Source organism: Amphiura filiformis, chromosome 13, assembly GCF_039555335.1.
Source record: "Amphiura filiformis chromosome 13, Afil_fr2py, whole genome shotgun sequence".
In the NCBI taxonomy this organism is placed as follows: domain Eukaryota; kingdom Metazoa; phylum Echinodermata; class Ophiuroidea; order Amphilepidida; family Amphiuridae; genus Amphiura; species Amphiura filiformis.
In genome coordinates this window covers 42,132,387-42,204,475 of record NC_092640.1, presented here as the reverse complement: position 1 = coordinate 42,204,475, position 72,089 = coordinate 42,132,387, and the positions used below count along the sequence as shown (strand labels likewise).

Here is a 72,089-nt window from a genome sequence, read left to right as displayed (position 1 = left end):
TGTAAATTTCTCCCCTGAAGGAAAAATATGTCGTCGTCAAGACAAATTCAAGTAATTCGATGATGTCCTCGGTGTTAAGCAATGTTCTTTGTTTCAGCGTGGTGTCCTTGTCCAGATAATCTCTCACTATCTCCAGCGTTTTATTGGTGTATTCGTGAACAGTGACACGACATCATGTGAATTAAAAATGTCCTCGTCGTCAATTCTGACGGTAGCTAGTTCTTCCGCTAATCCCCGCGAGTTGGTGACATGATGGGCTGTCTTTCCTACCGTGGGGATATAATCTCCGCTAACGCTTTAGATGTCTGATACGCGATGGATCCAGTGTAATCCACAATTGGTCTGACCGGGTATCCCTCTTTGTGAATCTTTGTGGTGCAGTATATGCGTGGTGTACTTTCAGCAGAGGGGTAGAGCAACTTATATTGGTTATTGTCAATCTTGTTTTCTTTCTTCAGTCTCTGTAAGGTACCCAACAACTTCCGCTTGTACTTTGAAGTGGGGTCTCCTTTAAGTCGGTAGATGTAACAACCGTGCTTCTACCCTTGTCTGCACCCATTATTATGATTGACTTGTCCTTTTTCAACTGTTTGAGTGCTACTCTTTCCTCTTTGCTAATGTTCGATTTCGGGATTTTCGCTGATTTTAACACTCCTGCGACTTCCGCACGTAGGTTTTGTGCTTCTCCAGGTGGTAATTTCCAACTCACTTTCTCGGCCGCGACAATGAAATCCTCGTTGGGAATCCTGTCCACCGACACCGCGAAATTTAAACCTTTTGCCAGCAGGGAATTCTGCGAGTCCGTAAGCTTCCTTTTTGTGTTGTTTACAACCCATTTTTTCAGCTGTATTCCCGCCAAGTCAATATCCGGTACGGCATTTCTTTTCTTCGCTAGATCTTCATTTTTGTCTTTGAGGCTGTTTAACTTCTTAATTTGTCTTTCCTTTGACTTTTCAAACGTGAGTAATCAAGTGGATTTGTAAAGCATAATTCAAAGATGTTTTCATATCTGTTGCTCTAAAGCTGAGCTAATAAACATAATATGGCTATATATTTCCCAGAGTTGTATAATGTGGAGATACGGTCTTACGCCCCTCCAGTCCTTAGCGAGTTCTCCCAGTTTAGCGGTGCTCCCTGATAAAGAGGAATCAAGGTGGTTAATTGGTTGTTCCAGATAGAACAGAAATAAAGGATTGCCTTGAAGATAAAAAAAAAGCAAGTGCTCTCATGATCATTTGAGCTAATTCTTCCCCGGCGTCGAGTCCGAGCCTTCTTTTTGTCCGAGTCCGATCCGAGCCGAGTCCTTTTGTGTCAGAGTCCTAACCGAGTTCGAGTTTGGCAAAAGAGTAGTTTCTGTACATTACTGTCATGACTGTCGTATATTGCCTTTATGTTATCAACTGTTCACTCCCTCCTTACATTGCCTAGCAACCTATGTTTGAAATTTAAAAATTCTACTTTGGTTCATGATTAAGCTATAGTAAAGACGTTTGGTTCAAGTGGATCGACGGGTCCGTAGACGTGGCAGCCACTTCAAGTAGCTGACGATTTAAATGTCTTGGATTTGCTAAACTTGATGTCGCGACTTTAACAGATTTTGATTCGATTTTTTGTAAATTTGTTAATTACGCTTCGAGATTTCCTTCAAAATCCCTTATATATTTTTGAATAGAAGGTGGTGTGTTATTGTTGAATTGATGAATAACGTAAAAGGTTAGGAAAGGTTGCCAAAACTTGTTTAAAGGAAGTGTTATATAGTATTACAGTCAAAACGATACGTTTAAAAACTTTTAAGTAGCGTAGAAGTATAATTTTGCTTTCTTTTTTAGAAATTGCTGCAAAATATTGTAACATTCTGTTAATAACATTTGAAAAACTTTTTTGTCATTTGTTTTTTTTTCGAAAGGTTTTGTCATTAAATTTGAAGACAATAATAGACGTTGTCTTCAAGACGCATTTATTTAAAATTCCCCATCATGTATAGCGGCATTAATTTATGGCAAAAAGTGTATGAGAGTATATCACAGACTATTTTGGAAGAAATTACCGATTTGTTTTAAAATCTTTATCCAGCACTAGTACTTCAGACTCTGATAAGTGACTAGAATGGTACAATTGGGTTTTCTATAAAAAGATAAATTAAGTCGATGTCGAGACGCATTTTATTCACTCGAATGAAAAGTTCAAACGTGAGAAATATGCATATAGCAAGAAATGATTACACAAGTTCACGTTACGGTTATACACGGTGCGCCAGTTTTTTATCTTGGGTTTTTTAAGGATCTGCCATAATAGAAATGTTAAAAATACAGACATGTTGTTTGTTTAAAGGGTCATTCCTTGCAGATACACGCTTGGGTTCTGATGGGGCCAGATCAAAACAAATTTATATGGGAGCTATATACGATATTATTATACCTACAGGGTGTCCAAAAAAAAGAGACCCCTCAATGCGCCCTCTTATTCTCCTATTTTTGAAAAGTTGATCAAATATATTTTGGTATGTAAAGAAACCTTGAGTCGTTAGCTTTAATAATCCAAAACAATTATATCAATCGGCTCACAACTTTTGAAGATAATGCTCTTTTAAAGAAATGTACCCGTTTTTCACTCTGTCCACGGATAAAGTTTGGCTACTTCAAAGATTGAAAAGGAGTACACATACCATGCATGAATATCAAACATTCCTCAATGATAACTTTATAAAATAACTTTATTTATGGAATGGGCTTTACCGGTGGGTTTATGGGCAATGGATTTTGTTAATAGTGTCATTAATTTGTGGGTAAAATGGATGCCGAATGGGACTTCTTTTGCTTTACTTGCAATTACTTATTTTTTCTTACTATGTTGTTTCTTGCTTTCTTTTTTATTTACAATAAAAGGTAGCCCTAAAAGGCTGTTTGGTTTGTCTTTGGTTCTTCTGAAGTGAGTTTACTGTGCTGCTCTGCCCTCTACCTGGTTGCCTCCTTGGCGAATACAGCTAGGTTTCAGCCCTGGTCCTCATTGCATCAATTGCGTTGCCTACCACCCTTGTGCGCCGGATACTTGCGAACACGTTTGCGAAGATCTTGAATTTTGACACAAAGGAAAAAATCAATGGTGTGAGGTCTGGTGATCGTGCAGGCCACTCCACAGCATGAGCCATCCCAACCACTCTGTTTGCTATCCGTGGACAAAGTGAAAAACGGGTACTTTTATTCAAAAGGGCATATCTTTAAAAGTTGTGAGCTGATTGAAATAATTGTTTTGGTTTATTAAAGCTAACGATTAAAGGTTTCTTTAAATACCAAAATATATTAAATCAACTTTTTAGAAATAGGAGAAAAAGAGGGCGTAATGAGGGGCCTCTTTTTTGGACACCCTGTATAAATACTAACGGTATGTTTTTATAAGAGTGTGGTGGTCGCACTATAATCACTAAATGTCTGACCAATTCAAAACCTTAGATAAAAACTATCAAACGGCATTGGTTGATGGTAAAAATATCAATGGTAATCTACCAATGAACTGTCTAGAATTTATGTATGAGTGATATTAAAAGAACTGCAAATGAAAGCATGTCTTCACTCACCTAGATTAAAATTTGATGTCCTATTACGAAAAGCTAATTCGATTCAGAACATTCAGAGCATTGCTAACTTTAATCTATTGATATCGAGTTTGTGAACAATAGATAAACCAAAATTTGAAACTTGAAAATGCCCATTGTTTTGCTGAATAATCTGTATAGTAGGCTACTTTGTGGTTTGGTGGCTGCCTTTTGTGTCCCTTAGCATCTCCAAGCCTGCTTTCCATTCCATGTACTGCATTTCCACATATTTTTGCCACTTTGTATAACTCTTAAAATGATCTTGTCGATTTGTCTCTACATTTTTAGTGAAATAAAATCCTACTAGATTTTCCGAGTCAATGTTAGCCCAAAATCGTCTCTAAAATCATGTCAAATTTGACTCGGAAAATTTAGTGAGATCGTATTTCATTGGTAATCTAGTCAAATCGAGTAGATGTTTTAAGAGTGTATTATTCTTTCAAAATTATTGTTGAGTATCTTACATAATACAATTCGACCACGTCATGACTTAGCCGATATGATGTGCAAGTTTAATCATAGATCGACGAAAAGGGATACAGAACTACAATCAACTTCAAGTTCAAAAGGCACGCCGCTACGAAATGAAACAAAAGTGCATACCCAATGACAGATTTCATTATCAATAGAACGTCAAAAAAGACGATTATGTGTAATACAATTAATTTCTTATCATAATTATGCAACCTTTAAACGCAGGTGATCTACCAATATGAATGTTGATTCTTTGAACAAGTTGGAATGTTATTTTTCTTGAAATTGTACACACACAAACAAATTAAGTTGAATGTTGATTTACCACATCCAGGAGTGTCATGCAGAAAGATTCGATGTGTATAAGAATAATAATTATTTAAGTTATAGCGATGTTAAATCATGTCATTTCCTAGTACTACTGTTTGCACACAGTTTGTACCAAATGTCTCCAAACAAAGTGTGAAACGTAATACCGGGTGCATTACCTGTTGTTCTCGGAAACTCGTAAGGTTCCTTTTGAAATTCTTATAATGTGAATTTTCATGTATCGCATCTTACACATCTTCAGGTAATTGGCACGGTTGACACATTACAAGTTGGGTTATTGACATTTTAAAATAAGATGTACCACGTTTCTTCCGTTTTATAATGTTTATCATATAGGTTACAAAATTGCCTTTCCGAGGTTATGATCCTCATATCCACAAGCTATAGTAAAAAGTTAATAATGTAGAAAATGTGGCTCTTTTATTTCGATTGAAAATAAACTTACAGCGTTGCAAAGACATTTTAATTTAAAATTTTCCCCATTTTCCTATTATCACAACATCCGCAAAGGCAATGCTTAGAAATGTGCTCGCTTCAACGCTTCTCCCACATCAGCGCCAGGAGCAGGTGCCTCCTTCATAATGTTAGCCCCACTCATCATTTCACTCAACTGTAATTCATATTGTATTCATTTGAAGAATTTGTTGCTTGCCGCAAATATATAGCTCTATCCATACATTTTATGTGTACGTAACACCTAAATTCCCTAAAAATATATTGGATATGCTATATTCATTTGTCTGAAATTAAATGAAATTAAATCATTGATCATTAGAATTGCATTGTGATCATGCAGCGTATAACGTATATTCTGACGCACCACAGACTTTAGAAAGAATCTAAAATCCTTTTCTATAGAGTCTGTGGACCGGCGCACAAAACTTCCCTTCGAAGCAACTTCAAAATATATAGCGGTCGGCAACCCGATGCAGATTATCCTAATTCTAGTGAACCTAACCCTAACCCTTATGCAAATGAGGTGACGATGGCGATTATCGTAACAGATAATTATTGCACAACCCGTCATTGATATGAGCATGCGCCGTAATGAATAAATAGAGTTACCAAATATCACCGAAACCTAGTGTCACTATGCAAGCTAATTATATTTGTCTGAATACGATGAATCAAGCATCGTATCTTGGGACGTCTGTAGCCTGACCATAACAACAACAGAAAGATAGTATGTCGATAAAACGTTACCGAATTCCCGATCAATTATATTTAGGGGAAACCCCTTTTAACATGGCCAAGCTCTTAGTTGTGTTGATTTCCCGAGATTCATTGCGAGAATTATATTCGCAGTTTTCCTTTTATGCTTTTGAATGGCTGATATCCCATAAACGCTCCCAGGGAACGCGTGTGTCTTGTTTGGTTCCAATGCTCGGGGAAGCGATGCCCACGGTATATTGTACTATAGCACTACAGGCCATATAAAATGTAGGTTTTTGTTCTCGTCTCCTTCCGCCTTAATTTCTGGAATTATCAAGTTTTGAGGTACTCTAGGCCGGTTTATAATCAGAATCTCACAAAACCCCTTCTTTTTCCCGAGCACTCACTGAAAACTACTATAATTTTACATTGAAAAAAACACGCACATCCCTCACGCATCAATTCATGAAAACGAAACCCTTCGAACGGGAACTAAAACATGATGATTTTATTATACCAGTATACGGCCTAGAGTAAACTTTTGCGCCTCGCTATCTCGCCCCCTCGGTATGGATCGCGAAGGCCCTTTGGCAAAGACTATAAACCCGAGGAAACTCACAAAATCAACACGGTCGCGGTAGTACTGCCTATGTAACGCGCTGTGTGAGCTAGAATATAGGTGTGTAAAACTGTGTTGGCGCTTAGTCGCCGCTTAGTCGCTGTCGCGCCTTTGGCGCTCCTCTCCGCTCCCTCCTCGGTATGGATCTCGAGGGTATTTGGCATAGGTTTCCTTACGGGGCCAAAATTTGGGCAAATGACCTATCTGGTACGCGCGACCTATAACTGCTACATGCGGGAAGGACAAGATTGTCTCGTACTTCCATAATTTGAATAAATTGAATATATTTTTGAAAAGTGATTGTAGCTGTTTGAAACAGTTATGCGTTGCATTTTGGGATCCATTACTTCCGCTCATTCTAGACTGGCACATTACAATAAATTGAACATGGATGTTTTGAATCGGAGACCAAAAAAATGAATTCTCCAATTACACCGCGGTATAGTTCACACCATGTCATTTAAGAGGTTAGAAACAACGTAATTGGATGACACACATTGGACCGTTCACATGGAGCCTTTTAATCTGCATCAATATTATGCTACATAGAAATCTTCACTGAATTTAAACCTAAATGCAAAAAAAATACCGGTATTCCTTGTGAACGATAAATCAAGAATTCAATTTTTTTTTTCAAATTTCACTGGCGAAATATTGGTAGTCTCGCTTGTTCAAACACTAATCTACTTACGTCAAATTGTTATGAATATTAAGACACCTTAATGTTAAGGCATTCCTCTTTCAGTGACCATTATGAACTTTTGTGTAATATTTGCGATGTATGTGTACTATTTTCCACGCAAATCCTTTAAATTGGAGGGTTTTTCGCTTTGCGCAATTTTCATTTTTTTTGTGCAATTATGATTTTGCTTTTGCGCGCAATTTCACGCAATCTGCAAGTTTCAAATTTGTCACTTATTTTCGAGCAAACGGTTAGCATGATTTGGTCACAACTTTTGGACAAATCGCATAATAAAAATTCCCTTTAAAAGGGAAGGCCAGCCTCAATGCAGAAGAGGTCTTGTAAATAGTTTGGGTCACCGTGAAAGGCATTTTGTAGGATCACGCTTACATCCATGTTACATGACAGTTCACCAAACCATCAATGGTGAGAACATGCACACTGAAACAGCAAAAAACATTAACTCCTATAACTCCTGTCAACTCTTTAATTCATTACTCCAAATTGTTCTGTATTTTTGTCTTTACTGCTTTTTACCCATGCTTATTATTAAAATCAAGAAATACACTATGTTAACTCAACTTACATGCACATTTTATTTTAAAATAATTTTATATTATTTCGCAATGTATAGTTTACTATAAAGTAGATAGTGGCAAACACATGATAAAGGACTGATCATTCACTACAATCTTCACTTTTAAACTGTATTTTTTTGAATGTGTTGATTGTTAGTCCGAAACTCCTGCAAAGCTATGGACATGGCATCTTACCTACTCCATTCTGTAATAGTCTGCATTGTGTGTTTTCTCAGTCTTCAATCATTTTGTTGAATGTAATTTTATGAATCAAATAAAAAGATAGAAATTGGCCTCACTTTAGTTATGTGTCATTTTACAGTATTTATAATTTATAAAGTAAGACAATAATTTATTTATTTTCTACAAGTGCATGTCAAAATATGGGATATATTGTTCAATATTATAGCTAGCCCTAAAACTTTATTTTCAATCGGATTTTTCCTGTTGAAAAGACAAAACTGATGTTAAAGATAGCAATAATATCATCAATAACATTTTGAGTCAATTTTATCCATAAAACGATACAGGATAGGATAGATAATTACTTTGACTTCAATGTGGTCCATATAATGAAGATTTTGATTCTACAACATTATTAGATCTGTTATCAACATATCAATTATGCACTCACACACAGGCAACCAAACATCATGCTATGCTCAGTAGTCCACTGATATGACCTCGTGACCATTCCCCCGCTTTGACCATGTCATTTTTTTGATATGCTGATTGCTGAACAAGTTTATGTTTATATGTGTAGGCCTAACCTATGATAACTTTTAAGTCATAATTAATTCAAACATAACTTTGGCAATACTCAATCGTTTTCGTTCGTTGAAACGGCAAAACATACTTTCTTTTCCTTGCAAATCGAATTAGCAGACATCAAAAACATTTCCACCACGAGAAGTAAAAAAATAATTCATACCAATAGAAGAAGGCTATAATCTTAGCTAATCTTTAGTGTACACAAACCCCATCTCAGAATTAGGTACCAGCCCTATGGGCTGGCGAAAATGCTGTGGAGAACATAATATACAAAAAGTGACTTAATGTGGACCAATGCGAACCTGGAATATATAGTGTGGACACCCTCATTGATTTGAAAATGGTATAATGAACTTGTACAGGCTATACATCTTCAGTTCTGGTTCAGATTTAACTTTCTTGGCCCAAAGCGATAAAATAATGCTATAGATACCTGTCATTCAAACCGTCTTGTACGTGATAGTCGCGAAGCGAGGGGCGATAAAATTACTCAACAACCAGCAACTATTTTAAGACGGTAGATTTTTTAACGCTTTTTACACGTACACTTACTTCAGTTATAGGTCGACTTACCGCACAGGATAAAATGATTGTAATCTTATGATAGGATATTTCCTTTTACTTTGTACGTATTTTTCTCAAAATAAATAAATAAATAAATAAATAAATAAATAAATAAATAAATAAATAAACAAATAAATAAATAAATAAATAAATAAATAAATAAATAAATAAATAAATAAATAAATAAATAAATAAATAAATAAATAAATATAGTATTGTCCAAAAGGCAGATTTGTAATTTACATTCTAGCTACTGATAGTTTCATGCCAGCAAACTGCTGGCAATCATCAGACTGTGTAAAAAGTCCACACATAATAACAATACTTCTTGCATAAATAAATAAATAAATAAATAAATAAATAAATAAATAAATAAATAAATAAATAAATAAATAAATAAATAAATAAAACAGTATGAAACTCAGAGTAACGACTGCCTTTCTCAGAGCAACGGCTGCCTTTCCAGAGATCTATACTTTGAAATTTGTAAATAAATAAGTAAATAATAATATTCAGACAAATAAAGCTGCCACACAAGCGAAATGGTATGGATTATATAAAGGAGATCCGAAGGCTTGAATGGAGTGTCATTTCCGCCCCATATAGATTTTCTCGAGAGGGGGAACGTCTATAACCTTCGTTAATATTTTATTGGCCTTAACTCAAGAACAGCAAGTTAGAAATATTATTATTGGCTTCCTATATCAAAAAGGACACTGCAGTTTTTATATATAAATGGCTAGAATTGGACAAATATGGTTCCTGCCATCCCACCGCTTTAACGAGATCTTTAATATAGCAAGAAAGTTGTAGATGTAAATTTTGAATGTCAAATACCATGTACATTATATAGCTCTACATTATTCTTAAGTCGATGTCAGTGACACCTAGCTGTACCTCTTATCAAATTGCCTTAAACTTTTTTTATATCATGATAATTAAGATTTTATATAGGCTACATGTAAAGTTTGAATGATAAATCCACGTACATTAGCTACATCATTAAAAGCCAATGTCAATGGCAGCTCTTGTCAAATTGCCCTAAACTGTTTCTACCGTCATGTTAATTTGAAGTGTGAACGATTATATCAGTGCATAAATTGTTGGCAGAGATGTGGCATGAAGTTATGTTCATATCAAGACGTAACCGTTTAACCCACAAGTCTATTTTTTATCTTTTTGGATGAAAAAGTTATCCAAGTTACGTTAGTCCGACCAGTAGGACTAGTTTTTTATTTAATCACAGGACATCAACTCAATATCTGATCGTGCATAAAAGTCGAACCGAGAAAGTCCGCGAATAGAACCCCTTTTCGAGCGACGTGGTTTCGTGGACTTTCGTGGTTCACCCTGTTTGCGCGATCAGAGATTGCGCTGATGGTCTATCATGATTGACTAAAAACAGGTCCTATACTAGTCTGACTAGGTTCCCAGATGAATTACTGTGGATGTCAAATACAGTACAATGGTCTCATTTCAATGAACACAGCTGATTCAATTATGAATTTTACCTTAAAATTATTAATTTTACCTTAAAAATTATTAATTTACCTTATAATTATGAATGTTACCTTAAAATTGTGAATGTTACCTTAAGATTATGAATTTCGCCTTAAGATTATGAATTTCATCTTAAATTGTGATTTTTACATTGAAATTATTGATTTTACCTTAAAATTATGAAGTTTACCTTAACATTATGAAGTTTACCTTGAAGTTATTAATCTTCCTTAAAATTACGAAGTTTACCTTTAATTATGAATTTTACCTTGCGATAATGAATTTTACCTTAAACAGTAAGAATTTCACCTGGAGTGGTTCTCGAGTTCCGGTGCCACTGATTCTTAAAGCTCGTTTAAAATTAAATTAGTGATGACTATGAAACTAAACAAAAATATCATCAAATTCCGAACGTACAACTTTACACCAAATGGGATAAAAGATAAGATATTCGATCTTACTGCATTGTAAATTTATATAGATTGATGTTCAATCATTTTCCGAATCAAAAGATTGAATAAGCTGTCAAAAAGGAGTGAATCAATCTTTTCACCCAGTTCATCTCGTGTTGCAAGCGTAAATATTGAAACTTCAGCAATAATTATATAACTGTCATCTAAAGTGCGGTTTTCTGTAAAGGCGGAAAAGATATTACTAAAATGCGTGACTGTGAAATTCATGATCATAGCCTCATCAGTACAATGTGACATGACAGGCTTGCTAAATTGCCCTAGAACTGCTCAACCAGTCAACTTAAATATAGATGAACTTGTAAAGCACCGCTCAGCAACGCACTGCAGAACTAGCCAAGGGTTGCAAGCTGTATTTACAGTATGCTTAAGGGGACGTTTGTCAAACTGACATTTTTGTTGAATTTGTAACATTGTTTCATAAAAAACGAAGGTTTGAAAAACAACACGATATTTTAATTCAAAACAAACGTTTGAAAGGTGAACCTATGAGCAATATTCTACGCTTACAAGGAGCCATTACTGTTAATTAAAGACTTTGAGGAGCAACAGTTATTGTCTTTTTACAGTTGTACAATATGTTCTACTTTTACCTACAAAATAAAAGCAAAATGGGTGAATATACGTAAAAACCCTACGTGAAAATAATTTATTATATTCACAAGCAAATCGTCACAAGTACTGCACTATACAGTATCATCCTCTGAAGTTCCGGTCCATGAGAGTATCATCAAATGTGTACTAATAGTTTCTTTTCAAATACTATATTCGATTGGAATAACCTCCCATCATCTGTACTAGATCTGTACTAGACTGTACTTCACTATGTAATATGTAATGTAAAGTTCAATCTGCATTGACGTAAAAATATTTGTATTTTCATCGTAGGCCATTTATGTTTAGATTTAGATTTAGATTAAGTTTGCATGTTAAGTAGCATATTGTTTTCTATTAACCTCTCTTAATTATTTGCTCCAATGCAGCCATCACTGTGTTAATTCTGTGAATTGTTTTCTTAGGTATTCTTATACAAATTCTTATGACTTCTCTATGCAAATATAACAAATGCAAAAGCTTGTCAAATTCATTATTCGTCCCATTCGAAATCTTAGACCATGTCTTAAATTATAGAACACACGTGCGAGCAGAATCACTTTTTCAAGTTTAATTAATTTGTAATTAACCCACTTATTGCGCCAAAAAAGAAAAACCTTATGAACCTCTAATAGCATTTCCATGAAAAACTTTCATAATAGTTCCCACGAGTATTGCTTTTAAAGTGGCTCTGGGAGATTTCAAGGGCAAATCAGATGAGAAAATTTCGCTTTATTTTGATGAATAGGATCCCTAAAAACCATCCCAGTGGTAATTTACAGGAAAAAAGTCTATGGAAAAAATAAAAGTAAAGACATTTAGTGAGCGCTGCGTTACTCTTATCTTGTGCTTAGCGCTATACGTAGGTTGCGGAATTTAGCTCCGGATCCGGAACAAAAACACGAAATTAAACAAAAAAGACGACAGCTTAAGCTTCCATTTCATACAAAATAGAGGGAGTACGTTTTATAAAATCTCACAATGCCCCTTTAAGATTCTGTCGCAGTAAGCTTTTAAAACCGTTAACCGCGAACATAATCCCGACATTCTCCTAACCGATATATGAAAGGCATGTAAATATTATATGCACTATTTAATGATGTAGCACCAACACGTTCGACATTATGGTATGTTGAGCTATGGTTGGAATCTGCCTCTGTTTTTAAAGTAAATACTGTATTATTTCTTATTTAAATGCTATGTTAAATAAAATTGCTACAAATATTTACAACAAGCACACATTACCGATTTTTAATTCTGCTCGACACTAAAATAGTGTACCGATCATGTTCGGAGAGGTATGACGGTGTAATTGAAATCTAAAGTAAATGCTATGGACATCAATATGCTTAACTTTATTGTTAAGTATGTTCTCGTGACGGTGATCGGCATTCGCTTTGAGAGCATGTCGTATATAATTTTAACTTAGAGTACTTCATGCTTAACATAGAACATGACATTAATGTGGTATTTACATTCTTTGGTGTAAACTTTTAAACTCTTAAGGCCGCGTTTCAGCCGTTTCTGTATTTTGTTCTTTATAAACGAATTGAATTTAAATTTATTAGCAGCAATAAGAAAAATATGAACATAAGAACAGTAACATCATCATCATCATATCAACATAATCGTGAACAACAGCAACAACAATAGCAACAACAACATCATCATCATTATTATCATCTTCAATCGAGAGAGATTGTGCTGAGGGAACACTCTGTGAAAAGATTGAAAATTTCACTCTAAAAAGACTGAAATTTCACTCTTTGCAGAGTGAAAATTTTACTCGTATGGAGGAAAATATGTGATTTTCACTCTTGGTAAATTTAAATGTCAATCTTTTCGATTGACCCGAAGAGTCACTCCGAGGAGGATTGACTTTTTCACTCTTTGGAATTTAGAGAGTAAGAACGTTAGGTGGACCTTCGATAGGATATTAATTAGCAAAATAATTTATTTAAATTTTATGGCTCTCTTCAGTGAAACCAAAAAGTAACCAAATAAGAATTATCTTTTTTATATTTGGATCCATATTATATGATCAAAACGGCCATTCAAGTGCTATTTTATAATTCCCTGGAACTTGTCTAGATATCTGTGTTTTCTAAAGCCCAGTTAGCCCAATACTTTAAAAGTCACTGAGTTCTTAACGGTACCTTAACATCAAATATAGGTGGTCGGCTTAATTTACACATAACCAACGTATCATGTTTCGATATTTATGATCTAGTTAAAAGCAAATGTTTCTGACTATCACATTAATTTCATAGTTAGAATCCAGTGTCCACGATTCCATCACTTTTCACAGGCGATACTTGCACTGCATGCAAAGAACTCTTTTGAATTCAACTTTTTTGTAACCTTTTAAAATCTACAATTTGTTTGGCATGCTTCACGTGACAAACAGAGAGGTGGTAAAGCAAAGGAAGTAAACAACGTGAGCAAACAAACGAAGTAAGCAACAAACAAAAGAAGATGCATATCAGTAAAAACATTCCCATGCTGTCAGGAGTCAATATGCTGATGTTAATCGAGACAAATCTTGAAATTTGACAAACAGGGTTTGCGGGGTGTGGTAAAATTACATTGCACGCAAGTTTGACTTTCCTGTTTAGTGTTTTTCGCTTTCGCAAGGAACTATAAAGTAGTGACATACATTGCACGAGGAAATGGGCTTACCGGTGGATATAACATAAATCAATGTTAACTAGAGTTACTTCACATGTACACCTGCTCACAAATCAACAAAAACAACAACAAACAGCACATTCTTTTGCTATCCGAGCTTCAAAGCCATCCGAGCAGAATGAGAGGAGGAGGAGGCAGTGAAGGCGGAGAAGAAGAAGGGTGAGGCGAATAAGATGACGTGTAGTGTAGGGCAGTTTATTGTAATAAATAATGATTTGTATTGTATGTGATGAAATGTAGTGTAATATATTGTAATGTAAAGCAATGCAACGCAAATGCAATGGAATGTAATGATAAGTATTGTAGTGCAATACAATGCAATGCCATCCAATGTAATGTAATGTAATGTAATGTAGTTTAATGTAATGTAATGCAATGTAATGCAATGCCATGCCATGCGATGCCATGACATGCCATACAATACAATACAATGCAATGCATGCAAATGAATACAATGTATATGCAATGCAAGTACGGTGCAATACAATAGAATACAATAGAATACAATACAATACAATACAATACAATACAATACAATACAATACAATGCAATGCATCGCAATGTAATGCAATGCAATGCAATACAATGTAATGCAATGCAATGCAATGCAATGCAATGCAATGCAATGCAATGCAATGCAATGCAATGCAATCAAGGCAAGGTATGCAATGCAATACAATGTAATGCAATGTAATGCAATGTTAGCCAATGCAATGTAGTGTGATGAAAACAGTAGTTCATTTAAAAATGCTGTAATAGAAAAAAAGCTGAAGTATATTTTGTATAATTATGTATAAAAGTATTGCAATTGTAAAATCAAATACAGAGAATACGTGCATCGAAACTGATCAAATCTGGATAAGATATCATCTACATAATTATTACCATAATATGCAAATTTATATTGCTAATCTGATCATAGCATACATTTAAGTTACAGGTATACATGCAAAACAACATAATGCATCTGCAGAGATATACCATGCTAAAAGAAACGCAAAGTAGTTTAAAATCTAGCTTAAATATTCATGTCAGCTGGAAAACCAGATAATGTGAATAAATGCAACAATTTTGATTAAAACAAAAGCAGCCAGTAAGCCGATGGTATCGCAGCAAAATAAATATGAGACATAGAGATTGTTGGTTACACTTTGCAAAAATAATGTAATTGTATATATTTGTTCGACATATTTCGTATATGTTTAGCAAGATCACGAATACCCAAAAAGCACTGGGACAAATTGTGAAAGTCAGGTGATATTAATCTACTTTTCTCAAAAGTAATTGACAGGTACGCGATTCTTTGTACTTAGAACCGACGGTTTTACGGCCCCTCCAAATGAGGAAGCACTTCCGTGGTTCGTTTTCCCATCAGGGGATAATAATCTACTCTTCTCAATAAAACTCACAGCTACGCGTGACCTTGTACTTAGAACCGACGGTTTTACGTCCCCTCCGAATGAGGAAGCACTTCCATGGTTCGTTTCCTCATCAGGGGATAATAATCTACTCTTCTCAATAAAACTGATAGCTACCCTTGACCTTGTACTTAGAACAAACGGTTTTACGTCCCCTTCGAATGAGGAAGCACTTCCATGGTTCGTGGATAATAATCTACTCTTCATAATAAAACTGACAACTACGCATGACCTTGTACTTAGAACCGACGGGTTTACGTCCCCTCTGAACCACTTCCATGGTTCGTTTCCACATCAGGGGATAATAATATGTGACCCGGCAGCACAAATGAGCCGTAAATTCCCTAAATTGTATTCTGAGTTGCGATGTAAAATGTGTACGCAGGTCGTATTCATCGGTAACTTAAGCTGGCCCGACATCCGTCTCATTTTGATAGTCAAAAACTAATCAATAATCCTATTGTTGAAGTGGATAATAAGCTTCTACCTTAGATGGCTATAGAACTTTTAATAGCTCTGGTCTTTGTTTGCTTTTGCTAAATCCTCTTCAAGTGGTGGGTTACCAGGCATTGTATTTTGTACAGGTATTCATAACCAACAATTAACAATGAGAGAACTTTCTTAAACCTCGTTGACTTGGGGATGATTTGAAATGACCGCCAATTATTACTGTTTGATATTTATTGCCAGCAATGTGGAAAAAGAGACACATGTAAAAACGTAAAAAGCTATAATTTTGTTGACGGAGCAAAGTTTAACAAACCATAACCCCGCTTCTGGATATCGTTTGAAGACAAATGATATACCATTTTAAGTTTATGATGTTTATTTTTTAAACACGAAATAAAACAAAATTGACCGGGGAGGAATTTACGGCTCATTCGCCGTGGACGGTCACATATACTCTTTTCAATAAAACTGATAGCTACGTGTGACCTTGTACTTACAGCCGACGGTTTATGTCCCCTTCGAATGAGGAAGCATTTCCTCATCAGTTAAAACCCAGCATTTGCCATGAATGAACAGGATACATGGCCTTGTGCACCATTAAGCTATCAAGTGCATTTCTCTATAACCACTCTTCACGCTCCTTAATACCCATTCAAATTCCTCGATATCAGATATATTTACAAATGACAAAACAAATCTACGATCAACCTTACTTCCTATCTCCAAAACGAGCAAGGAAATGTTCTCTCCTCTGACAGTCTGAAAGCTCTTCACGCAATGGATTTGTATGTTAAACAGTGCCCCACTATTTACTCTCACCATGCTCACTGGCTGACACATCACTTGAACAATTTCACTCAAATTGTATTCTTTTGGGTGTGATAGGTCTTTGATACCCAACAAACAGAGGTGTTTAGATAGCCTGAATCTATGCCAGCGATATAGGTCGCGAATTGGAAAGGTCTTGTGTACATGTATATAACTGACTGAAACAAGAGTGCATGCCACAGGTAGTAACATGTGCTTTACATGTTCACTTGTTGCAGAGTTTACAACTTTCTATGATAAAATGTAATGATCTGTACTCTGACAATTACTATGTAAGATTTCAAAAACAGTTTTACTAGTGAATGGCAAAGTCTGCCATCCTTGTAAATTAGTTTTGTACACAGGACTGCTGTTACAAGTAATCTCGAAGGATATATTCCCAGAAAACTCACATTTTGACGTAGTTTATCAAGTCTAGCTTAAATATTCATGTCAGTTGAAAAACCAGACATGTGAACTATTTATAAATGCAACGATTTTGATCAAAACAAAAGTATTCAGTAAGCCGATGGTATCGCAGCAAAATAAATATGGGATATAGAGATTATTGATTACAAGTTGAAAATACAATGTAATTGTAGATTTTGTTCGACACATATCTGTAGTTAGATCACGAATACCCAAAGAACACTGGGACATATTATGACAGTTTTAATGGATAATAATTAATCTACTCTTCTCAAAACTAACTGACAGCTACGCCTCTCTTTGTACTTGGAACCGATGATTTTACGTAACCTCCGAATGAGGAAGCACTTTCATGGTTCGTTCCCCATCAGTCAAAACCCAGCTGTCAGTTGTGCAACTGACACAACAGCAAAATGCACTAACACCGAACAGCTTCCTGGACCACTTTTACAGGCGAATAATTGGCACCCAGCAAATGAAATCTGTGAGAATGCGTACAAGATCCTTACACAGGTGATTATTTCTTAAGAGTAAGTGGAATAGAGTAAGTGGAATATTGTGAAACGGGCTGCTTCTGCTTTTCACACACTTTATTTTTCAGGAAACAGGTCTTGTTTCACACTATTCCACTTACTCACAGATTTCCATGTGTTGGGTGCCAATTATTGGGCTGTGAATGTCCAAGAAGCTGTTCCATGTTAGTGCATTTTGCTGTTGTGTCAGCTGGACAACTGTTTGGTTACTCAGCAGTGTTTAGAGTAGAGCATTGAAGTAATCCTGTGTGCAATTTGGTTCATTTTTATGCACAGGATTTTAAGATATGACCTTGTAAAAAAGTATAAGTTTCTTTTTGAGCCCAGTTTATATAACTTACGCACTGCCCCTATTAACGATGCACTTCACACTAGGAGATTATGTATCCGCCATTTTGTTTTATTTTCAAAAACAATCTTACAAAGTAACATCTTGCACATTCTTAACATGAAATCTTAATTCATTGGACTTGAGAAACTTGTAAAAATAAAATGAAATACGGGTTCACAAGTTTCAAGTTCCCCCAAGACATTTGAAAATGAATCGAAAAGTTGGTGATGTTGACGAAAATTAATTTAAAAACATTCTAACGGTTAATGGTTGGTTATTTTGTATTATACACCTGGTCCAATTCACAATGTCAGACTCCGTTGCGTTCTGTGGCAATGGCTCAGTATGTAAGAAAAAAAAGAGTTAAAAAACTGCACTTTGATACATTAAAACTCTCATAAAGCACGCATTATTTAAAGTTGTCAAAATCATCTTTTCGCACATAATAAATCACTGTGACAGAAAGTAACAACATCTGACATTGTAAATTGCACCAGTTGTGTAAAACAAAATAGGCTACCAAAATCCAACCTCTGCCATAATTCTTTTAGAGTATTTTAATTTTGTTGGCAATTCGATTTATTATTGGATTAATTATTCATTACGTCGTGATGTATATATGACGTATTATATTATTTTGTCAATTCACAACAAAATATGCGTCATCAAAATGCACAATTATTTTAGTTTTTGTCACCATTTAATTATAAAACATGTAACTTGCATTTATGTTAATTTCATCTAGAAATTGTTTCTTATATAATTAAGCGTAGCGACACCTTTTGTGCGCAGTTTAAATCTTCTAAACGTACACGTTAAACGTGTTTTTCTGCCTCACCCAGTATCAGGAATACAATAGTTTCGCATTCCACAACATTCCATCCATAGCAGTTGCTGTATTGTGATTCTGATATGAAGATCGATTGGGCGCTAAGGTGTACACAAACGTTTCTCTTGCTGCATCTGGACAACTTTCCATCCATATCAGCTCAGCCTCATACCCAAATGTGTGCTATATGGGCCACTCTCCAGACACTGGCACCCACAGTTGTAAAGGTAGCCTCCGTGCAGTGATCTCCCTCACGAATTTATCAATTAGGATTTATAATAGTGTACATGGCTGGTTAATATTATGTGTATTGTTATCCATGGTCAGCATGGTAAATATTATGTTTCTCATATAATTATATTGATCTTAAATTCGTAACAATCCTATATCGAAATACTGTTTCCGTTCTTTCTGTTATTTTTCCTCGTGTCACTTTAGCGTCAGGATAAACTTCAGGGTAAACGAAGTAAATACATCTCCATTGGATTCCAAAACAGTTCTATTGCCTATTGTTAATCTTTGTAAAAGTTTTATTCAAAACCTGTTTCATCTGTTGGATAGAGCTTCTTCGCCTTCCTTTCCCATTCTCTATGGCTTTTCTTCTTCTAACCTCTCTGTAGAGTTCATGAAAGGCTTCACGTATGTTCTCATCTCCGGAACAAGCGGAACTCTCAAAGAAAGCACATGCTAGATCTTGGGCGCATTTTTCGCCTTCTTCCACCGTCACTTCACGAATGTGATCCAAGTCATTTTTGTTACCAATAATTACTAGAGAAACATTTCTGGCTTTCTTGATTTCATCGAGATAGTTTTTGATTTGCACAATATCTTCAAAACTTTTTCTGTCCGTGATGCTGTATATTAATAGGAAGCCATCCGCCCATCTTATATGACCTTCTCTGTGTATCGTTTCCTCCTGCAAAATGGGAAAACAAATAATGTCACGTTGAGTAAAAATGTGATTTTAACTGAACTTTTTTTAACTATTCTGCATCATAGAAGGCTTAATATATACGGCAAACTGGCAAACTTTAAACCGGAAGTTCAATCATTTCATTTGTTTTCTACTCTGTAGCCTGTTGCGTCCCTTCAAAAGAAGTCATTACGTATGCAAAACGCATCACGTTTGAAGAGATCAAATTGATATGCAAAACTCTTCAATGGCCTTGTTATTTGAGGGTTATAGTAACAAGGCCATTGTCACTGATCATTGCTATCTTAGTCAGAGTCCTGGTAATAAAGCATGCTGCTTCATTCCAAGAACTGATGATAATTAAAGCAAGAATAATAACTGAAATCGACAGAGCAACAACTTCAACGATATCAACCCGAATGAAACGTGATGGATAATGATACTTAATTTGTACTTCAATCGCAAGCCATTCAGCGACTGATTGAACATGTTGAATGAAAATTCTTTTGCTGTATGAAACACTCAACCTAGTGCATAAAAGTGGGCAAAAGAAGCGTGTTTGGAGATAGTGTTATTGTGCAGGTATGAGGAGTACGCCTACTCTTTTTGTACCTAAGTGTCTGCGAATTATTAATTAAAAAAACCGATATTCAATTTGTGTGTAATGAATGTTGATTTAGCAGACCCAGCTGTGCCATGAAATGCAATGAATGTTGGTGTGTGAGGGGTGGGGTGTGGATGTTAGTATGTGTGGGGGTGAATGGGTGAGGGATGGCTCGAATGAATGGATGTGATGGGGTGCGTTCAAAGGATCGGATGTGTAGGTCGGGTGCGTTTGCTATAAGTTATACTTGCGAGGACTATATCTGAATAGCACACCGACATAACAAGGATTAGAACCTAAACACGCGTCGTGGAAACGAAGTCCTCAGAAAGCGTAAAAACGCGTTCTTAGATGTCCCCTACTACATCTTCCACTGAGTTTTAACATAATTTGTGCGTAGGCCTACTTATTCGGTATTACCGATTTAAGAGGACTTGGCATGATTATAACACATACACCCGCAAAATAAGGACTTTTGGACTTTTGGTGGTGTTCAAGCCACACATAAAATCTGTAATAAGTGAAAAAAAGTGTGACCCGTACCATATTACTTATGAATTTGTCTTCCATTTATGTAGACTTCAGACACAGCAGCAAGCCAATTTCATAGATCGTGATTCTTTCATACTCCTAGTTCATTTCAGTTATCTCTTTAAGACTGTCAGTGTTATCAAATTTAAAAAAGAATGCCGAATTCAAAACATTTATGAAAAAATCTCACGGGGCAATTTTATATTGTCATTGCATGTATCAATTTTGTGATATATAGTGTCTTTTTCATCATGCCTTAGTAATAAATAGAAACTATATACTATTTTAAAGTGTGATCTTTGACAACTCTAGGATCAGTTTTAGAAATACATATGTCCCTATCCATATATTATATTTATTATGTGTCAAAAATAGCAGCTACGAAGAAAACCTTGTAAATATTTATCTTATTTACCATGTTTACCCCTTTAAATACATTTATAGATGATTGATGTGTTTTTCTCGTTTCAATTTTAGCTTTGACATTTTCAATGTTCAATGTATTTTCCCCTGGTGGGTTCTAAATTTTGTTTTCCGTTTAACATTGCCTTATGGACGTAAACAAATTGCTAGTCCCAATTTTTGCACTTCCTCCTTTTATTTTATTTGCAATATTAATCGATTGCTCTGGATTACTATTTTATGTTGGCCCACGATACATGCGTCTATAATTGTTTCTCAAAATCACTACAATTCATTGCCAAAGTAGTATTTCCGAGAATTTCACAAAATTGCATTTGGTTATGAGATTCCAGTTTTAGCAATTTAACTAAAAAAATGGTGAGTACGACGTACTTCTAATATTAATACAATTGTTCTTGGAAATTAGTCAAAGAAGACAATAATCGCATTTATATTAATAGAGCCCATACCATTCTTCTTGTGTATCAGCTTTATTTGTCTCGATATTTGAGTATAAATGCTCCCCTCTGACACACAGTATACCTGACACATGTACAGATCATAACTCAAGAATACCTTTACCAAATCAGGGGGTATTATAGCCATTTGCCATATTATTTTGTCAATAACGGTCAATATCAAAAAGAGCTGGAGAATGGAACTCATCAAGTGTTTGAATATGAGGGGGTCGTTGAACTCGGCCCGAAAGATGAGGCTATAGTCTGTAGACCTTTTAGAGGTATGGGATTCTCACCTGACCAGCTGTATCTAAAATCTCCATGGTAACGACTTCATCATCAATGGACGTTTGATGTCGATATGTGAATTCTGCATGAAAGAAAATGAAATATATAAATATCGTCGATATACATTAATACTTGGAATTCATCTTATCAATAGGTTCTTATCAAATCTTAAATTTAGAAACGATTTCAATCAAAATGATATCTGTAGCATTGGTCCAACACCTGGCACCTTTAATTGCTTTTTTTGGAATATTTTGAATAAATAAGTTGTGACTGACTCACTGTTTACATACCAAGTGGTAACCCCTTACCTAACAAACGTGACACACTGCGTTACATTTTGGCTGATTCCGACAACCGTGGACGTCCGTGGTTGGAGGTGTATATCCCCAAAAGGCAGATCAAGGCCCACATTTGCAGATCTTTATTACACCTGCGCCTCATAATCATCACCTTCCACCGCCCCCAAACCCCAAACCCACCCACCCCACACACCCCCCTACACACCCACCACCACCGCCACCAGGGCTGACAACTTTTCGGACTTGCTTGCCGTAAAATATCGTCGAACAGGGGTAGGCCTACCAGGACGAAAGTATTGTTTTGCGACTAAAAACTTATTGATTGTTGAAACCTGATTTTTGTCGCCAGGGCGCTCGAGAAGCTAAGACGGAAAAATTCTCGAACTATATTTTGACAATGAGTGAGATTTTACTATTTTGGAGTGAGAGCGTGTAAAAGTGGCCAAACGCGTGAAACTGCGTGAGAGTTGGCAGCCCTGATACCACTTCGGCCCACCCCTCTCTACAAACACAACCCACATTCCGGCACAAAGAACAACAATCAAACAAATTAACTTACCTAAGGTGGGATCATATTCGTAGATAAATCTTTTGGTCAAGTAGCGGACTACAGTAGCTGAAATGAGAATGAAAAAATAAACCATTATTTAGACTTTATACGACTGGACTGAAGGTATTATCTCTCTCGAGGAATTATTTTCAGGTGACATATTGATGATAAAGAAGGAGAGGCCAATGTTAATCAGCCATATTTGAATCCAACAACCGAAGACAAATATCTCAAAAAATCGTAATTTTGCTTCTTCCGATTCACGAACCGTTTGCGATGAAGTTTCACCTAAACCGTAAAGTAATGCATGACCATGTTGTTAAGAATTTCATTAATACCGGGAATATGTCGGTAACCAGTAAAGAAAATTCTCGTTTTAATTGAAAATTACAGCAAACACCTTACATTCATAATTTTGCACCTAAATTACAAATTTGACATTAAGTTTTTCATGGAAATGAAAAAAATTATGAATGAATGAAAAAATATATCAGGAGAGCACTGGCAACATTATACACATCGTGTTTGTTTAAGGCCTAAAGAAAACTAGAAAACAGTTTAAAATGGTAAATGTAATTATTATGCTATCTACTAAAGATAGCATTCAGTTATGTATTGAGTGTATTTACGTCTCTTAAGACCTCTATACTATTGTGTTAACACATTATACCAAAAATGACTCTTAATTAGAGAATTGAATTACATTTAATAAGTAAATAAATGTTGACATTTAAAGACCGCCTTTCACATGTATCAAAGAGCTTTACATTTATTCCGCTGTCATTAGAATATGTCAACTGCTATACAATGCCCAAATGCTCACACCGTTGGGCGGCGCTCAATGGACAATGTTCCTCCTAACAGCTCCCCATTTCACCCCTCGGTAGAGAGAAGCAAGTGAGATAAAGTCCCTTGCCCAAGTGTACAGTACGATGACACCGCCGCGGCGGCGCGCCGGGGCTCGAACTCATGCACAACCCTCCGATTACGAGGTAAAGCCTGCACCACTTCGCCACCGTGCACCTATGCATTTGTATTTGCGTATTTGTTTATATGATATATTTGTATATACGGTACATGAGATGATATATAAGAGACTGATATTGTGGATATTAAGATTTTATTTGGTTGCCCACAGAGGCAATATAGACCATATCAGAAAGGGGGTCACCATCTAACCACCGGCTATCATCGACGCGTCGTCGTTGTCGATTTACAACATTGGCCATTCACACGAACAAACAAAAACAAGAAATAGCAAAAACCCCTCCCATCCCCTCAAAACGCCGATTATAAAAGCAGGCGTATTACAGAGGGTACCGTACTTTAATTTAATATGTCGTTCTTGCCCTTGCGAATTGTGGTGATGCGTGATATTGAGGCATGGGGCATAGGTGTTCTGTATACTGAAGTTCCATTTTCATTTTTTCATAGCGAAGTGGTTTCCTCCAGGCCCAATACTTACTCTGTGAATACTCCATCGCTGATTGACGAGCGGTTGGTATTTGACAAATGAGGTAGCGTGTTTTCCCAATGGACGCAACAAAAAGCACACTGCTTCGCTTAAACCAATCGCTCGTCGCTCAGCGATAGAGTATGAATTCAGCTTGAATAGCGAAACACCGATTGGAAACACCGATGAGTTTATTGGTTGGAAATTAATTTGTGTATGAATTCATCGCCATATCGTCAACCTTCGCTATTAAACCGATATATCAAGGACGATCAAGGACCGCAACAGGATATAAAAATCATGCATTATGCACATACATTATTTTTCATAGCACGTTTCTCACGTCGTTAATTGGGGACCTTGTTTTGGTGGGGTGGGGGCTCTGTCAGAACACCCTAAGGCTTATGGGATACTTTGTGTTAATGTGAAGGATTATTGGGTGATTCTGTTTCATACAATTTTTGCAATAGTTTTGTCATTATTTCTTATATTTATTGGATATAAATATAAATGTACAACAAGATTGGCTAAAAAGATAAGCAAAACGCTATAAAAATGTTGTTATAAAAGTTATCTAACGTGGCATCTGATATAATTGAATAAATATTTTTTCTGAACCATATTATCTAAAATTTAACAAGTATGGTTAAATTCATGGCCAATAATTTTTACAGTGTAAAATTGTTTGTCTACTCGTTTCATAACAACCCTCTCCACATCTTTGTTTTAAAAACAGGATATCGCCTCAAATGGTCTTCTTTACTAGTTATTGGCCAATAATTTTTACAGTGTGTAAGTTTTTTGTCTGCTCGTTTCATAACAACCCTCTCCACATCTTTGTTTTTGAAACAGGATATCGCCTCAAAGGATCTTCCTTACTACCATTATAATAGCCTATAATATAAATACTCCACCGGTTTTTGTCTAAGGAATGAGGTTCAGGTGTGCTCAAACACCCATCCCGTTTTCGTCTTGTATTCCTTCATCCGTTACCAGATTAGTTCTGGAAAGTTGTCTGCCATTAGGTAGCTTTACATGTATCTTATGGCATCAACGCGATTTACTCGACGAATATTGACTCATTTCAATTTAGCCATTGCGCGCCGATGTCAACTGCATGGGTCACGATGTTTAAACAAAAATTCCAAGTTCGCAATTTTAGTAAAATGACAAATGATGCCTTTATTCAAACCAACATAACAATCCTTTCAATTCCACGCAAGCCAGCTTCAATATTTCTACAGCTATTGTTGTAATACATTTTTGACAAGAAAATACAATTTTCAATTTGGTGACAATACCTGTGTAGGTGAATATAGACTTCAATATTAAGCGATCCATGCTATATTATATCCAAGGTGCGTTACAATTTTACAGAGCTTAGTTCAAATCCATTTCAGGGCGATTGTGCTGTACCACACCTTAATTCATTGTAGAGTAAATTTGAAACAGAAAAGCTGCCCTATGGTGTTTTTACTTGCTTTACTTTGTTTTTTATTTCATTTTTTGTTGTTGGGTTTTTGCGGGGGTTTATTTGTTTTTTGTTTTTCTCATGAGGAAGACGAACGACTTTACTTACAAAAACAGTTTTCATAGTTTCAGTCTTTCAGACTTCATAAACAGCTGATAAATAACATCATAAAGGGTGACAATGGTATAAAATCACTGACTTTCACCGCATTCATTCCAGGACGATCGTTAGATTTTGTTGTTTTTGTTTTGATCCCAGGACCATTGGTTTTTGTGTCTGTTGCTCAAAAGCTGAGCTAATAAACATAATATGGCTATTTCCCAGAGTTGTATGTATGGATTTTTAACATTTTAAAATCCAATTAAAATTGGATTGGATTCTTTTTGTCCGAGTCCATTCCGAGCCGAGTCCTTTTGTGTCAGAGTCCAAACCGAGTTCGAGTTTGGCAAAAATTAGATTCTGTACATTACTGTTGTAATTTCTTTTATGTTTTCAACTGTTCAATCCCTCTTTACATTGCCTATAAACCGATGTGTCCGTAGACATGACAGCCACTACGCGCAGCTGACGATTTTATATGTCTTGGATCATGTGGATTTGCCAAACTTGATGTCGCGACTTCAACAGATTTTGATTCGATTTCAAGTTTGTAAATTTGTTAATTACGCTTCGAGATTTCCTTCAAAATCTCTTAAATATTTTTGAATAGAAGGTGGTGTGTTATTGTTGAATTGATGAATAACGTAAAAGGTTAGGAAAGATTGCCAGAATCTGTTTAAATGTCGTATTATAATACAGGTGAAGCACGTTATAGAAAAATTTTCATGATCACTCTAAATGTCCTATTGCAATATTGTTTTGCACTGGATATCCTAGTCCTCATATCAGAACTGCACCTAATTTCCTTTTGTATACACACATAAAATGATCTAGTCGATTTGTCTCGATTTCTAATAAAATAAGATCCTGCTACATTTTGCGAGTCACAATTGACCCAAAATCGTCTCTAGAATCATGTTAAATTTGACTCGGAAAGTTGAGTGAGATTTTATTCCACTAGTAACCTAGTCAAATCGAGTAGATGTTTTAAGAGTGCATTATTCTTTCGGTTCTTTGAAAATATTGTTGAGTATCATGCATAATACAATTCGACCACATGGCCGATTTGATGTGCAAGTTTAATCAAAGATTTACAAAAAAGGATAAAGAACCAGTCAACTTGAAGTTCAAAAGGCACGCCACTACGAAATGAAACAAAAGTGCACACACGATGCCAGATTTATCGTCCAAAAAAGATGGTGCAATAAAATTATGGCTTATCAAATGCAATGTAAACGCAGGTGAGCTATCAATATGAATGTTGATTCTTTGAAGAAGTTAATTTTTCTTGGAATTTTTCTTGTAATTAAAAAAAAAATTAAGTTGAATGTTGTGCCAAGAAGTGCCATGAAGGAAGATCAGATGTGTATAAGAATAATTATTACTAAAGTTATAGCGATGTTAAATCATGTCATTTCCTAGTATTACTGTTTGCACATAGTTTGTACCAAATGTCTCCAAACAAAGTGTGAAACGTAATACCAGATGCATTACCTGTTGTTCTCGGAAACTCGCAAGGTTCCTTTTGAAATTCTTATATATGCGAATTTTCAGGTATATATATCCTACCGCAAAGTCGCATCTTACACATCTTCAGGTAATTGGCACGGTTGACACGTTACAAGTTGCGTTATTGACATTTTAAATAAGACATTCCACGTTTCTTCCGATTTATATTGCTTATCATATAGGAATACAAAATTGCATTTGCGAGGATATGATCCTTATGTCCTCAAGCAAGTTAATAATGTAGAAGTTCTGTTATTTCAATTAAAAATAAACTTACATCGTTGCAAAGACATTTTAATTTAAAATTTTCCCCATTTTCCATGCATTACTTGTTATCACAACATCCGCAAAGGCAATGCTTATAAATGTGCTCGCTTCAACGCTTCTCCCACATCAGCGCCAGGAGCAGGTGCCCCCTTAGTAATGTTAGCCCCACTCATCATTTCACTCAACTGTAATTCATATTGCCTTTCATTTGAAGAATTTGTTGCGTGCCACAAATATATAGCTCTATACATACATTTTATGTGTACCTAACACCTGAATTCCCTAAAAATATATACTTGGATATACTATATTCATTTGTCTGAAATTAAATGAAATTAAATCTTTGATCATTAGATTTTGCATTTTGATCATGCAGCGTATAACGCATATTCCTGACGCACCATAGACTGTAGAAAGAATCTAAAATCCTTTTCTATAGAGTCTGTGGAACGGACGCACACAACTGCCTTCGGAGCAACTACAGAATAGCAGTGGCCACTCCATGCAGATTACCCTAATTCTATAATAGTGAACCTAACCCTAATGCAAATGAGGTGACGTGGCATTGGTTGACCAATCGTATCAATTATCGTAAAAATCTGGCCATCCCGGGACGACAGATAATTATTGCACAGCCCGTCATTGATATGAACATACGCCCAAATGAATAAATAGAGTTTATCAAATATCACCGAAAACTATAGTGTCACCATGTAAGCTAATATTTGTCTGAATATGAAGAATCAAACTTCGTATCCTGGGACGTTTGTAGCCTGACCATAACAACAACAGAAAGATAGTATGTCGGTAAAACGTTACCAAATTCCCGATCAATTATATTTGGGGAAAAAACCTTTTTAAACAAGATTTAATGTGGTCAAGCACTGAGTTGTGTTGATTTCCCGAGATTCATTTTGAAAATTGTGGACACGGTTTTCCTTTTATTCTTTTGAATGGCTTATAACATAGAAACGCTTCCAGGGAACGCTTGGGTCTTGTTTGGTTCCAATGCTCGTGGAATCGGTGCCTAAACTATGTACTATAGCGCTAAAGACCGTATACAAATTTAGATTTTTGTTCTCGTCTCCTTCCACCTTATTTTCTGGGATTTGCAAGTTTTGTGGTACTATAGGTTTATCATCAGAACTTCACATACGCCTCCTGTTTCCAGAGCACCGCTGGAAAAGACAAAAACTACTATTCTAATTTTACATTGAAAACAAAAACACCCACATCCCCCACGCATCAATTCATGAAAACCCTTCGGACGGGAACTAAAACATGATTTTATTATACGGCCTAGAGTAAACTTTTGCGTCTCGCTATCTCGCCCCCTCGGTATGGATCGCGAAGGCCCTTTGGCAAAGACTAGAGACCCGAGGAGACTCACTGACTTGATTTTCAGTACAAAATCAACACGGTCATGGTAGTACTGCCAATGTAATGCGCTGTGTGAGCTAGAATATAGGTGTGTAAAACCCGGGGGGGGGGGCACTCACATGTTAAGGTGGTACGGGTATGTGCGGCGCTCAAGGGTCCCCTTTTCAGGCTCTCCGGCAGTTCCTTAAGCCCCACATTTGGATCTGCTCCAGTTCTTTGAGCCTCAAACTCTGACAATTGTAGCTAGCTCTCTAAGCTCAAATTTGGAAATAATTTAGAATTTTTTAGCTCAACAGCCTATAATTTGGCCCTAATTTCAGTTCTTCAAGCCCCTATTTTGCCCGAAAATCAGTTCTTAGTTCCCAAAGTTCGGCGCTCAGCGCCGCACACCCCTACCAAGTTGAGTGCCCCCCCCGGGTAAAACCGTGTTGGCGCTTAGTCGCCGCTTAGTCGCTGTCGCGCCTTTGGCGCTCCGCTCCGCTCTCGAGGGTATTTGGCATAGGTTTCCTTACGGGACCAAAATTTGGGCAAATGACCTATCTGGTACCCGCAACCTATAACTGCTACATGCGGGAAGGACAAGATTGTCTCGTACTTTCATAATTTGAATAAATTGAATATATTTTTGAAAAGTGATTGTATAGCTGCTAGAAACAGTTATGCGTTGCATTTTGGGATCCATTACTTCCGCTCATTCTAGACTGGCACATTACAATAAATTGAACATGGATGTTTTGAATCACAGACAAAAAAATGAATTCTCCAATTACACCGCGGTATAGTTCAGACCATGTCATTTAAGAGGTTAGAAACAACGTAATTGGATGACACACATTGGACCGTTCACATGGAGCCTTTTAATCTGCATCAATATTATGCTACATAGAGATCTAGATCGAAAGTGTCCACTGAAGACTACTGAATGTAAAACCTAAATAAAAAAAGTTCCGGTATTCCTTGTGAACGATAAATCAAGAATTCAATTTTGTTTTCAAATTTCACTGGGGAAATATTGGTAGTCCTACTTGCTTAAACACCACTAAATCTGCATGCTTAATACGTCAAATTATTACAAATATTACGATACCTTAATGTTAAGGCATTCCTAGGTTCCTCTTCTATTCACCATAATGATGTCTTGTGTAATATTTTGCGATATATGTCTACTATTTTCCACGCAAATCCCATTAAATTGGAAGGGTTTTTTTTTCGCATGGTGCAATTTTCAATTTTGTGTGGAATTATGATTTTGCTTTTGCGCACGATTTCCCGAAATCGGCAAGTTTCAAATTTGTCACTAATTTTCGAGCAAACGGTTAGCATGATTTGGTAACGACTTTTGGACGAATCAATAAAATGATGTGGAGAACATAATACAGATTAGGGACTTAATGTGGATCAATGCGAACCTGAACTGTATTGTGTGGACACCCTCATTGATTTGAAGATGGGATATAATGAACTTGTACAGGCTATACATCTTTAGTTCTGGTTCAGGTTTTACTTTCTTGGCCCAAAGCGATAAAATAATGCTATAGATACCTGTCATTCAAACCGTCTTGTACGTGATAGTCGCTAAGCGAGGGGCGATAAAATTACTCAACAACCAGCAACTATTTTTCGACGGTAGATTTTTTAACGCTTTATACACGTACACTTACTTCAGTTATAGGTCGACTTACAGCACAGGATAAAATGATGGTAATCTTATGATAGGATATTTCCTTTTTACTTTGTACGTATTTTTCTATAAATAAATAAATAAATAAATAAATAAATAAATAAATAAATAAATAAATAAATAAATAAATAAATAAATAAATAAATAAATATTATACGAATAAATCTTGAACAATCTTCTTTATTTGTGCCAAAGGAAAGACGGAATTTAAAATGTTGACAAAAAGATGAGTCGTTTGAACTCTAATATTCAGACAAATAAAGCTGCCACACAAGCGAAATGGTATGGATTATATAAAGGAGATCCGAAGGCTTGAATGGAGTGTCATTTCCGCCCCATATAGATTTTCTCGAGAGGGGGAACGTCTATAACCTTCGTTAATATTTTATTGGCCTTAACTCAAGAACAGCAAGTTAGAAATATTATTCTTGGCTTCCTATATCAAAAAGGACACTGCAGTGTTTATATATAAATGGCTAGAATTTGACAAATATGGTTCCTGCCATCCCACCGCTTTAACGAGATCTTTAATATAGCAAGAAAGTTGTAGATGTAAATTTTGAATGTCAAATACCATGTACATTATATAGCTCTACATTATTCTTAAGTCGATGTCAGTGACACCTAGCTGTACCTCTTATCAAATTGCCTTAAACTCTTTTTATACCATGATAATTAAGATTTTATATAGGCTACATGTAAAGTTTGAATGATAAATCCACGTACATTAGCTACATCATTAAAAGCCAATGTCAATGGCAGCTCTTGTCAAATTGCCCTAAACTATTTCTACCGTCATGTTAATTTGAAGTGTGAACGATTATATCAGTGCATAAATTGTTGGCAGAGATGCGGCATGAAGTTATGTTCATATCAAGACGTAACCGCTATTTTTATCTTTTTGGTTGAAAAAGTTATCCAAGTTACGTTAGTCCGACCAGTAGGACTAGTTTTTATTTAATCACAGGACATCAACCCAATATCTGATCGTGCATAAAAGTCGAACCGAGAAAGTCCGCGAATAGAACCCCTTTTCGAGCGACGTGGTTTCGTGGACTTTCGTGGTTCACCCTGTTTGCGCGATCAGAGATTGCGCTGATGGTCTATCATGAATGACTAAAAACAGGTCCTATACTAGTCTGACTAGGTTCCCAGATGAATTACTGTGGATGTCAAATACAGTACAATGGTCTCATTTCAATGAACACAGCTGATTCAATTATGAATTTTACCTTAAAATTATTAATTTTACCTTAAAATTATTAATTTTACCTTAAAAATTATGAATTTACCTTATAATTATGAATGTTACCTTAAAATTGTGAATTTTACCTTAACCCTAACGCTCCTGAATACTACAAAATACTACTCTATATATGCGCTGTTCGTGCATGCATGCCACGTGGTGTGATGACGCAATCGCCCTAAGTGATATATAGGAACGGTTTCGCTGGCCAGCGAAGCCCAAGACCCGTGGCAAAGTGTCGCCGACCGAGTGCTTGGCATGCGAGGGGTCTCGGGTTCGAATCCCACCCAGAGCAAACAACTTCTTTCCTTCTTTTCTCTCTTTATTCTTTCCTTCTTTCCCTTCCTGTCGCCAAAAAGCCCCTAGGCGATTAGGGTTAAGATTATGAATTTCGCCTTAAGATTATTAATTTCACCTTAAATTATGATTTTTACATTGAAATTATTGATTTTACCTTAAAATTATGAAGTTTACCTTAACATTATGAAGTTTACCTTGAAGTTATTAATCTTCCCTTAAAATTACGAAGTTTACCTTTAATTATGAATTTTACCTTGCGATAATGAATTTTACCTTAAACAGTAAGAATTTCACCTGGAGTGGAACTCGAGTTCCGGTGCCACTGATTCTTAAAGCTCCTTTAAAATTAAATTAGTGATGACTATGAAACTAAACAAAAATATCATCAAATTCCGAACGTACAACTTTACACCAAATGGGATAAAAGATAAGATATTCGATCTTACTGCATTGTAAATTTATATAGATTGATGTTCAATCATTTTCCGAATCAAAAGATTGAATAAGCCGTCACAAAGGAGTGAATCAATCTTTTCACCCAGTTCATCTCGTGTTGCAATCGTAAATATTGAAACTTCAGCAATTATATAACTGTCATCTAAAGTGCGGTTTTCTGTAAAGGCGGAAAAGATATTACTAAAATGCGTGACTGTGAAATTCATGATCATAGCCTCATCAGTACAATGTGACATGACAGGCTTGCTAAATTGCCCTAGAACTGCTCAACCAGTCAACTTAAATATAGATGAACTTGTAAAGCACCGCTCGGCAACGCATGGAGAACTTGCCAAGGGTTGCAAGCTGTATTTACAGTATGCTTAAGGGGACGTTTGTAAAACTGACATTTTTGTTGAATTTGTAACATTGTTTCATAAAAAACGAAGGTTTGAAAAACAACACGATATTTAAATTCAAAACAAACCTTTTAAAGGTGAACTTATGAGCAATATTCTACGCTTACAAGGAGTCATTTATAGTTTGAAGATGCATTCGTATTTCGTAGTAAACTTCGACATATTCGAGGAGCGAAAGTTATTGTCTTTTTACAGTTGTACATTAAGTTCTACGTTTACTGTGAAAAACTCATCTTGAACTAGTAAAATTATGTCAGAGTACCTATGAAATAAAAGCAAAATGGGTGAATATATGTACAAACTACAAACCCTACAAAAGTATTTAGCTTTCTTTAATATCACTTTTAAATTCTATGAATTATTTTCTTAGATGTATGTGCTTATGTCTGCTCTTTCCACATCCAAACACACTCCACTCTCCTACCCTCCACACATGCTCAGTGAGCATTGCTCACCCGCCCCACACACCCCATCCACCACACACTGTACACTCACATACAAGCCTCTGTGGTAATTGTTCCATGATTTCTTGGGAGTGGTCTTCTTTTCATTGTTCTATACTGTTTCTTCCTTTTCTTTCCATATCGATCAGCATACTAGTTTAGCCTGGCTTGGGTATTTTGCTTGAGCCTGGTCTCTCAGGATCAAAGTATATCAAAGTATATCCGCACGGAACGTTTTAATAAGCAAACAAGCACACATCGAACCCCACTCAACACCCACCCACCCACCCACCCCCACCACCCCTTTACGTCAACACAACAACAAACCAGCGGCATCATGCAAAGTGGGCGGACATTTGGCCTGAATTGCCAAAAAGTGACTGGAAATATTTATGATGCTTACAAAAGGCGCAATAGGCATATTATTCCAAAAACAAAACAACTCATCAATTTCCATTGGTCCAATTTCAAGTCTTAGCGACACAATTTCTTGTTCAAAATAATTATAGAACACGCGTGTGAACAGAATCACTTTTTCAAGTTTAATTAATTTGTAATTAACCCACTTATTGCGCCAAAGAAGAAACAACTGAGGAACTTCTAATAGCATTTCCATGAAAAACTTTCATGATAGTTCCCAGGGGTATGGATTTTAATGTGGCCCTGAGAGATTTCACGGGAAAATCAAATGAGAAAATTTCGCTTTATTTTGATAGAATAGGATCCCTAAAACCATCCCAGTGGTAATTTACAGAAAAAGTCTATGGAAAAACTAAAATTAAAGACATTTAGTGAGCGCTGCGTTACTCTGATCTTGTGCTTAGCGTTACACGTAGGTTGGGGAATTTAGCTCCGGATCCGGAACAGAAGCAAAAAAATTTACACAAAAGACACCGGTTCCAGCTTCCATTTCAGAGCCAGATTGAGTACATGTAATACACACATTTCATACAAAATAAAGGCATAAGCATTAGGAAATCTCACAATGAGCCTTTAAAGATTCTTTCGCAGTAAGCTTTTAAAACCGTTAACCGCGAACATAATTCCGACATTCCCCTAACCGATATATGAAAGGCACGTAATATTATGTGCACTGTGCGAGTGTAACTTAAGCCAACTATTTAATGATGTAGCACCAACACGTTCGACATTATGGTATGTTGAGCTATGTGTGGAATCTGCCTCTGTTTTTAAAGTAAATACTGTATTATTTATTATTTAAATGTTATGTGTTAAATATAATTGCTACAATTTCATGTATTAAACCATCAAACAATCACACATTACCGATTTTTGGCTTAATTCTGCTCGACTCAGGTACCCGTCATGTTCGGAGAGGAATGACGATGTAATTGAAGTCTAAAGTAAATGCTATGGACATCAATATGCTTAACTTTATTGTAAAGTATGTTCTCGTGGCGGTGATCGGCATTCACTTTGAGAGCATGTCGTGTATAATTTTAACTTAGAGTACTTCATGCTTAACATTGAACATGACATTAATTGAGCATTTGCATTCTTTGGTATAAACTTTTAAACTCTTAAGGTCGCGTTTCAGCTTTTTTATATTCTGTTCTTTAAAAATCAATTGAATTTAAATTAGCAGCAACAATAAGAAAAATATGATCAGAAGAAGAAGAAGAAGAAGAACAACAAGAACAATAGCAACAACAATATCCTCATCGTGTATCCTCATCATTATCATCTTCATCATCATCATCAAAATAACATAAACGAAAGAAAGGTGACCTTCGATAAGATATTAATTAGCAAAATAATTTATTTAAATCTTATGGCTCTCTTCAGTGAAACCAAAAAGTAACCAAATAAGAGTTATCTGTTTTATATTTGGATCTATATTTTAAGATCAAAACGGCCATGTGAGTGTTATGTTATAATTCCCTAGAACTGGTCTAAATATCTGTGTTTTAGGCCCAATACTTTAAAAGTGACTGAGTTCTTAACGGTACCTTAACATCAAATGTAGGTGGTCGGCTTGATTTACACATAACCAACGTATCATGTTTCGATATTTATGATCTAGTTAAAAGCAAATGATTCTGACTATCACATTAATTTCATAGTTGGAATCCAGTGTCCATAATTCCATCACTTTTCGCAGGCGATACTTTCACTGCATGCGAAGAACTCTTTTAAATTCAATATTTTTAACCTTTTAAATCTACAATCTACAAACAGACAAGTTGACAAGCAAATGAAGTAAACAAAGAGAGCAAACAAACGAAGAAAACAACAAACAAATATAAAAGGTGAAAGAAGATGCAAATAATCAGTCAAACATTCCCATGCAGTCAGGAGTAAATATGCTGAGACAATTCTTGAAATTTGACAAACACAGTATTGCGTGGTACAATTACATTGCACGCAAGTTTGACTTTCCTGTTTAGTGTTTTTCGCTTTCGCAAGGAACTATAAAGTAGTGACGTACATTGCACGAGGAAATGGGCTTACCGGTGGATATAACATAAATCAATGTTAACTAGAGTTACCTCACATGTACACCTGCTCACAAAACAACAACAAAAACAACAACAAACAGCAGATTTGTTTGCCATCCGAGCTTCAAATCATTACGAAGACGACGAAGAAGAAGAAGAAGAAGAAGAAGAAGAAGAAGAAGAAGAAGAAGAAGAAGAAGAAGAAGAATGAGAGGAGGAGGAAGGTGTGAAGAAGGCGGAGAAGAAGAAGGATGAGGCGAATAAGATAGTGTGTAGTGTAGGGTAGTTTATTGTAATAAATAATGATTTGTATTGTACGAGATGAAATGTAGTGTAATATATTGTAATGTAATGTAAAGCAATGCAACGCAAATGTAATGGAATGTATTGATAAGTATTGTAGTGCAATGCAATGCAATGCCATCCAATGTAATGTAATATAATGTAGTGTAATGTAATGTAATGTAATGTAATGTAATGTAATGTAATATAATGTAGTGTAATGTAATGTAATGTAATCCAATGTAATGTAATGTAATGTAATATAATGTAGTAATGTAATGTAATGTAATGTAATGTAATGTAATGTAATGTAATGTAATGTAATGTAATGTAATGTAATGTAATGTAATATAATGTAATGTAATGTAATGTAATGTAATGTAATGTAAAGTAAAGTAAAGTAATGTAATGCAATGCAATGCAATGTAATGTAATGTAATGTAATGTAATCCAATGTAATGTAATGTAATGTAATGTAAAGTAATTTAATTTAATTTAATTTAATGTATGTTATACATTGTAATGCAATGCAAGGCGATACAGTGCACTGCACAATACAGTGCAATGCAATGCAATGCAATGCAATGCAATGCAATGCAATGCAATGCAATGCAATGCAATGTAATGTAATGCAATGCAATGCAATGCAATGCAATGAAATCTAATGCAATGCAATGCAATGCAATGCAATGCAATGTAGTGCAGTTTAATCGGGAGTTTAATGTAATGCAATCCCTTGCCATGCGATGCCATGACATGCCATACAATACAATGTAATGCAATGCAAGTACGGTCCAATACAATACAATACAATACAATACAATACAATACAATACAATACAATACAATACAATGCAATGCAATGCAACGCAACGCAACGCAATACAATACAATGCAATGCAATGTAGTGTGATGAAAATAGTAGTTAAATGAAGCGAAATGCTGGAATAGAAAATGTATATTTGGTATAATTATGTATAAAAGTATTGTAGTTGATCTAAATTCAAATACGGAGAATACGTGCATCAAAACTGATCAAAACTGATATCATCCACATAATTATTTACATAATATGCAAATTTATATTGCTAATCTGATCATATCATACATGTAAGTTACAGGTCTACATGCAGAACAATACAATGCATCTGCGGAGATATAAAGAAACGCAAAGTAGTTTAAAATCTAGCTTAAATATTCATGTCAGTTGGAAAACCAGATAATGTGAATAAATGCAACAATTTTGATAAAAACAAAAGCAGCCAGTTAGCCGATAGTATCGCATCAAAATGAATATGGAGCATAGCGATTGTTGGTTATACACTTTGCAAAAAACTGTAATTGTATATTTCATATCTGTGGTAAGATCACGAATACCCAAAAAGCACTGGGACAAATTGAGAAAGTCAAGTGATATTAATCTACTCTTCTCAAAAGTAACTGACAGCTACGCGATTCTTTGTACTTAGACTCGACGGTTTTACGCCCCCTTCGAATGAGGAAGCACTTTCATGGTTCGTTTTCCCATCAGGGGATAATAATCTACTCTTCTCAAAACTGACAGCTATAATTAAAAACAGAGATAAAAACAATTTATCGCGTCTGATGTCACTGTCAATTACGATCCTCGATTGGTTTACACAGGTTAATCAGCGCGTAAAAGGAAGACCGATCTATCGGGTGCTGATCGGAGAAAAGGAATAGCAGCAAATGGCGAAAAATTACGTACTTTTACAAGGCAAAAAGTAGCTTTTCTAGGCATTGTGGACATGGTGCCTTCACCAAAGAAAGTTTCCAACTATAAAGACCTAACTTTTGAGATGGTTTGCATGTCGAAAGGTGCAAAATTAACAATAAGGCGACCGGTTATAAATCCGCGTTCAGCAAGTTATCATCACAACACTTGTAAACAAACCGTGCTCGAATTTGATTGACAGATGACGTCAGACGCGATAAATTGTTTATATCTCTGTCTTTAATTACATACGTGTGACCTTGTACTTAGAACCGGCGGTTTTACGTCGATCCCCTCTGAATGAGGAAGCATTTTCATGGTTCGTTTCTCCATCAGTTAAAACCCAGCATTTGCCATGAATGAACAGGGTACATGTCCTTGTGCACCATTAAGCTATAAAGTGCATTTCTTTATAACCACTTTTCACGCTCCTTAATACCCATTCAAATTCCTCAATATCAGATATATTTACAATTGACAAAATAAATCTAAGATCAACCTTACTTCCTATCTCCAAAACGTGCAGGAAATGTTCTCTCCTCTGACAGTTTGAAAGCTCTTCGCGTAATTGGAATGTAAATGGATTTGTATGTTAATAGTGCCCCACTATTTACTCTCTTCATGCTCACTGGCTGACACATCTTGAACTCAAATTGGATTCTTTTGGGTGTGATAGGTCTTTGATACCCAACAAACAGAGGTGTTTAGATAGCCTGAATCTATGCAAGCGATATAGGTCGCGAATTGGAGAGGTCTCATGTACATTATAACTGACTGAAATAAGAGTGCGTGCCACATGTAGTGACATGTGCTGTACATTAAATTTTTACTTGTTGCAGAGTTTACAACTTTCTATGATAAAAATTAATGTAATGATCTGTACTCTGACAGTTACGATGTAAGGTTTCACAAACAGTTTTATTAGTGAATGGCAAAGTCTGCCATCCTTGAAAATAAGTTTAATCTTTTTACACTAGACTGCTCTTACAAGTAATCTCGAAGGATATAATATTCCCGTAGTTGACGTAGTTTATCAAGTCTATGAAAATATTCATGTCAGTTGGGAAACCAGACATATGAGTTATTTATAAATGCTGCAATTGTGATTTTTAAAACGTAGTCTGAAATCCGGTGGTATCGCAGCAAAATAAATATGAGACATAGAGATTGTTGATTACACATTGCAAAAAATGTAATTGTAGACATTTATTCGACACATGTCTGTAATTAGATTACGAATGCCCGAAAAACACCGGGACAAAATGTGACAGTCAACGGATAATAATCTACTATTCTCAAAACTAACGGGCAGGTACGCCTCTCTTTGTACTTTGAACCGATGATTTTACGTAACCTCCGAATGAGGAAGCACATTCATGGTTCGTTCCCCATCAGTCAAAACCCAGCTGTGAGTTGTGCAACTGACACAACAGCAAAATGCACTGACACGGAACAGCTTCTTGGACCACTTTCACAGGCGAATAATTGGCACCCAGCAAAAGAAATATGTGAGAATGCGTACAAGATCCTTACACAGGTGATTATTTCTCAAGAGTAAGTGGAATAGTGTGAAACGGGCTGCTTCTGCTTTTCATACATTTTTTTTCAGGAAACAGGTCTTGTTTCACACTATTCCTTTTACTCACAGATTTCTTGTGTTGGGTGCCAATTATTGAGCTGTGAATGTGGTCCAGGAAGCTTTTCCATGTCAGTGTATTTTGCTGTTGTGTCAGCTGGACAACTGTTTCGTTACTGACATGTGTTTAGAGTAGAGTATTGAAGTAATCCTGTGTGTAATTTTTTTCATGTACAGGCGAATAATTGGAACCCAGCCCAGCAAAAGAGTTTTGTGCTGTGAATGTGGTCCAGGAAGGTGTTCCATGTCAGTGCATTTTGCTGTTGTGTCAGCTGGTCAACTGTTTGGTTACTCACCAGTGTTTAGAGTAGATTATTCACGTAATCATGTGTGCAATTTGGTTCATTTTTATGCACAAAAATTTAAGATATGATCTTGTGAAAAATTATAAGTTTCTTTTTGAGCCCAGTTTATATAACTTACGCACTGCCCCTATAATGATGCACTTCACAGTCGGAGATTTATGTATTCGTCATTTTGTTTTATTTTCAAAAACAATCTTACAAAGTAACATCTTGCACATTCTTAACATGAAATCTTTTAAGATTATTGAATTCAAATTCATTGGACTTGATAAACTTGTAAAAATAAAATGAAATACGGTTTTACAAGTTCCAAGTTCCCCCAAGACATTTGAAAATGAATCGAAAAGTTGGTGATGTTGACAAAAATTAATTAACAAAAATTCCAATGGTTAATGGTTGGTTATTTAGTATTATACCCCTTGTCCAATTCACAATGTCAGACTTCGTTGCGTTCTGTGACAATGGTATGTAAGAACAAAATGCACTTCAATCCATCATGGATCTATTAAAACTCTCACAAAGCACGCATAATGTAATTTCATCATCAATTTTGTTTGGCTGCAGCATCCCTTCAGTATCTCCCAGGAGGTGCTGGACATACTGTAAGTACAGTGTGCGCGGTCGTCCCGGTTTCCTCTTCCCATGTGGTGGAATATAAAGCGCATATTCTTTCACAGGCTCGCAGTATATGGCCGAGAAATTTGAGTTGATGAATCTTGACTCTGGCAACCAGTGGAGTGGTGTTGGTCAGGTTGTAGATGGTTTCGTTTGGAATCAGATCCACACGCTTGATGTTTAACATGACTCTGTAGCAAGATGTTGCAAATGCATTGATCTTGTTTTCCATGTCCTTGGTAATTACCCATGACTCGCACCCGTACAGAAAGACAGTAACACACGTTGTCTGAAACAGCTTGATTTTTGTTTCGATTGGCAGGGACGGGCTTCTCCAAAGGCGTTCCAGTTTCCAGAAAGCTGCCCAGGCTAGTGCTTTTCTTCTTTTTTAGGTCTCCAACACTAGAGCCCATCTTGGAACCCAAATACCTGAAGTCTGTGACATGGTTGATGGTACTACCATAGACTTCAAGTGCTGGTTGGGCGTTACAGTTTGCAGTCATATATTCTGTCTTAGGTGTGCTGATTACAAGGCCTAGATCTGCTGCTGCAGTTGCAGTCCTAGTAAGCTGTGACTGGGCCCGGTCTATGGAAGATTCCAGCAGGGCAATATCATCAGCAAAATCCAGGTCATTCAGCATCTTGGCAGGATACCTGCTTGACCGACGTGGGTAGGTAACAATTCCAGCGTCAATTCCAGAAGTTGATTTCATCAGAAGGTAGTCTACCAGGATAATAAACAGGAATGGTGCCAACACATCACCCTGAAGCACTCCAGTTGTTACTTGGAAAGGCTCTGAGATACTGCCATCTACCATAACGGCACTATTGGAGTCTTTGTAGAGCACCTGGATGGCATTGACCGCAACCTTTGGTATTCCATAATGCCGCAGCACTGAAAACATGACGGACCTGTTGATGGAGTCGAAGGCTTTTTTGAAGTCCACAAAAGTGACTGTTAAGGGAAGTTGGTACTCCTTGAAGCCTTCCATAATCCTCCTCAAATGTGTATTTGCTGAGCACAGCTGCGACCAGATCTAAAGCCAGCCTGGTTACTTCTCAGTAAAGGATCAATGTGGGGTCGGATCCTGTTCAGAAGGATCTTGTTGTACACTTTTGCGGCAATGGACATAAGCGAAATACCACGGTAGTTTGTCATGAGAGAGAGGTCACCTTTCTTTGGTAGAGGAATGATTACATTCGTAACCCATTGACGTGGTGGTGTCAGCGTTGAGAATACTTCCATACAGAATTCGAGAATCATATCAATCATGCTATCCCCTCCTCCCTGAAGTGCTTCTGCAGTTATAGCACAGTCCAATCCTGCTGCCTTGTTGGTCTTCATGGGTGATATTGCTTTGACTACTTCTTCACGAGTTGGGGGCTCAGTTATAATAGAAAGATCTTCAACAGCTGGTGCAGGAAGTTCTGAAGCTGCTGTGCCACTGTCGTTGTTAAGGAGTGAGCTAAAATATTCCTTCCATTCCTCAAGCAGTTCATGGTCACTGGTTGGAGCTGATCCATCTCTCTTTTTGACTTTCACCCCTTTCCTTGAGTTCTTCCCAGAAAGCGAGTGTATAATTTTCCAGGTGGTGGTATAATTCCCCATCTCGTCGGCCATCTGCTTATTGAGGGTAGCAAGCTCATCAGATTTATAGGAGTTGTTAAGGCTGGTGTTCAAGTTCCTCCATCTTTCTCTAGATTGACGAGACTTTGAAATGGAGTACCGCTTTTTGGCCTCATCCCTTTCAAGTTTAAGTCTGATGGTTGCATCTGATACCCAACTTGGTAGTCCGCATGGCTCTTGCTTTCCAATAACTTTCTCGGCAACTTCACGGACCGCTGTTTCGAAGGTCTCATACCTGTCAGAGATGGGTGTGGTGTCATCCAGACTCAAGACCTGGAATCTGTTTGATAGCTCCAGCTGAAATTCCTCCTTTGTATCAGGATCTTGCAACTTCTTCCAGTTGAATTTTGGTCTCTTACAAGGTTTTCCTTTGCTAGTTCGCAGACTGGCAGCTAGACGGATGCTCACAATACGATGATCGGAGTCCACTTCTACTGAGTTGTATGCTCAACAGTTGCGGAGAGAATTTACCCACTTGCTGTTTATTAGTATGTGATCTAGCTGTGCATGGGTTGATCCAGCTGGATGGGTCCAAGTCCAGAGACGGTTCCTGGGTTGCGGGAATCTCATCTGGGCCGGTCTGAGATTGTACTCCTGGCAGGTGTTGACCAGACGCTCACCATTGTCATTTGTTGAATCATGGTAGCAATGTGGTCCAATGACCCAAGGATGGGAAAGATGACTGTCTGTTCCTATTCTGGCATTAAAATCGCCGATGGATGTTGTGTCTTTTCATACCATCCAGGTGGTCAGATAGAGATGAATAGAATTCCTCCTTGTCAGAAGATGTTGCGCACTCCTGGTGTAATTTAATTTAAAGTTGTCAAAATTGCATCTTTTCGCACATAATGAATCATTATGACAGAAAGTAACAACATCTGACATTGTAAATTGCACCAGTTGTGTAAAACAAAATAGGCTACCAAAATCCCAGCACTGAAAACATCCGTTAGAGTATTTTAATTTTGTCGGCAACTCGATTTATTATAGTTTGTGAACCTTTTATATACTTGAATAATAATACATTACGTCATGATGTCGACATACTGCAGAATACATGTAACGACGTATCATATTATTTTGTCTTTAGAGTAACGCATTTTTGTTTACAGTGAAATGGCATAGATACGGCATGATTCGGCATCCTGCAAAATTCACAACAAAATATGCGTTATCAAAATGCACAATTATTTAAGTTTTTGTCACCAATTAACTATAAAACGTGATGTATTGTGCGTCTGGTATTCAGATTGACTGGACGCTAACGAACATAGCTGAAATACAATAGTTGCACCTGTTGCATCTGGACAACATTCCATCCATAGCAGCTCATACGCAGGTAGATGTATTGCGATTCTGGTATTCAGATCGATTGGATGCTAACAAACATACCAGGAATACAATAGTGTCACATGTTGTGCCTGGACAACAGTCCATAGCAGCTCGTGCTCAGGTAGGTGTATTGTGATTCTGGTATTCAGATCGGTTCGACGCTAACGAACATACCAGGAATACAATAGTTTCATTTGTTGCGCCTGGACAACATTCCATAGCAGCTCGTGCTCAGGTAGATGTATTGTGATTCAAAAGGATAGTATAATGGCCACCACAGATTCTGAGTATTCGAATTAGATGTAACATGTCTTCGTTTTAGTCTATTTCCATTCTAATGTATTAACAGTAATGTTTGAGTTATAACGAATGTTTGATGGCGTTAAATCGATAATATGTTATGTAGAATGTCAGGTGGAAATATATCGATTTTGCGTCATCAAACATTCGTTAGAAGTTAAACATTTTAAGAAATAGAAGGGGAATGTATTAAATAACGGTTGCCTGAAGCATTAGAAGTAGCACATTGAAAAACCATAAACGAAGAGTCACGTACAAAACTTATCAATTTACTTTAAAACCAATGGGTACCTTTCTGTATTATATCGATACTTTGTTAAATCACACACTTCAAAATAGCATTTTTTGACCAATATTTGGTATAAATGAACATTTATTTGTTTAGGGAGCGATCGTTATTTATGGCAGGGGGAATGGGTAAATTTAGGGGGGAACACGAAATTTTTTTGTGGTCTTGAGGGGGGAACCTGCAATTTTTAGTTGAACCAGGAGGGGGGCTTGTTAAATTTTAAATGGAGAAAATTGGGAAAACAAGGGGGAACGCGAAAATTTTGAGCAGACGCGAGGGGGGAACACGAAATTTTTTGTCGATATTTTTGCCAAAACACCCATTCCCCCCCTGCCGTAAATATCGGTCCCTTAGTATAGTAAGATTTATAAATTATATCCATAACAAGATGTCACCTTTTTCATACAAAATGTTTTAAAACGTTTTGATTTGTTTTATAATCCGACATTTAATGTTATTAGCAAAACGTTTTACTTTTAAGAAAACGTATTAATACCATTTATACATGTTATGTGTTTGCTGTGATAAATCTTAATAATTTGTATCTATCATAATTGCCTTCAGTTTGGTAGAAAATAAACTTATCGAAAACTTTAGGACGTTACGGGAGAAAAGGTAAGAAACGACCTCTCCCACCCTCACTCCCTCCCTCCCCCGACTCTTTCTCTCTCCCTCCCTCTCACTCTCTCATTCTATATTTTGCTCTGTAAAGGTGGGTGACCGACACCGGAACCAACAATTTAACAGCCCAGTTGTTTTAAGCTAGGTGAACCGATTAACAGCCTCAATGGTTTTTATGGTAAATGTGATTCGTTTTATTACAAATGTTTAACAAAACGCGCTGTTTTTTTTTTCTTTCTTTCCTTGTAATGGACTTAAGATTAGCTCTTATGTATTTATTCGAACCCTCTTAATCTTTTGAATGAAAAATGGATTAACAATGATTAATGTCAAAACATTTTTATCAGTTTTTACTGTACTTGTTTCATCCTTGGTTTTATATTATAAAATTACTTTCTTTCGCAATCGTGTGTTAAAATATTTGAAGACAGTAATTACATTTCGATCCATTTTACCAGGGTCAATCCACGTTTTGATACTAACAGCCCTGTACACTATGTTTATAAATCGAATTTATAAATTCACCATGCATGGGAGCAGCCATTACACGACAATATATCAGAAAAAGCATGTACATAGAGAAGCACGCGCTCCTCGCAAATGAGTAGAAAGACGAAATGTGGATATTCGTTGGTTTTCATAAAACGACTGACTACTAAATTCAAATGATGAGAATGGTGAACCCTGTTAAATGTAAACAATTAGCGGTTATTTTTTTGATAGTTTTTACACCAAATTATGTGTGTTAAGTTGCTGATGACAACAGCTGTCGATTAAAAAGTGTAGTCCCATTGTGTGTTATAGGTGTCTCTTTCCAGACACTGGCACCCAGTTGTAATGGTAGCCTCCATGTAGTGGTCTCTCTCACGAATTTACTAATTAGGTATATGATTTATAAAAGTGTACATGGCTGTTTAATGTATATAATATCCATGGTAAACATGGTAAATATTATGTTTCGCATATAATTATAGCGATCTTATCAAAATACTGATTCCGTGGTTTTTCTGTTATATTTCCTCATGTCACTTTAGCATCAGGATATAAACTTCATGGTAAACGAAGTGAATACTTCCCCATCAGATTCCAAAACAGCTCTATTGTCTATTGTTGATCTTTGTAAAAGTTTTATTCAAAACCTGTTTCATCTGTTGGATAGAGCTTCTTCGCCTTCCTTTCCCATTCTCTATGGCTTTTCTTCTTCTAACCTCTCTGTAGAGTTCATGAAAGGCTTCACGTATGTTCTCATCTCCGGAACAAGCGGAGCTCTCAAAGAAAGCACATGCTAGATCTTGTGCGCATTTTTCGCCTTCTTCCACCGTCACTTCACGAATGTGATCCAAGTCATTTTTGTTACCAATAATTACTAGAGAAACATTTCTGGCTTTCTTGATTTCATCAAGATAGTTTTTGATTTGCACAATGTCTTCAAAACTTTTTCTGTCCGTGATGCTGTATATTAATAAGAAGCCATCCGCCCATCTTATATGACCTTCTCTGTGTATCGTTTCCTCCTGCAAAATAGAAAAACAAATAAGGTCACGTTAAGTAAAAATGTGATTTTAACAGAAATTAATTTGAGATATTCTGTAGCATAAATATATACTGACAAACTTTAAACCGGTAGTTCATTCACTCCATGCTACTTTCAACTACCAAGAGCATGGTGGGAAAAATGATTAACTACATCGTTGACATCCTATGAAGACCAAGATGAACACACAATAACATTAAGGGTTGCACAACACCATACGAAGCAGCTAAGTGAAATCATCTTGATTTTATTGCTTTGTGGTAAATTTTATTCGTAAACGAATTTTCACTGATCTCAGTAATTTGTCACTCAAAATTCACCCCAATATGGCTACCCGTATCCTCACATGCTTTACGGTATTCCTTACTACATCTTCTGTCGCGAAAACTGAAGCGGTGCGCGCATTCACTGGGACAAAATACTACTACTACGATCGTAATTTGCGTGGGGAACTTTTCCTGTTTCCATTCAAATTTTGGCTATTTACACCTATTGTCCACCAAAAACACACTCAACCGAAATTGCATACTCGGTATAAAAAAAGAAACATACGTGTTTATCCAGAGGTGACGGAAGCGCGGGGGAGGGGACACGCTCCCTATTTTTTTCCATTGGATCTCGAAGAAAAATAAATGAAGAAGTACCCCTTACATCTTCCTTTTTAGCCCGATAAACGCCGTGTTTTGGGCCTAAAATTACAAGCGGTTTTCATAGGTATCAAGAAATTCCAAATTATGTTGAGCCCATGACAATGCATGGCATTCTGAGAATATTTGACGGAAACTGTAGCCTGTTGCGTCCCTTCAAAGAAAATTCACATTTCAACATGAACATGTTTCAATAAGAGCTAATAAGGGCAAGGGTATCTGGGAAGCTTTCCTTCTCACTTAAATGTCATTCCTGGAAGTCATTACGTATGCAAAACGCATCACGTTTGAAGATATCAAATCTATATGCAAAACTCTTCAATGGCCTTGGTATGTAAGGGTTATAAATAAGTAACAAGGCCATTGTCACTGATCATGCTGATCACTGCTATCTTAGTCAGAGGCCAGGTAATAAGGCATGCTTCATTCCGATTAAACTGTTGATAATTAAAGCAAAAATAATAACTGAAATCGACAGAGCAACAACTTCAACGATATCAACCCGATTGGAACGTGATGGATAATGATCAGATGATACTTGACATATACTTGCTTCAGAGATTGATTGAATGAAAATTCTTTTGCTGTATGAAAAAGTCAACCTAGTGCATAAAAGTGGACAAAAGAATCGTGTTTAGGGATGGTGTTATTGTGCAGATATGAGGAGTACTCATTTTGTTCCTATCTGTCAATTATTAATAAATAAAAATTCCTTTAAAAAAGGAACGGGGCGCCCGATGTGAGCTTGGACGTGATATGATGAATTTCATGGTGTGTAGATTTGGTTTTATAATGATTTTTTTTTGGGAAGAGTAGAAGATGATCAAATGCAAGAGAAATGTGTTTGATTGGGGAAGGTGTATGACAGGACCGTTTTGGATGAAATAAATTGGAATGAAGCTTTCGTGTCGATTTGCTATTATGAGTTCTGTTTTGGGGGCCTATTTTGTAGTTAGGATATTGCGTTGGATATTGAATATTGTTGAATTTCATTATGCATGGGTATATGATGAATAGTATAGAAGAAACAAATAAGTAAGCTCCCCCTGGCATAATATGGGGGTGGGGTGGGTTATCCCCCACCCGGGATCTACGCCTATGTTGACCAAACGAAAATGTTAATTTTTTTTAAATGTATAACGTCTGTGATACATATACATCATCTACTTGCTAATACACTGAAAATCAAATAGAAATGAAGGATAAAAAACAATTACAGAACATTCATTCTTCATAAAAGTAGCTATGGGTATACAATGTTTACAAGATAAGAACGTTAATGTTTTGTACATGAATGTAACGTCTTTGATACATAGTTGTTAACACACTGAAAATCGGACTAGAAATTTACAATTTGATGATATCCAAAAGAATACTTGCATTTTTGTAGCATTGAAGAATTTAAAAAAATTACAGAACTTTCATTTGTTAACATACACTAGCAATGATTAACAATGTTGAAAATACAAACGTAACGTTTTGTTCATAAACGTAACATCCTCGACACATCTATACAACCTCTGTAACATCCTCGATACACTGAAAGTCTAAGATTCTACAATTTGATATATCCAAAAAGATTCTTAGCATTAAAAAGTAACAAGAACTATCTTTAAAAAGACAACGCCATAGATGAAGATCATGTTTCATAATTTTACATTAACAAGTACATGGAATGATAATAATTATTTGTGTGTGGAATAATTGATTAACCGGGTGGAAAATTATTGATAAATACCACCAGATATACTGGAAAATACTGTGACCGGGCATTTTCATGTTGAAAGCTGATTTGAAAATGTGTCTATATAAATGGGTCTACATGACTCCTACTTTTTAGGCTAAAATGGCCAAATATGATGTTAATTTGGTCAGAAACCCACATATCAAAATATTGGAGATTTATCCCACCCCCGGAATCTACGCCTATGTCCATAATGTTCATAACAATATCATAACTCCTACAGCTTTAGCTTAGGCCTATACATAACTCTAAATTTATTCGATCTTTTTGCCTTTTCTGTCTTTTGCCATTTACCAATGTTTAGTTTTTTATTTGTTAAAAAGCTAAAACTAAAATTGGAAAAGGTCATAGTTAGGGCCTAAAACTTTATTTTTCATCTGATTTATTTAGCACCCATTTTTTAATTCAGCTTTCAACATTCTTGAGTACTTCCTAGTATTAGTGGTATTAACCAATAATACCAATATTTCCCACCCGGTTAGTTGTGCCACACACAAAAAGTTACTAGCATTCAAAGAACTTGTCATTCCAAAATTATGTAACATGATCATGAAAAGACAATATTGATGTTTTTAAAAGATCTTAATTATATCATTCATAAACATTTCAATTCGGGATGTAATATTATCTAAATTGACATCCCTATGGACAATGGATCTATTATCATTCAAACATATCCCGTTCCGTGCTGGTATCCAGCAGGTCTGCAAATGTAAATCATTGCAACACCTGATAACGACTATTGACTATTAATATTATAAAACTTCGAACAGTGGTGATGATTTCATTGCTGTCTTGTTGGTAAGAAGAAAATTTGGCCCAGCATTAATTCAAAAGAAAATATCATATTTTCATTAAAATGTACCAAACTTTAATGTGTTTGGTATCAATCTGGATTAAAATTGAATCATTCGCCAAATTTGGTTGATTACTGCACATTGCATCCACAAAAAAAACAAACATATCCAGCATATTTCATATCTGCCTCAAGGCTCAATACTTCTGGTAGAATAAACAACCTTATCTCTGTTTCTGATCCCGGGTTTCTGATAGCCATCATATCTTGAAGGTCATCACAAAAAGAATGCATAGGCAGTGGTGATGATTTCTTGTTGGTAAGCTGTTATCTACCCAGCAATGTTTGCTTATTTTAATGGTCAACTTGCACTGGGATCCACAACATGCGCATCTATCAGCACACGGTTCTTTAACCCCAATACATTTGCACATTCATTTAATGACTTTGAAACTTTAGGTACAAAAACTCACACTCTGCAACTTAGGTCAAATTTTGCACTATGATTGTTTAATTGAGGTTATTGGATTATGCCATTGAGATTAGGCTATTGTGGTTCATAGTGTGGGTCACTGTCTATCGGGTTATAAGAGGCGGTAAACTGGTTTAAGCCATATCAAAGGTCGCGGTTTATTTGGTGTTTTTATAAGTCCATTAATTTTGTATTTTAAACAAAGAATATACGCACACCATTTTATCCCGTGCATATCAGAAAACAATAATAAAATAAAATCCAAGCATATTGTGGTTTTATTTCTGAGCTGGGCATAATTTTAGCAAAACAATTGCGGAGTAAATCTAGCAAGAGTGAAATTAGAAACTTTTCACAAAGTCAAGCCTATATGGTGCCCCTCCGTAGAGGGCGCCCCAAAAACGATATTCATTTTTGTGTATAATGAATGTTGATTTACTGTTGATCTCTGGAGTGATGGGTTCTGATCGATTGGCTGTTTAGTTATTTCATAATTTCCAGTGGAGAAATAAGTTTGATATGCCTAGGCCTAAATGAATGAGATGAATATTTCTAATATTTAATTTTACAACTTTTATTAATTTATATAAATGTATTATTATTATCATGTATTATTATTATTATTATTATTATTATTATTTATATTATTATTAATTTAGTTAATTGATTGAGGTCAGTGACCATTGTTGAGGAGTTAAGATAAATAAATGCCAGAAGCTATTCTTTTGTGGTGGATATCCAACTTTACAGTTATGTCAACATTGGCTGACTCATCCATAATACAGGCAAATAATGATCATGGTGTTACTGTTTATCAAATGCAGGAGGCTGGTCCAGTCCGGGGGGGGTCACTGAACACATCGGACCATACGGGTATGTTCCCCCGGAAAGATGTCACTTTTTGGATTTCGCAGCTCATAAAAACCCGCTATACTTGGCCAAAATAGAGCTCCGAAAGACCCTTGATTTTGATAATTTCAGCTCTAAAAGACCCAAAAATTGCTCATTCCTCATATTTCTGGGTTGTTTTCAGGCGACTTCAACCAAAAAGCCATGAAAGACCCTTGATTTTGACTGTTCGCAGCTCCAAAAGTCCCCATTTTACTTGTTCGCAGCTCCAAAAGACCGGTACGCCGTCAGTTCCCAAAGACCCACCAACTCAAAATTCCGGGGAAACATACCCGCCAAAAAATGGCCCAAAAGCGAGCACGCCATTGCATTGAAAATACAGATAGAATTTCGCGCCTAGTTTTTTTCCTGGCAGTGCGTTGTTGTGTAGCCATCTATCTAAATAACAATGGGGCCTTTGTATATAGTACACAAGGACAGGGTGATGTATGCATTTTGCTGACAGGAAACCATTCAATCGTTCTGTTGTTTTCAATATGAGGACCCGTTGTCTGGCTGTTTATAATTGAGAAGCTTGATATTTTGTGTGGTCTTGACTTTCTTTAGCCAAATTGGACTTCACGTACACAGAACTTTATTTAGTTGAAAGGCTCAGCTTCCATCTGATACCCTTTATTTTTTGGTGGGGTGAAAATTTATTCAGGTTTTAGTTCAGTAACATTTGCTAATTTTCGACTCATTGTACCATTTAAATTAAGTTTTTCAAATAATTTAATGATATGTAGATGTAATGGTCCTTTACGTACCTGCTGAAACATGTAGTTCTTTTAACCAATTTGTCATTCGAAGACAAAAAAATCTATTTGAAAGGACCATTTTCAGTCATCTCATGGAAATAGTAGATGAGACGGAACCACACACAGTGTCAACACCCTATATTATAAATATTTTTCCATACAGCTCCATACTCCGTTGGTGAGCGACGGGCGATTGGTATTTCACCGAACGCAAGAAAAGGAGTCCTATCTGATTGGCTAGAATTCGATAGCTAGATCGCTCACTGGTAAATTAAGTACAAACTCAAAATGTATTCAATGCTATTGAAATCAATACTCTATTATTGACACAGATAAAGAAAGTTTACATATGTATTGTGTTATAGACACGGTGATTGAATATTCTATACAAGCACCTGGATCTTAGGTGAATGGGCTAAATGTGTTCCTAAATATATCACAATTTTTATTTACGATTTAAAAATCGTTGCTTATAAAATGCAGTAAAATATATCCACACATCATGCAGTTAGTGTTAACTACATGTATGCACACAACACAGGGACACTCACAATAGGCAATTGAACCCTACTGGTAGCGCTGTATCGTAGCTATTGGGGATGAACTAGTTAGTATCATAATTATACTGCGCCAATAAAGTATCCTTACAGTTGGAAAAATAATCACAATTTCAAACCTGAACAATATTGGAGTAAATTCGTTTTGTTAATAGATGCATTATGAAATCCTGCACATTATGACACCACATTGAATCCAATGTGACCTCAAGAAGTAAAGTTACAAGCCATTGAATAGATGAAGGGCCAGTTTTAAAAGTGACAAACTGGCCTATACAAGGCGCAAAAAGATGCCAACAAACGAAACAAAGAGACAACACAGTTTCTGCAGTGAAGCGTTATTTAAAGCAGTTTTTATTTCAGTTTTTGCTTCTCTGTACTTTTCATAACTTTCATTTTATATGTCAGTTCTTTTGTTTCAGTTTTCTTTTGTTCCTTTTGTTTTAAATTAAAGCCAAAAGCATAAATTAGCCATTCACCACTCTCAAACCAGATGTCTAGTCTGTGGAGTTCTGAATAGGCCAGCTTGTCACTTTTAAAACTGGACCTTCGTCTAATCAAATGCTTGTAACTTTGCTTCTTGAAGTCACATTGGATTCATTGTGGTGTCATAATGTGCAGGATTAGATAAAAATTTACCCCAATATTGTTCAGTTTTGAAATTGTGATTATTTTTCCAACTGTAAGGATACTTTATTGGCGCAGTATATATAAAAAAGTATAAAAGCTATGATTTTAGTACTTCCTCTCTGTTTCAATTACTTATTCTTTTCCAAATATCTGAATCTTCAATCCGGTACAAGCTTTAATAACGGAGGAACATACATTTTTATTAAAAAGATCTATCCAAACTCGCCGTGTTATTCCAATGCACATTTTACTTCACCGGGCAGCCATTTTTTGATCGTATTTTGAAGATTGGCGTCATAAAACCGTCATATGTACAAATTTAGTACTTTTTGTCAATCAATTATGGCTTATTCTCTACAGTCATGTCAATCTTTAAATAATTGGCATAGTCCTTATAATAACGGTACTCCGTCTTGATGAGTAAATGACAGCAAACAGCTGCAAACCAGTGAAAAATATCCCAAAACTCGGTCAGTGGGGCTCTGTTCGTACATGTCAATAGAGTCATTATCGATTGGATTAGTCGTCCGTAACGGACAATTCGGTCGCTCATTGGATCAATATTATCAGGTGGTAATAAATTTGCATTGGACAATAGATTACTATATAATGGTTTAGTACTGCATATATCGGTTTAATCTTCAACATGTTCAATAAGCGGGTTTATGGCTGGAAAGGTCACGGTGAATTCGCCGTGGACGTAAGTGCACTATGATCAAACAGCAATGGCCGCTAATTAGTGTATTTAATTTCAAGGTAGTGTATTAAAAACAAAATCTGGGTTTTACCTGAAAACAAATCGAAATCGAATCGAAATAGCAACATCATATGGGGTACTAGAGCATGCACAAATCGTAATAATGTGTAGAATAGAAACTTGGTGGTATCTCATATGATAGTCGTATGGTGTAAATGGTATGCTTAGCCTGAGTTGCTCGGCCTATCTCGAACAAAATCGCCATGCGTAGCTATTGAAAACGAGAGGATTCGCCGTACTATCACGGCAATTTTTGACACGAAGATATAGGGATGATGACGCTGTGCCACAACGAACCATCATCAAAGTTCCAAACACATTGCCGAAATGTACATTCACGTTTCTATACACTTCAACCGCTATTGTTATATCATAATCCTCGGGATTATATCCCAACACGATGGTCATCGGTGACGTAACATTTCTATGACATGACATTTTCAATTCTTAGGCTGCAGTCAAGCGACCATTGCTTATACATGTAGAATAAATGCGGCCTTATGAGCAGGAAAGGGCGAGAAATATGAATGCAATGCACTATGGGACATATGTGATAACATAGCCAAAAATAATGCCTTGTGGGAAGGATTACCAAAATCGGAAGTAGAAAGTCATATATTTGAAACATTTAGGGACAAATTTACCTATGTGGGAGGTCTGATGCTCATATGAAGGCAATTTGATAGAATTGATTTTCCGTTTGTCTTATGATAGAATTTGTTCCCATTTTTCGGAAACCTTAACATTTTAATTAAATTTGAGGTCAGCGAAAATACGATTATCCTTACAAAATGTAAAACTTTTTCAAAAGTGCCTTTAGTCGAAAATACAACGTATTTTGATTAAATTTCCCAATATTTGAATTGTTTTGACTTCTCTGCATCTGAAAATGCAGAAACTTGTTGCAAATGTTTACAGAATCCAGTCTAAATGAACGTTAAAAGTGCGCTTTATCAACCAAGGTCACAACAACCGGTTCAAAATTTGTTTCGCAAAGATTTATCGTTATGAATTCCTTCCTTTGTAATGAAGAATAGATAAGAGGGATTAGTCACAGGCGATCGATTTCGTTGTGATTCCTTCTCATCTACTATTTCCATGGTCATCTCCAAAATACTAGCGAGTCCTGTAAAAAGAAAATCGAGGCTGGTCAATCTATCCAAACCGTATGGCCTGTACTGAAGCATTTATTGGAACTGGCCGGTGGCTAAGTCCGCTTTATTGGGCGATTTATCGTAGGTCGACCAGTAATGTTATGTGTTAGGGATGGATGGGATGAATGGATGTGATGGGGTGCTTGTTAAGGGGTCGGATTTGTGTGTCGGGGCGTTTGCTTATTACTTCCGAGGACTATAACTGAATAACACACCGACATAACAAGGATTAGGACCTAAACACGCGTCCTCGAAGCGAAGTCCTCAGAAAGCGTAAAAACACGATCTTAGATGTCCCCTACTACATCTTCAGCTGAGTGTTAACATTGCGTGGACTTATTCGGTATTACCGATGTAAGTGGATTTGGACTTTTTGTTCGTGATCAAGTCACAAAAATATCTGAAATAAGTTTTTAAAAAATGAAATTTGACCCGTACCAACGCGTTCATTTTCACGTATGAATTTGTCTTGCATTAAAGATATTGACTTCAAGCACAGCAGCAAGCCAATTTCATAGATCGTGATTCTTTCAGCTTCCTAGTTCATTTAAATTCAATTTTATATTGTCATTGCATGTATCAATTTTGGATTATAGTGTCTTTTTCATCATGCCTTACTCGTATAAATATATAGAAACTAAATACTATTTTAAAGTGTAATCTTTGACAACCCCCCCCCCCTGCAAAATTCTTCCACAAAATAAAGTTAATGAAAATTAAATCAGTTTTAAGTGCAAAGTTCATGACTGCATTTCTGGAACACTGATTTGATGTACGGTGTACTATGCAAACTTGAAATAATTTGTGCAAACTTAAAATAATTTGTAATAAACTCAAATAATTTTTTACAAACTCAAATAATTTTTTAAAAACTCAAATAATTTTTTAAAAACTCAAATAATTTTTTACAAGCTCAATTAATTTTTGTGAACTTGAATTATTGTTTTACAAACTCAAATAATTTTTGCAAGATTAAATTAATCTTTTACAAACTCAAATAATTTTTGCAAACTTAAATTACTTTTTGCTAACTCAAAATAAGTTAAAGTTTGCAAAAATTATTTGAGTTTGTAAAAAATTATTTTAAGTTTGCATGTCCCTCATGGTACACCGTGTCGATGCCCATTCAAGCGTTTCCTTCTGTCAGAGATATTTCAATAATATACTTTCCTATTACTACATAATAAAAATAGTCATACAACAGGGCCTGTTAGGTGTCGCCATTTTGAAGAGGAAATAATTATAATTATCGTGATTTAAAGTAAGTATTGATTGTATTATCGACTTTTCTTTTCCTGCTTTTCTTTTTTATTCCATTCCTGCTTTGTTTTTCTGTTAAATGTGTTCTGTATTTTCCTATTGCTACTTTTCATCTTCTCTGTGCTAACAAACCACTAGCCACTGAGATATTTCAATTTTGCTGTATATGTCAATGTCAACTGCGTGGTACTCAAAACAATAGTTTATGTTTAATCCTTAAAATTTAGAGTGTACCACTACCACAAAGCATAACCCGGGGGGGGGCACTCAACTTAAATTTTGGTAGGGGTGTGCGGCGCGGAGCGCCAAACTTTGGGAAATAAGAACTGATTTTCGGGCAAAATAGGGGCTTGAAGAACTGAAATTAGGGCCAAATTATAGGCTGTTGAGCTAAAAATTTCTAAATTATTTCCAAATTTGAGCTTAAAGAGCTACAATTGTCAGAGTTTGAGGCTCAAAGAACTGGAGTAGATCCAAATGTGGGGCTTAAGGAACTGCCGGAGAGCCTGAAAAAGGGACCCTTGAGGCACATATCCGTACCACCTTAACATGTGAGTGGCCCCCCGGGAGCATAACAAACTCTACATGCACAAGCCCATAGTAACTCGGACCTATATGCTGTTATTAAAATTTAAAAAAAATTAAAAAAAAACCCAAACCATTCACTTTTCAAATTTTGAGTGCTATTCTGGGATGGGTTTTCCATATTTCCGTATCAAATTTGGCCTAGAAATAATCATCAGTAAAATGAAAGTTGTATCTCATCTTAAAGGTAAAGGCTTATATATTATTATTTTCTCATTGTTATTCTATATAATAGTCTTGATCAGATTTTCACTGGAAGTCTATGATTTGGGTCATCGCTTTTACCACTCGCTGTTTTATTTTTGGAACATTGACATTATGTTATACTTCACACCGATTTCTCTACCAAATTGTAGGCATATGTCAAACATGCCAAAATTACATTCTTGCTATAAAATTTTAATATACGGTCCACAACTTATAAGTTCTCCCTAGTACTTTTTAGAATAAGTCAAAACATATTTTACGAAATGTAAAAAAATATTAATGTAAAAAAATGTGGACCAATATATAGCGTCACATGTCATTGCGTTCAGTCACAATGGTTAATTGTGTAAGAAAAGAGGCCATTTTAAAAGTTACACCTGAGTCCACAGATGCCCGGGCTCAGATGCACCTTTTAACACTGTTTAAAACGGTCTCTTTTTTACATAATGAACAATTGTGACAGAACGCGATGTAAGTAAATAAGTAAATAAGTAAATAAATTAGTATATAAATAAGTAAATAAATAAGTAAATAAATAAGTAAATAAATAAGTAAATAAATAAGTAAATAAATAAGTAAATAAATAAGTAAGTAAATAAGTAAATAAATAAGTAAGTAAATAAGTAAATAAATAAGTAAATAAATAAGTAGATAAATTAGTAAATAAATAAGTAAATAAATAAGTAAATAAATAAGTAAATAAATAAATAGATAAATAAATAAATTAGTAAATAAATAAGTAAATAAATAAGTAAGTAAATAAATAAATAAATATCACTCTGAAGTAATTAAAATAAGTATGTCCAAGCATGGAAATAGTAGATAAGATCTACTATTTCCAGGGTCCAAGTAAGTTAGAATAGTAGTTAGTTAGTTTAAAAAAATCGCTTAATCCCAGAGAGGGGGGGCAATTGATTTTTGGCAGGCCGAAGGGGGAGCAAGCAACATTTTTGGCACGCCATTATGAAATTTTACCCCCCTCATATTTATTACACAACCCCTTAGGAGAGTGACAAATTTGAGGGGTTTTTTAACAGAAGGATCATTTTCCGCTCGCCAAAATCCCCCATCCCATTTTACCCTCCCACCAGGACTCATATAAAAAATTATTGCACATGGGTTATTTTTATTTCACCTGATTAATAGTCATATTACCTTGTTAAAAATATTTTAGACCAATCAACCTAGTACTCTAGAGTATGTCCCTTAACCCTTTTGGCGAAGGGAAGGGAAAGAATGAAAGAAGTTGTTTGCTGTGGGTGGGATTCGAACCCGAGACCACTCGCATGCAAAGCACTCGGTCGGCGACACCTTGCCACGGGTCTTGGGCTTCGCTGGCCAGCGAAACCGTGCCTATATGTCACTTAGGGCGATTGCGTCATCACACCACGTGGGATGCACGCACGAACAGCGCATATATCAAGTAGTATTTTGTAGTATACAGGCGGGTTAGGGTTAATGGTTTTTGTTTTGTTATGTTTTATGTTTTATGTTTTATGTTTTATGTTTTTATTTATTTTATTTTATTTTTTTGCTCAAAGTGATTTCAGCAAGTTAAACGCACATAAGATGTGGGAGGCTGTGTAATAAATTGGTTTCAGAGATTATTCCCTGATTTCCCTCTCTGGTGCGAGCATGATGAGTGCTTGGTACCAAATATTAATGCTGGTTTCAAGTCATGGGACAATTATGCCTGTCTACGTGCACGTTAACACCATGATGCAGTTATGTATACAGCCTGTCTCAAAAAAAATTGTGCAAGTGAAAAGCGCCTTCTATGGCAATTAGAAAATACCGTTGTGACATGATGCTTACATCAACGTCAAGGGCATAGTCTTAGCTCTCAAATACCGTTTACTCTGTTCAATTTGCTTGTTTTAATCTCGAGATATGTTTAGTTACCAACGAAAGGGTAAAATCACAATTGTGCCACTTTTACTGGGGAAGATCAAGAGGGCTGTACATGTAAATCAATGAGCATCAAGTTTATCAAGAGTTCCTTCGTGAAATCAAAAGAACGCATCAATTACACAACAACAAAAATAGTTTTTACTGTTTTTACCGTTTTCTCATGATACAGGTATTATATGATTTTCTTTTTCCACTTAAAACAGATTAAAAGAGAAAGAGATCACATTCTCCTGTAAAATTAAATACATGTGCATGTCAATGATTTTATCATGGTAAATACTGTTTTCTTTGTCACTCAGGACATGTTAAAAGACAAATAAATATTGCAAACTTATAGGTTAATGAGCGGGTATTAATTGTTGGGAGAGAAATTAGACAATGATGCATGCGCGCTGATGTTGATGCGTCTTATTCACGCGCCCCGAAGGGGGAGTGCATTAGACGCATCAACATCAGCTATCATTGATTTACATGTGCAGCCCTCTTCCCTAGTAAAAGTGGCACAATTGTGATTTTACCATTTCGTTGTTAACTAAACATATCTCGAGATTAAAATAAGCAAATTGAACAGAACAAACGGCATTTGAGAGCTAAGACTGCGCCCTTGACGTTGATGTTAGCATCATGTCATTACGGTATTTTCTAATTGCCATAGAGGGCGCTTTTCACTTGCACAATTTTAGCCTACATGTAATGCATTCATTTATTCTTGATTGACATCAAGTACAAAAATTATCCGTCAAGTGGTTTAGCTTTAATGCCCTTCGCAAGACAGCGGTACACAAGTGAGTAGGTAAAAGATGCATTCGATTTACACAGAAAAGTTTGCAGGCCGTGACGCGCCCTTCCTTCCTAAAACACCAATGCCCTATACCTATAAAGCGGTGGTGCAATAATTATGTGTACCCCTGGGGGTGAATTCTCAAAATGGTCTGCCAAAAACGCTTGCCCCCCCCTTTGGCTATGCCAAAAATCTTTGCCCCCCTTTCGACGTGCCAAAACACCTTTGCCCCCCCTTTTGATGGGCCAAAAAATCGTGGCCCCCCCCCCCCCTTACACATGCAAGATTTTGGGAACTGAATTTAAAACCTTAAATTGTCTCATCATAAAAATGCTTGCCCCCCCCTTCTGGCCTGCCAAGAAATCTTTGCCCCCCCCTATTATTCCCCCCCCCCCCCCGGGTACACATAATTATTGCACCACCCCTAACAAACACTGTTTGTAGAGGTCACGCGTCAATGGTGAGAGTACTGGGTATTGTGTATAGACAAATGAACAGTATAACTGCAGTATGCACGGTACAATAGTCCTGATCTTTTATTGACCTTGAACTTGTCAGCAGTCAATGGTTCAGTAATTAACTGAAGGATATAAGTAACGGTTATAGGCCTGTTCGTGTACAGTGAATTATTTTGCTATAGCGCTCCATGAATAATACAAACAGGAATATATATGAGACAGGCAATGTGTTTTATTTAAATTTCCAAGCCCGGTTTACAAGCTGATGATGATTATAAATATGACCTTAAATTTGATCCCGTGGTTTTATATTTTTTTAATTTTATTTTTGGCATATTTGTAATGTTGACACATGTCCACTTAACCTAATTTGAATCAGCCAAATTCATTGTCGTAGACAGGAATCGGATAGCAACCTTTGCAGAGTATTTTTTCTGGGATCTGAGAGCACATCAGACACACCAAATTGCATTCTGAATACGAGGAATGTCCTTCTGGTATCAAATAGTTTTGATATTTGTTTTTCGCGACATAATACAAATTTTATGGCAAATTATTAAAAAATGATATTTTTTTATATTTTTGATGTTTCACAGTCCTCGAAGTAAACTTTATGTACTTGCTTGCTTAATTGCTTATGTCGACTTGTCTAGTCGGACTCCGCTGATGGCTCTCCACACAACTCTGTTCCGCACGCAGTTCCTAATGTCTTGTTTCTCTAGTCCAGTATCCTCAATTAGTTGCTTAATGTAGTCCTTCCGTGGTTGTCCTCTTGATCTTTTACCATGAGTAGGCTGCCACAGCAAAACTCTGGAAGCTGCCTCTGTTTCACTTCTGGCACAGTGTCCAGCAAATCATCAGCCTTTTTGTTTTCAGCCTTTCGGAGATTGGGGAGAGATTGCCGTACAGCTCCTTATTGGTGGTGTGCGACTGCCAGGTTACATTAAGTGCTTTTCTCAGTAGTCTTGTGTAACAACCATCAAGAGCCTTCCTAAACTTTGATGTAATTGTCCAGGTTTCTGCACCATACATCAGAACTGATTCGACTGTGGTCGCGGTGAAAAGCTTGGTTTTAAGATTTCTAGGCAGGCTGCTCTTCCATATCTTGTTCATGCTGTTGCAGGCCCTCCATGCCTGGGCTTTCCTGATGTTAAAATCCTTTTCACTGCTGCCAATCCAAGCCCCAAGGTATTTGAAATCTTCAACTACTTCAAGCTGGCTTCCATCATGGGGATGCAGCCATATTGCAAACCATTGCCTTGGTTTTCTTGGCGTTCATGCTGAGACCGACTGTTAGCGCTGCAGTCTCAACAGGATGGAGTAGCTCTTTGGCATCACTGAGACTGTTGGCCAGTAGTGCTATGTCGTCATGTTTTTAGTGTGAGCCCTAGACGATCTTCATTCCCATGTAGTGCTTTCCTGAGAGCATAGTCGAGGACTGTTACAAATAGAAATGGTGCAAGTGTGTACCCCTGCAGTACTCCAGCCTGAATTATGAAGTCATCGGGGATGTACTTAGGCCTAAGTGTATGTAGCATTTGACCTTTCGTATTGAAGAGAATACATTTCGTTCCCAAAAAAACCTAAAATTGTCTTATGTAAGAGATTGATGTTTACGTTGCCAAGTGTCAATTTGTCCAAATCTACAGTGCTGAAAATTACTGTCATATTGTGAAGTGCCGAATAGCGGAGGTAGCTGGAGGTGTTAGTTCAATTATGTTAAGAACATAATACCATCCTCTATCTCGACACTCATCATCTCCAGCCATGGAAGAAAGAGATATTTTTCTTCCATGCTCCAGTATGATCATCTCGCCTCGTAGTGTAGGCCTATGGATTGGGCTATTCCAGACAATAGATGCACATCCCCTATAGAGGAGTTCGGATTTCCAGACTTTTTGTCCAGTCGTGACTGTTGGAAATCCAGACTTTTAAAGTGTCCAAAGGCAAAAAAATCCGCCAGAAGAGAGGGGTGGTCCCAAATATACTGGTGATCATAAATTTTTAGAAAGAAAAATAGGGGGAAGGGTCATAAAATTTTTGATGACCAAAGTGTAATGAGTCACAAGATGACCAAGATAATGTGTTTATTTTATTTTTAAAAAAACTGATTTCAATACATTTTTAGCTTGTTTAGGGGGTAAGGTGTATCGGTGCTGGGGGGGGGGGGGGTTATAAAATTGTTGCCGAAAATAGGGGGGGGGCGCGATTTTATTGGTGCAGACCTTTTGTAAAATTGGGACCCACTCCCTCCCCCCTTCCGAAGAAAATGATGACAACGACTTTGTCCGTATATGCAAGATGGCCACGGGACGCAATCTGACAAATTTAACTTTTCCATTGTTTTGACCTTGAATTCAACTACAACAACAACAACAGATAACACCAGAAAAGGATTCACACTTAAAGACCCTTAAAAGTGGTAATATACATTTTCAAGATGGCATACATCTTGGATACCCGGCCTTCAGCACCTAACCTCGACCTTGAATCGAAACATTATGAATTAATTCTACGCATCCCAAAACCCCGTAGATATTATATATCGTTCTCGGGCAAATGGTTCAATGTTACATTTTCAAGGTGGCCTTTAACACATGACCTTAACCTTGAATCGACAACATAACAAAAGAGATGGACTCTACACACCCAAACCCCTTGGATGAGGTATTATACATCATTCTAGGACAAATGGTTCATAAGTTAAATTTTCATGCAAATTATCAGAGTTTTTATCAAACTTTTTTTTTAGGACTCCATATGGGATTTCGTGTATGTAGGCCTATATTGGTAAAAAAGTCTGAGCATGATGTATTTTTTCATGAGCAACTGATATCAATTCATTTTGTTCTTTTATTATAAGGCCAAGTAAAATAAAAAAACATGTTTCACGTCCGGGTTTTTGAAAAAAAGGAGGAAGAGGGGGCTTTTTATTTTTTATTTTTTATCGCAAAATCGGTGTACTTGAAATACCCACAATTAGAGCTGTTTTAGCATATACAATAATGCCTGGAAAAAGGAGGAGGCCTCTTTTTATTTGTTGTTCTTCGAGATAGGCCCCTTCTAACTATCACAAAACCTTATAAAAGTGTTTCTTGTATATTAGCAAGGCTATAGAAAACATCTCTGACTTCCTAGACATATTTTTTGAAAAGTTATAACTCAATTTCAAAAAATAAAAACAAAATTGAAGAAACCTCAAAAAAGGAAGCGGGAGGGGACGTGAAACATGTTTTATTTTTTATTTGGCCTAATGTAACTAGACGTCTATGGTCGATGTTCATTTCCCTTAATTTGAAATTGCATCTTTCCCCTGCCTCATTTTTCTATAATCTATAAACAGTCATCTTAGGGCATAAATAAATAAAGGCACTTAATTTAATGCCCACGTGACCAGATGGGCGCTGACATTACAACGTCTAGACAGGATGTCTGGAAAAGTGACCTTTGGCACAGCGGGTGGTCTTCCTGTGTATTTGTGATTTCAATTGGAAACGCGGGATGCATGTCCAAATTTTCTAGCAAATTTGCCATTTTTTGCAACTTTGTAGTATTATTGTAAGAGTTTCCGTCGATAACTTTTTTTCCGTCGACCAAAACTTTCAAAAGAATCCCCGTATGTATAATTAAGTTGCCTATTAATTTTTCAGTAATTTGGATCATATTATTTGTCTGAAAAATTCCTATCTCTTAGCATTGTAGCACATCGACTGATCACTTGGTGGTCTTGGTATGGTGGCGCACATGGGTCACGTGAACATTTAATTTAGTGCCTTTTATTTAATAAAATGCTGCAAATAAAATTCATTTTAATAACAAGTATACGTGTTTTAAACTTCATTCCAGCTTCGTGTTTTGCTGTCACTGTTGTCAAGATGACAGAAACATCATCAGAGCCAAAGACAGAAGAGGAGCTAGAAGACCTTTATGAGGAAAAGAAACGTGCCATTGGGTCCAAGATTGAGTATCTGAAATCCTGTGATGAATATCTTACACAGGAAACGTATGATGCAATTGACCAGATGACAGATGTCTTTTTCCTTCTTGGCAGAGATGAAGACTACAAGAAGATTTGCAGTAGGATTGTTGGCTCCATGCTAGAGCAAGGTTTTGCGCAATTGATGGTGAAGATTGTAAAATCTACAGGAAAGGTTGCGTATGAAGTTAGGCATCAAACCGCAATGTTCTTATCTGTCACCATGTCGTACTTCCCGGAAGGAGTATGGCAACAAGTCGCAGTAGAATTTTGCAAGAGCGGTATAATACGGTATCTAGTGAAAGAATTAGACTCCTACGATCCATATACAAAGGATCCCAAACAACGGATTCTCATAACTAGTACCCTTGCGGACTTGAACAATCTGACATACACACCAAACGTCATTCCTATATATCGAGCGGCAAATGCAGTTAACGTCCTGATGAAATTTGCTGAGGCAGATGATGGTATGACCACAATTCACAGTCTGTGTATACTAGCTCAGATTGCAAATGAAAAGGAGAGTGAACGTTTGGCAACATCAGGAGAATGCATAGTAACGATGCTGGATATTTTCCAAAAGGCAGCTCAGTCTGATAATAGAATGTATTGCTTTGTAATAAAAATAGATGATGAAAATGAGGAGACGTTTGAAATTGCACTTTCGACGCAAGCGTCCGGTATTAATAATCTTGCAAGCAATGATGCCAACAAGGAGGCCATAGTACAACACGGAGGCGTACCAGTCCTAATTGCGATGTTGAGACCTGAGTATACAAACGCTGTGAAGAAATACACCATTGAAGCGTTGTGGAAGCTATCCTTCCTGGAGAGCAACCTTGACGCGATTCTTACTCATTTGACCTTTACAGATACACAAGCATTGGAAGGTGAGTTTATACAGTAATATTTGGGAAGGAAATTTAAATGATTTGAATAATTTATTAAAGTAATAGGAGTCAGAGTGGATTCCTGCAAGCGAAAATTGAATCGAGAACCATTTTTATTTTTTATTTGAAACATTAAGTGACACAGGGTCAAATGCTGACTAAATTTGGAATCTGGAATCACCTGTTTATAAAGGTCTGCTTATCAATTAACATTGATTGAAGGGCTCATGAAGAGGCCCTATGTCACATGATCGATAACGCAAAATAACGAAACATTTTAATAAAACCTAAGAAAAGACCAGAATATTGTAAAAAAACACAAAAATGCACAACATTCTCTAAAATAACGGAAAATATCAGTAGATATTCTAAGGTAACACTGAATTTCAGGAGATATTCTAAAATATTTTGTTTTTTTAAGGATACTTTGCGTTATCGATCAAGTGACATAGGGCCTCTTGCTTGAGATGCGCGAGTGAATTTCCACGTCAAATCACCTGGCAGGCAGGGTGGAAGTTCTGTGAGCACTGTTTACCTGCATACACATATTGACGGACCGACCACACGCACTTGAGGAACTCGCGTCGTTTTGAATTGTAATTTTTTTTTTTTTTTTTTTTTTTTATCTCCAGGCCCTAAAGTAATATGCTATTTACGAACTTAAAAATCAAAACGAGAAAGATTTTAAATTTTTTTCCGCAAAGGAAAATTTTCCGGAAAAACGCATGTGAATTTTTCATTCTCCATTGAAATGTGTACAAAAGTGAAAAGTTGAAGCCCAAAATTGGCAATTTCCTTAATTTTCAGTGCTTTGAAATTCATGGGAGTAAAAATATGGCCAATTTCGAACATATTATTTTTTTCACCCCCCAAAAAATCCCACCCACAATGACCCCCCCCATCATTTGGGCAATTTTCAATTTTTGATCATTGAAGCGCTCTTGCTTGAGATGCGCGAGTGAATTTCCATGTCAAATCACCTGGCAGGCAGGGTGGAAGTTATTTGCTGTGTACCTGATACATATACACATACCCGAAAAACCCACCCAAAATGCCCCCCCCCCCCCATCATTTGAGCAATTTTCAATTTTTGCTCATTGAAGAGGCCCTATGTCACATGATCGATAACGCAAAATAACGAAACATTTTAATAAAACCTAAGAAAAGACCAGAATATTGTAAAAACACAAAAATGCACAACATTCTCTAAAATAACGGAAAATATCAGTAGATATTCTAAGGTAACACTGAATTTCAGGAGATATTCTAAAATATTTTGTTTTTTTAAGGATACTTTGCGTTATCGATCAAGTGACATAGGGCCTATGAAGTCAACACGATACGCCTTAAAATTGTGGCTCAAGTACCGTAGGCTTATATTGATAATTAATTATGATGTTATTTATGATGTTATTTCGCGAAACTCAAAGATCAATTTTGGACTCTACCTAATGATAGATTATTAAAATATTTTAATGACGATGATGGGTATGACAAATGATAGTATAATATACTATAATGAATACAATACAACTGACACCGACAAAGAAGCAAAAACTAATTGAACTGGTATTTTTGTTCCAATTTGATAGAACTAAAGGGCATGCGATCGTCTCCAAACCCAAGACTTCGTGACGCATGTCAAGGTCTTCTGCACCAGTTGGGCCTCCTTGACATTCATGAGGAACCTCCAGTGGAACAACAGACACAACCATCAGCATCTCGATCCCCATCAACGACATCGGCGCGTCCTCGCAAACCTCCCCCATCATATCAAGAAACCATGGATGCACCTCATATCATGATCAGTTACCAGCATGATCATCTGCAGAGGGTGATCAAAGTCCGAAATATGCTCCAGAGAAAAGGATACAACGTTTGGATGGACGTTGATAAAATGAGTAAGTATTTTATTATAATTATCGAAGGTTAACTCCAGAAACGATTGTGTTGCCGTTCGGAGCTGAGGAAGTTGTCACCAACACAGGCCGTTGCAACTTCTATACTAGCGCAATACAAAAAGATGGCGACAGCGTCGGCTTCCCCTGTGTATTACCCTGTGCGATAGCCTACTGAAAACTGCAGAAAAATGCTGCTGCCACCTACGACAGACTGCGTAGTGCTGTGGAGACTTATGCTAATGACAGAAAAATGCTGCTGCCATCTACGTCCACATGTTGCAAGCGTGACGATCGCTGACCTCACATCGACGATCGGAGTTGCAATTCCATCGCACTTCGTGCTCTATTATTATTCCATGACCAACAGCTGTTATTCTTTCAGAAGGCAAGCATATTGATTAGCCCGGGCGATAAAACCATTAATATGGCCAGAGCAAAACGTCCACTAATAGATATAAACCTCAGACTAATGCTTGGCGATAGAGGAGGCGAGTTCTTGGTTTTCATGTCACAGATCACAAACAATATAGCTCCTGCATTTCAGGATAAGTTTAGAGAGGTTTTATTGCTTGAATTAAAAGCTTTCTTTTTCTTGGCCCTACATGATCGGAATGTCCGAGGGTGTCCACCAATGCACCCTCAAAATTGGTCATGATCTAACTTTCTGTATAGCAAATCCAATCAAACAGTTAAGTACGCCATACTTTGTCAAGAGCACTTTTAAAGATCATCGTGTCCATATTAAAACAGTATTTCCCCTACATACGTAGTCGTCGTTCCCTCGCCCTACACAACAAACCAACCCCTTACATGTTGTCGCTCCTTTTGTCATTTAACAGAAGGTAACCTTCTAGTGTCGATGGCTAATGCCGTGGAGAAAGCAGATGCTGTTCTCGTCTGTTTTTCCAGGTCATATAAATCAAGCGTCAACTGTCAGGGAGGTATGTACAAAATCGTCATAATTATTGTTGTCCTAAGATATTTTCGTGGGGTGAATTGGTGAGGACTGCGACGGTTTTCCTAGTTATCGTGGTTTCGGAAGTATCGCAGAACGATAACATAATGGACTTTTTTTTTAAGCGTTATATGTTATATCGATGAAACATTCATAGTTGAGCACCGATATCAATTTTAAATCCTGGGTTCAAAATATTAAAACAAATCTACAAATTATAGGTTTGTACCGTCTTTTGCAAGTGAGAGAAGGTAGCAACATATAACTGAATCGTTAGAATCTTTGGTCCCAAAGATGTCATATACAGGGTGTCCCATAAAAAAGAGGCCCCTCATTGCGCCCTCTTGTTCTCCTATTTCTGAAAAGTTGATCAAATATATTTTGGTATGTAAAAAACCTTAAGTTGTTAGCTTTAATAAACCAAAACAATTATATCAATCGGCTCACAACTTTTGAAGATATGCTCTTTTAAAGAAATGTACCCGTTTTTCACTCTGTCCACGGAGAAGGTTTGGCTACTTCAAAGATTGAAAGGAGTACACATACCATGCATGAATATCAAACATTCCTCAATGATAACTTTATAAAATAACTTTTATTTATGGAATGGGCTTTACCGGTGGGTTTATGGGCAATGGATTTTGTTAATAGTGTCATTATTTGTGGGTAAAATGGATGCCGAATGGGACTTCTTTTGCTTTACTTGCGATTACTTATTTTTTCTTGGTTATTTATGCCTTTTTGTTTTATTATGTTTCTTACTTTCTTAATTTGTTGTTTCTTGCTTTTTTTTTTTCATTTACAATATAAGTCATTTCTCTTTTTAGGATAAAAGGTAGCCCTAAAAGGCTGTTTGGTTTGTCTTTGGTTCTTCTGAAGTGAGTTTACTGTGCTGCTCTGCCCTCTACCTGGTTGCCTCATTGGCGAATACAGGTTTCAGCCCTGGGCCTCATTGCATCAATTGCGTTGCGTACCATCCTTGCGAATGCATTCAGTAATACGTTTGCGAAGATCTTGGATTTTGCCACAAAGGAAAAAATCAAGTGGTGTGAGGTCTGGTGATCGTGCAGGCCACTCAACAGCATGAGCCATCCCATCCACTAAGTTTGCTATCCGTGGACAGAGTGAAAAACGGGGACTTTTATTCAAAAGAGCATATCTTCAAAAGTTGTGAGCCGATTGAAATAATTGTTTTGGTTTATTAAAGCTAACGGTTAAAGGTTTCTTTACATACCAAAATATATTTAATCAACTTTTCAGAAATAGGAGAAAAAAAGGGCGCAATGAGGGGCCTCTTTTTTTTTTGGACACCCTGTATAAGCATCCAACGACTTATTTATTCTAAATTATCCCATGCTAAAATATAGTTAGAGGTTTTACGTGCGTGCGTCTGTCGCAACGACTGGTCTTTATCATAATTAAAGAAAATAAAATTGATTAAACGTGTTTGTTGCCGAAATCATTATTGTCATTACTATTACTTCTTTCTTAATTCAATTACCTCAGAGGCTATCTACGCCCGGGAACAACAAAAGCCAATAATTCCAGTGAAGATTGAAGACTACACACCAGACGGTTGGTTGGGATTCCTTATCGCTGGCAAGAAATACATCAGGGCGTATTCTGACGAGGTCCTGAACAAAGATATGCGAGATTTAATGCGGGAATTGGGTAACAAGGGAAGAGCTGTGTAAATTAATACGATAAGTCGGGAAGAGGTAGTCTTGGATATTGTTTACGCTTCCCTACTCATACAAGAGGTTCTGAATTAAATGGGATCAAAATAGGTGGGGTGTGTATTTTTTTACAAAATGTATAACAATATTTTGCTCCCCCCTTTCAGAATATGTGGTTATACATACAAAACAAAAATTTACAGCAGTAATGAAAAAATATATCAATTGCTAATCCCCCTGTACATACCCTCTGAATGATTTTGGTTGAGGTTGCCGAATTCGGCAGATTTGCACTATGTTTAACACAGAGATATTGTTATATACCATGTACAGGGTGTCCCAAAAAAATTAACGTAAGTCGAAAAATAGACATCAGAATCCAAAAATCTAAACATCAGCGTGTAGCCCATCTTATTCTGCATCTTATACGCCAATTTGACTGGAATCGGTTGACTGATCGCGAAGAAATGAGCGATTTCATAACGCATGTATCAATTCACTTCTTTCCAAGTTTGAAAGAAAGATCATTCAACACAATGCGCACTAGTGGTTAAACTATCAATGGCCTTCATATTTTGTTCTATGAAATCCTTTTCGTTCTTTTGAAACAACCTGTTTCTTGCAAAACATTTAATTAGGTTTTATTCAAATTTGAAAACCTGCACGATTTTGAAAATGAAAGCTTGCATGTAAGATGATGCTCAGTATTTGTAAATATCTTTTTTCGTTAATGTTGATATAAATGTTGCATAAAGAACTACTACATAAAGAATTCCAGCTGGCTTAAAAATTTCTCACACACATAATGTTTTCGGAATATTTCCAAGGAATTGTAATGCAAAGTTTAAATCTTTTAAAACTTTAACATTAATGTTGCGTGGTATCAAAAAGCACACGTAAAGCTGTTATCATTGTCAGTTTTGGCTCACATGTTCTTTGTAAAGTATATTTGCACAACCTAAAGAATTAAAGTTGGAGAGCTTCCAATTGCAGAAATCAAAGTTTTCTCGGACAAACTGTTATTCATCTTCAGTGAAAGCATGAATGACATAACACGGTGGGGTTTTAATAGATAATGTGGACTAAATTTAATAAGATACACAAACTTTAGGAAGTGGTGAGCGAGTATGAAAATAGCGCCTGTTTATCAAACTTGGAATGAACTGCATTGATGCACGCGTTATGCAATCGTTCATTTCTTCGGAACCAGTCAATTGAATCAAATAAAATTTTCGTATGTGATGCACAACAAAATGGGCTATGCGCCACATTTTAAATTTTTTGATTCTGATGTCTATTTCTCGACTTACGTTCAATTTTATTCACTCGGTAATTCTGGGACACCCTGTATAATTGTATAGGCCCTACTGGTGTAACTTATATTATTGGTGATGAACTTACGCTTTCACTGTCTAAATTGGTACTAGGGTCTCATGGAACGGGGGGGGGGGGGTATGCACTCAACAAGGTCTATATATCACTTTTTCCAAATTTGGGAGCTTTTTCTGGATCATTTCTGGACTCAATTGTTGGCAATATCATTTGTCTGGAGCCCTTTCTATAGTTGATCTTGCTTGGCATTCAATTATTTCATGATATGAAGGGTAGGCCTACTATGCTGCCCCAAATCTTGCTGTATTCTACAAAAAACCTGTAGGCCTTTGATCTATGAGATCTGAAGACTTGCACCTGACCTGAGAAGAGGAGACACATTGAAGCTGCCTTTTTTAACGTCAACTAGTTTTTTGATTATGTGGTAAAATGTTTTGGCAACTTTTTGATTTGATCATAAAGTGCCTCCTTGACGCTGACAGAAACATTCTTATTGTGGAATTATTTTTCATACAATTTTTCAGACTTAAGACCTTGGTCTGAATTCAGAGTCATATCAAAACTTACTTTGAACTTTTTGACATTTTATTACCTTATTTCTAGGCAGGTGGTTCTCTAAGAATATAAACGGTTCCAAAAAAATAATTCCCCCCCTAAAATTTTTTGGTATAATCCAAAAACGGCTCGAGCAATTCTCTTGTTTTAAAGTTGAGAACATAGGCTGATTAGTTATGCATCATGAACGGGGTTTTGTTGTTATCTTTTATCATCTTCACTGAGAAATACAGCCACTTATAAAATTTGCGGCCAAAAAAAGTTGCACTTTTCTACATAGGCTTTTTATGCATGACTTTTGGTTTCAGACCTCTTTCACTTGAAGAAAATTAATCAAAAATGAATGCTTCTATATACTTTTTTATTATTTATTAAAATAACTTAAGTTAAGATGTTCATGAATTAATTTTTACATATTTCAAACATGTTTTATGGTTCAGTGAGTAATCATAGCCATTTATGAAATTGTATTCATCACATTTATGCACTTTCCTAAATTGGCTTTGACTATGCATTAAAATGCGTAAATTTTTTAATTCTAATTAGATTTATTAGGAAGGAACAACTGTAACTTCAATGATAAATCTTGAGTTCGTTGATTAATTTAACCAATGGACCAACATATTCCTGGTTAGATCTTTTATGCTGGATCCCTATACACTTGTTTCATTGGTCATTCCTTGAATGGTTCAAAACATTTATACGGGTGACGTTATCAAGACTTGTTACAAATTCGACTTTTTTACAAACGGACAAGTAAGGGACAACACCACCTTAAAGGACTTTGCAGCAAATCCTGCAGCATGCTGGGAACCAGCTTGACCAACAGCAGAGAAAACGATGCTTAAAAGCCATCTCACATGAAGGAAGGCCTATTAATTATTAAAAGACATTAATA

At 36.3% G+C, this 72,089-nt stretch overlaps 4 protein-coding genes across 4 annotated transcripts in view; 1 reads left to right on the top strand and 3 right to left on the bottom strand.

Moving 5' to 3' along the window:
• The window catches only part of LOC140167674 (ras-related and estrogen-regulated growth inhibitor-like), an 8,999-nt gene extending 8,163 nt beyond the window's left edge, over positions 1-836 (bottom strand). The window contains exon 1 of the mRNA XM_072190974.1: positions 710-836. Coding sequence (XP_072047075.1) covers positions 710-836 — 127 coding nt within the window. The remainder of the gene's footprint in view (positions 1-709) is intronic.
• Positions 837-19,150: 18,314 nt separating this feature from the next.
• LOC140167673 (ras-related and estrogen-regulated growth inhibitor-like) lies at positions 19,151-24,341 on the bottom strand. Its single transcript, XM_072190973.1, has 4 exons — positions 24,326-24,341; positions 22,870-22,926; positions 22,017-22,090; positions 19,151-19,728 (listed from the first exon to the last, which is right to left on the bottom strand). Exons 1-4 carry the CDS (start codon positions 24,339-24,341, stop codon positions 19,312-19,314), a joined length of 564 nt encoding a protein of 187 aa, XP_072047074.1. The 3' UTR covers positions 19,151-19,311.
• A 21,520-nt stretch (positions 24,342-45,861) lies between these two features.
• On the bottom strand, positions 45,862-49,746 carry LOC140167672 (ras-related and estrogen-regulated growth inhibitor-like). Its single transcript, XM_072190972.1, has 2 exons — positions 49,651-49,746; positions 45,862-46,278 (listed from the first exon to the last, which is right to left on the bottom strand). The coding sequence occupies exons 1-2, from the start codon at positions 49,744-49,746 to the stop codon at positions 45,862-45,864; spliced, it is 513 nt and encodes a 170-aa protein (XP_072047073.1).
• Positions 49,747-55,885: 6,139 nt separating this feature from the next.
• Positions 55,886-66,705, top strand: LOC140167671 (uncharacterized). Its single transcript, XM_072190971.1, has 3 exons — positions 55,886-55,962; positions 63,750-64,772; positions 66,365-66,705. The coding sequence occupies exons 2-3, from the start codon at positions 63,779-63,781 to the stop codon at positions 66,703-66,705; spliced, it is 1,335 nt and encodes a 444-aa protein (XP_072047072.1). The 5' UTR covers positions 55,886-55,962; positions 63,750-63,778.
• Positions 66,706-72,089: the final 5,384 nt, after the last annotated feature.

Coding starts and splice junctions, on each gene's coding strand:
- LOC140167673 (XM_072190973.1), bottom strand. Junction 22,091..22,869: donor CGAATATGATCCCACCTTAG/GTAAGTTAATTT, acceptor TCTTTCATGCAG/AATTCACATATCGACATCAA. Junction 19,729..22,016: donor TTTTAGATACAGCTGGTCAG/GTGAGAATCCCA, acceptor CCCATTTTGCAG/GAGGAAACGATACACAGAGA.
- LOC140167672 (XM_072190972.1), bottom strand. CDS start 49,746: ATGGCTATCAGAAACCCGGGATCAGAAACAGAGATAAGGTTGTTTATT. Junction 46,279..49,650: donor ATATGAAATATGCTGGATAT/GTTTGTTTTTTT, acceptor TCTATTTTGCAG/GAGGAAACGATACACAGAGA.
- LOC140167671 (XM_072190971.1), top strand. CDS start 63,779: ATGACAGAAACATCATCAGAGCCAAAGACAGAAGAGGAGCTAGAAGAC. Junction 64,773..66,364: donor AGATACACAAGCATTGGAAG/GTGAGTTTATAC, acceptor CCAATTTGATAG/AACTAAAGGGCATGCGATCG.